At 38.7% G+C, this 72,089-nt stretch overlaps 2 protein-coding genes and 1 long non-coding RNA gene across 4 annotated transcripts in view; 2 read left to right on the top strand and 1 right to left on the bottom strand.

The window, feature by feature from the left end:
* AQP1 (aquaporin 1 (Colton blood group)) overlaps positions 1–7,220 on the top strand; it is a 19,358-nt gene extending 12,138 nt beyond the window's left edge. The window contains exons 2-4 of the mRNA XM_013182494.3: positions 3,121–3,285; positions 3,702–3,782; positions 5,304–7,220. Of these exons, the coding sequence (XP_013037948.1) occupies positions 3,121–3,285; positions 3,702–3,782; positions 5,304–5,483 (426 nt within the window). The 3' untranslated portion in view covers positions 5,484–7,220. The remainder of the gene's footprint in view (positions 1–3,120; positions 3,286–3,701; positions 3,783–5,303) is intronic.
* Positions 7,221–38,135: 30,915 nt separating this feature from the next.
* Positions 38,136–63,874, top strand: LOC106036873 (growth hormone-releasing hormone receptor). Of its 2 annotated transcripts, XM_048062440.2 has the most exons (13): positions 38,136–38,292; positions 45,055–45,157; positions 46,668–46,775; positions 47,969–48,069; positions 51,155–51,252; positions 52,989–53,121; positions 53,948–54,101; positions 55,044–55,104; positions 55,854–55,923; positions 57,543–57,634; positions 58,235–58,364; positions 59,216–59,257; positions 63,034–63,874. In XM_048062440.2, exons 1-13 carry the CDS (start codon positions 38,236–38,238, stop codon positions 63,154–63,156), a joined length of 1,272 nt encoding a protein of 423 aa, XP_047918397.2. In that variant the 5' UTR covers positions 38,136–38,235; the 3' UTR covers positions 63,157–63,874. The 2 variants fall into 2 exon arrangements, with proteins under 2 accessions (XP_047918397.2, XP_066847499.1); XM_066991398.1 differs by lacking the exons at positions 38,136–38,292; positions 45,055–45,157; positions 46,668–46,775 and adding an exon at positions 46,796–47,053.
* On the bottom strand, positions 54,276–58,918 carry LOC136789994 (uncharacterized). The gene is made up of 3 exons (XR_010829031.1): positions 58,208–58,918; positions 57,023–57,106; positions 54,276–54,952 (listed from the first exon to the last, which is right to left on the bottom strand). It is a non-coding gene; the product is annotated as an uncharacterized lncRNA (long non-coding RNA).
* Positions 63,875–72,089: the final 8,215 nt, after the last annotated feature.

Raw genomic sequence — 72,089 nt, 5'->3', positions numbered from 1 at the left:
AGTCCAACCTCTATCTGTTATCTGGGTAACCCTTACAAATCTACTGTGACCAAGGACTATACAAATATATATATGCATATGTATATATATGTTCATTTTAACTTGACACCTCTCCTTGGTTATGGGAATATCAGGAAATGCACTACTACGCATGTTATGCTGGGATATGGTTAGTATGGTGAAGATGCATGATGTTCCTTGTGTTACTGTATCCTGATAGGTCCAGGGTGCTGCTGTAGTGACACTATAGCTCTGACAAGTAGGCAAATAACCAACATCTGTGATAATATACTTAAATACTGCATATCCACAAACCACAGCAAATGAGGACATCCAAGGCTTGCCTCAGTTTGCAGTGTTTTGGAACACGGCCCAGAGTTCTTGCTCTCACAAGGTAATCTTATGTCCCTGGCAGGCTGCGTAAAATTACATGCTAGAGGAAAGCAAAAGGTTTCCTATGACATTTCCAGGTTTTATTTGATTCCACACAGCCCATCAATAACTGTTGATTAGCAAGGAGAATGACCTCAAGTCACGTCAACCTTAGGATGTGTGTTTTCCTGCAGGGAAAGGAAGACTATGATTTCCGCCTCTCAGAGATTAGGATTATCACAGGTTTTGAAAGCGTAATTTTGCTCTTATTGTCTTTCTTCTTTTCTTGAAGCCCTTCAAAGCAAAGGGAAAGACTTAAGATAGGTCAGTGTTTAATCATCTCAAATGCCAAGGTCTTTTCAAATACTAACATGAACACGTCACATCTCAGATCTAGACTCTCTGGGGTTTAACGGTTGCGTTATAATAGAGGAAATCCTAGTTTCATATCCACTTTGGGGAATCTGTATATCACTCACTCATTTGCAAACATACTCGCCTTTTAATATTGACCATTCGGCCCTCCGAACGTGAGATAGGAATTTCCAGAGTCTATAGTACAAATTCTTTTATATCAGTAGGATGTGTTTGAAGACTAGATTGTTGATTCACAAATCCCACTGTCTTTGCAGCAAATAAAGTGATTATTTTAAAAGGGCATGGCAGAAGTAATAGAATACTAATTTAGTGTTGTTTCAGGTGTTCAGTATAGATTTCTGGAACATGTCATTTTCACAGCCAGCTTATATGTACATATTTATGACAAATTTTTATTTCTTACACATAGTCTTATTTGTGTTGAAATTTTTATCAATTGATTTTAGTTTCTACTGCATAGAGGCTGAAGGAACCAAAATGACCGTCATTTCAACAAAAATTCCCTTTTATGTGGACAAACTGCTTCTAATTCAGTTCTACATATTAAATAAAAAGATATAAAAATATTTATGCTTCTGATTGCCAAAATCAATATATTTTCACTCTTTATAATGTACCTAAACAGATTTACGTTAGCTGAAAACTCAGGCAGTATTTTCCAGTGTTAGAAATTTGATATTATCCTTTGTTACACAGAAGAAACAAGAAAAGTGAATAGCAAAGGTGGAAAGCGAAGGAGTTCAGCTAATCATCCTTATGTTTTAAGGTTATTCAAAGATTAGTTTTAGAGAAATTATGTTGTAAAACCATAAAAAAAAATCATGATTTCCCATACTTTCATTACTCTTTGCAGATCAAAATAACATGTAATTATGTTTTTGTTATGTATGACCTTGCAATTTTTTGTGCAGAGGCTATGACAGATGGGATAACCTACTGATAGCACTATTCTTGAGTGTAAATTTTGCAGAGCTTGCTTCCTACACTGAGTCACTCACATTCTCAGTTTATCTGGCCTCTGTCCAAGTTCATGTTTTATCCGATCCATGCAATGCAATTACTTCTGCTTAACAACAATTTATTCAGCTCAGATACAGGCTTGTCTTGTCTTAACTAGCATGCCAGTGAATATAGAGATTAGAAGCAGAACTCAAACCTGTTATATCATTACATCTATAGTTACTTGTTAAGCACAAGTTTCTAATAGTACTACCGAAATATGAAATTTCTATTGTTTAATGTTCATTTATGTAAATTACTGTGGCTTCCATACATTCTACAAAATTCACATTATTAAGAAACTCTACTGGTTCCATGATTAATAACACAGATGGAATATCTACATCTGACAGTCTGAGTTTTGCTGGCTTTACTTCACTAAGAAACTGAATTGCTTCCTCCATCAGCCCTGTAGGATTTTTGTATTGTGGATTTTTTTCCTGACTCCCAAAGAAATTGGGTTGGATTCAGTTCAGGTCTAAGATACACACAAAATTAGTCTCTGTATATGTTGTTTTAAAGCTCTTGTTGTAGTCAGAAGTGGTCTAGAAAGTGATCTGATTCTTCTGAGCAGCTCATCCCCATTGACTGTGCTCATTGCCAAACCAAGTTTAGAGATAATGCTGCCTGAACACTGGCCTCTAGAGCCATTTTAGATACCTTTGGTCTCCTGTGTCACATCTGCTAGTCCCACATGAACACCATGCATATCCCTGGGTGTTTCAAATGGCATTAGATGCATATTTTCAGGCAACTGAATCACAGTATAGGTGAATTAATATTCAGGAGAAAATCTACCCGTGGTGCTTGCATTCTGCAGGGAATTGCCCACATGAAGTCCTTGTTCTGAAGAGTTCATACTGAACAGCAGAAAATAGTGGTGGGAGAAAAACTGATTAATGTCACTTGTAAATAACAGAGATAGGTACCTTCTTCAAGCTACCCAGAGCTATGCACCTTTCTTACTCTATTTGTCTCTTCCACCTCCTGCCCATGTATGTTTGGCAATCGTTGCCAAAGTCAAGTTAAGCAATGTTTAACCTAACCACAACATCCTCATTCTTAGAAGCAATGAATAAATGTCATGACACTAGAGTTCATTTTTATGGGTAAACTCTATTGAAGGCAAATCTTTGACTCATTTGTCTTTCACACGTACACCAGCTACGTTCTCATTGTGTCTAGTGGCCGAGTGTTCACTTTGGCTGTGTGCAACAACCTTGTTATATCAACAGCAAAAGCTGGCTACATTTCCCCTCACGTACAGTAGCATGTGTTTCCTATTGAGACAACAGATCCCCTGAAACTTTGATGTCTGGTTGAAGACTGATAGGAATACCAGCTGACATTTTCCTTCTTGTCTCCATACAGCTTTCAGATGGAATCAATGCAGGCCAAGGACTAGGAATTGAAATCATCGCTACCCTCCAGCTGGTTTTGTGTGTCCTTGCTACCACAGACCGGAGAAGGACTGATGTCTCAGGATCAGCACCTCTGGCCATTGGTCTCTCTGTTGCCCTGGGACACCTTCTTGCTGTAAGTTTTAGCTCTCACAGTTGATACCTGCAATGTTCCACAACAAGACGGGCCAGTGAAGGCAGGTAGATGATGGGCAACATGGTACTTTCATCCTTCTCCCTCCTCTTCAGAGGCTGACCCTATTTCTGCAACACTTGTGGCCCTGCTCCCTTGAGCCATGCAGCTGTGGCTGTAAGTGCTGAGATTGAACACTTGTGAGAAGGAGTCACTGCACTAGGACCTGTTTCAGTGTTGGGATGGGACAGTAATGTGGCAAACAGTTTTTCCCCCTTTTTCTGAGTAAAAGTAGGTGGATTGAATGAAGCTCTTGTGTGCATCTGATCCATTCTGTAGACAGCTGCTTAGTCTCCTGTGTAATGAAGATGCCACATGTGCCTCAGCACCTCACCACTGGTTCTCTTTTCAACTCCTAGATTGATTACACCGGATGTGGAATTAATCCAGCCAGATCTTTTGGCTCAGCGCTGATTGCTAACAACTTTGAAAATCACTGGGTAAGTTGAAGAAATTAGTTTAGCTCACAAGAGATTCTGCATATACACAACCTTCAAAATCAGAAACATTTAAATCCATATCATTAACACTGAGTTGGTGAACTGCTGTTTCTATTTCGTTTAAAAAAAATAATCTCCTTTACTCCTCACTAAGAAGACTGATAATTCTTCAAGCTGAATTTGTATGTTCAAACTAATACAGCTGATATTATTTGGTTATTTCCCATTATTTATTTATTTATTTATTTATTTAACTTGTTTTAAACTTTAAAGCCTCGTTATACTGAATTCTGTATTGAGCATATATTGTTTAAACGGAGTTTGCAAGTTGTTACTGCTTAATCCAGTCAAACCTAATTTAGGAAGGCTCCTAAACACATTTATAAACTGAAGTGGATCATCCAATATTTGAAACCTAATAAAATGTTCATCTGCCTAATGTTAAGTGTTTACTTATGCACTTCCACGGATAAGTGCACTGAAAACACTATAGATTTTACAATTATTCCTTGTGGTTAAAATGAAGAACTTCATGAAAATTTGCTTATTTCAATAAAACTGAATAAAGCAGGCTAATATAAAGGCCCTAAATGAGCATGTGCTCTTGAATATTTAAAATTTAGTTTGTTTCAACTCTCCTACTCATTTTGGCAGCTATTTGCATAAGAATTCATGGAAGTCCGGTGGTAGTACAGCATAGTTCTGAAATTTTGGATATGGAAGCCATTTTAATTTAAAGATTAAAACACACAAAATGAGGACACTGTTGAAATGCTGTCTTTATCTCCCTCTTAAACACTTCTATTGGGAAACTAAGATACTGTTGCTAAACAAGTAGCTAATATTTTCAGAAATGTGTGGAAAAACTATTTGCCTTTGTAGAGAGAGAGTAAAAAAGAAGGAGAGGTAGTAATCCATATTAAACCTCTGATATTGCGGAATAAAGAAAACGTTTTCAGACCCAGTATCTCTTTGGATGTATAGATTCCTCAAAACTATCCATTATTTCTAATAAATTCAATCTATCTACTAAAACATTTTTATTACCTCTCCTTCCAAACTTTGTTTGCCTTACATGGCATATCACTAGCTAAATAGTAGCTAGTAGCAAATTAAACCCCTAAATACATCCTCAATAGGTATTACTTTCTAATCCACCTAAGTATCACTGAAGGTTGCTGTGAGAAAGGAATCCAATACCTTTGCTACTTTTAGAAATTGTTCCCCCTCTCCCTGCCAAATATAGCTTGAGCAACAGTGATGTTTTACCAATAGATACAAAATTTTAAATACCAGGTGTTGATAGCATAGTCACAGGTGTCCATCTCTGGGTCTGTTCAATTCAGGGTGAGAAATTCCCAGTTTCTTGCCTATGTAATTACGGAAATATTCAAGTGATAGCCTATACTTTTCATGTGTTCACTGGAAATATCATGCATAAAAACTTCAGAGGAGATTTTCAGAACAGGTTCAAATGCATTAATACCTGATGTACTAACTGGGCTTGGACCTGTGTTCCAGATCTTCTGGGTTGGCCCAATCATTGGAGGAGCAAGTGCTGCCCTCATTTACGACTTCATCCTGGCACCCAGAAGCAGCGACCTGACCGACCGAGTGAAGGTGTGGACCAGCGGCCAAGTAGAAGAGTACGATCTGGAAGGAGATGATATGAACTCCAGGGTGGAAATGAAGCCAAAATAAAGAAGGACAAGGGGAAAGGGGAGGGGGGAGGGGGGAGCACATTGGTTTCTGAAGATTTTATCAGTGTTATAGACTTTTTGTAAACCAGCAAGAAGTACTTTGTTGGTTTTTGTTTATTTGTTTGTTTTTTAACTCAATATGGTTTTCCATTTTTTGCCCCTGTCTTAATAACACTTTCATACCTGGGGCTATCCAATTGTGAAGTCTACAGGCCAAGAAGTCATTAGACACTTGTGCATGAGTTAAATAAATTGGGTTGAATTTTAACCCTTCCCTCACCACCACCAAATTTGCTGGTGTATTTAGTGTGGCTAGTTCTCCCAGCACATCATGCAGTACTGATAAGAAGTCTGTTTGCTGAAAGAATAAATACATAGGACAAAGGGACATCTGTACCAATAATAGGGGTTTTGTACCAGAAAAAAGATATGTATTTATACAGACATGCAAGGCTGTCTAATGTCAGCTGTGCTTATTAAAAATAAATAAAAATAAATCTCTAATCATTTTCCAGAAGCATTTTTTGGAAGAAAAAGCCACTAATAACTATTCCTTATTTAGAATGAACCATAATTTTCTAATTGATTGGTAATCTTCAAGAAAGAGGACCAGAAATGTTGTTGAGCAGAACAAGAACCTTCAGAGTCCCCAGATCTATTTACATTTTCCAGTGTTTCATCCTCTCTGAACCTGCATCCAGCCCATTGTGAAGAGAGAGAATATATGACCAAAAAATGTATAGATATATGAATTCCTGGGAAGTAATAACTAGAAATGAAATTGGAAAGTAATAGTAACAACGGCAACAGGAACAGCATGGTCCTGATACATAAACAGGACATGATTGTTCCTGTGACTGTCCTGCTTTTGCTTGTCTTTTGTAATTTAACTCTACATTTGAAAAGAAACAGGATTAAAAAAAAAATCCTCTTTCTTTCTGACCCCATTTTAATAGCCAGTGTTATGACATTCAGGGACAATTAATAGATATACACACAGTATATTTTCTTTCTAAAGAGTGACAAATGCATACCTGTGTGTAAGTCCATTTTGGGGGTCATTCCTTTGGTTTTATATATATATATATATGTTTATATAAATGTTTTATACAGAAAGTTTAGTATACAGTTTTGTAAGAAAATAAGAGCAGAAGATAAGTGGAAAGAAATGAAGAAGTGCTTAGCAAAATAAATGACACTGGAAATGTAAAGAAAACTAACACGCTAAACAATGTGGAAGACTATTTTCTGTTTTTGTTTTTGTGTGTGTGCTACTTTTGATTTCCTGAGTAACCCATAGCAGTAGCTGGTTTTACATACTAACTATAGAATATAGGTCAAGCAGATAGGTGCTGATATACTTGTTCTGCACTAAACCATTTTGCATAAGAAATGAGACCCAGAGAAACCTATATAAAAACTGCACACTTAACCATTCAGACAAGCACCCCAGATGTAATATGATGGGTGTCTCCTGATAGAGGCAGCATGGAAATGGGAATTGAGAGAGGGTTGACATGGAAATCCATATAGGTTGGATCATTTCACTGAGTTGAGCAAATGTACAATGAAAAAAAAAAAAAAAAGGAAGAAACACCAGCAAACTGAAACAGAATGTGTTTTATCTTTCATGTTTACTTTTGGTGTCTTATCCCGTGTATTGTCTATGTAAATACAGCATGATTGGATTTTGGGGTGGTTTAAAAATAAACAAAATCAGTTGTTCTAACACATTAAATGTTCATGATTCCTGCTTTTTATGTTGCTCTGCAACACAATGTAGTTTCCTTTGCTATAGCATTTTCCAAGTGCCCACCTATAAGCGTACAGCTTCCTCATGAGGGGAGCGGAGGGGCAGGCGCTGAGCTCTGCTCTCTGGGGACAGCGACAGGACCCGAGGGAACGGCATGGAGCTGGGACAGGGGAGGGTCAGGCTCGGGGTTAGGGAAAGGTTCTGCACCCAGAGGTGGTCGGGCACTGGGACAGGCTGCCTAGGGCAGTGGTCATGACACCGAGCCTGCCAGAGTTTGAGAAGAGTTTGGACAGTGCTCTCAGATATGTGGTCTGATTTTGGGGTGGTTCCATGTGTAGCCAGGAGTTGGACTCAACGATCCTGGGGGGTACTTTCCAACTTGGCATATTCTATGATAATATGATTCTAACTCAACACCTATACTAATGGTAAAAGCGTGAGAGTCACGATTTGGTCTTTAGTTTACTTCATGCACAAAGAAATGCTCTTGGACTATTTTCTACCCCTCAAGTTACAAAACATTGAAGACAAGCAATATTGCTATTGTATTAGGTCTGTAATAAACCTATGGCACGTTCACTGCTCTAGCTGCTGTTTATGATCATCCTGGTAATAAAGGAAATAGAAGCAAAGATATACAATAACTACTTTGCTAGTGAAGAGACTAAAAAAATAGGGCAAGGTAAATGATGTGTGATTTGTTGGTATATTTATTCACAGTGAAAATGTTTCCAAAGATCCTGGAAATCAAGTGAAAACACTTTACAGCAGAATTCCAGTCTTAAATCCCCACCCCCACACCCCTTCTTTTTAAAGAAGGAAAACCTTAATTACTCACATAAAGTGCTTTTGTAGTACTTAGATCCTGACTTGAGAACAGTAGTTTCTAAACAATACAAAGCCATAGCTACTAATGGTCTCCCCACTTCTAGCACAAACGGTTTTGCTTTGTATTGCACAAGCACACTTAAAAGTTATCAGTATCCATTAAAATATTTGGAGGATACCCAGAAAAGGAATTAAAAACATGAAGCAGCAAGTATCGAAACCCACTATCAAATGTCAAGTGGAGAAATGTATTTACAGGAGGTCACCCAGAAACTCAGCAAAAGCTCCCTGGAGTCAAGGGGAAGCCTGGAACAGAGTTGTTTAAAAGAGCTCCCATTATGTATGCACTAATAGTTCCTGACCTTCAGGAACCAAGGATCATCTGGTTCTTACATGTTCCAGCACAAGACAATTTAGAAGAAGTCTAAGCAAAGTGCTTTGTATTAATTTCTGGAGGAACCCTTGCCACTCCATTGATTTTATACACAATCTAGGAAGATATCGATCCTAACTTTAGTCATCTATCTTTAGCAGTAAACACGTGCTCCGCCTACCCATTGTAACTGTGGCAATTTAATTTTAGATTTCATACTGCTTGACTCTGTGTCGACTTTTAACACATGCAAGGAAAGAAAGGCGATTGAAATATAACATAATGACAGCCAATAAGCCAGGAAGCTTCCATTGTCTTTCCATATCCACCAGCTGCACCAGTCACAATTCACAGCTTAATGTTTCTAAAATTTAAAATAACACAATAATACTAATAAAGAGTTTCTCATAGTATTTCAGTATTTTCCATCCTTTTACCCAGCTGAAGCTGGGATGTGCCAAAAGTCACACAATAAAGTCACATTAAGAATATAACTGTAACGATTCAATTGAAGTCTGGGCTCTAGTAAACATCTGTGTCAAGAACACTTCTGGGTTTCATTTTACTTAAACCTGATGTCCTTGAAAAGACCACGTTTTTTGTTTATAAATTGTCAAGGTAGTACAGAAATTATTTAGCCCAGAACTATTTCTGGGGACAAATGCACTGTTGTACAGGCTTTCCAAACCTTACTTGCAATTCAAACCTCTGTTTAAATACGATCGCTGATATGATAATCAGACAACTCCATATAACCATGGATGCCTGCCCTTGTGCATTCCTGTTCTTCTACACCCTGTATAAGCCATCTGCAAGGAGAGATGGGCAGGTAACAGTGATTCGCAGAGCTAATTAGCTACCTGGGCTTTTAGGGTCTTCAGATTCCTATTGTTTCTTTTGATGCCTCTGTCCTGAGGAACTCTGTGCAATTATTCTCTTTTTCATCCTTTTACTTGGCTAGTGATTCAGTGCAGAGTGCTGTGTCAGGAGCAAATAATCTGCAAACTTTACTTGTCTTTCACCAAGTAAGAATGTATCATAGTTTTAAGACTGGTTGATCTGACAAATATAGCTGAGGAATGTAGAAAGGCTTCTCTGAGAATGTGCTTGAGGAAGAAAGAAGTGGAGGAATTGTGGGCAGAGGAAAGGATGGGGAATGGTGCAACCTTTCCTTTGGCAGACAGAGCAATCCTACAATTGACACAGTTAATCCATATCTGGAGCATATTCCTGAAACCTTACTAGCACTGAAGTCTTATTACAGGACTACTAAATGATGCTTCCTACCATTACTGATTGCCTAGGAAATGTCCCTTCCTGAAGCACGAGTAATAAGTTGTCTTTCACGCTGAAGCCACCTCTAACCTGAATGACATCCAGATGACATACCTGGGCATGAGAAATTCAGTGCTGGGGAGACTCCAGCTAATAAGTCAGCAGAGTATTTCAGCAATCAGGGATATCACGAACACATTAAATCTGTTCTGATGTTTGCTCTGTCTAAAATATCAAATCACTTTCATGATCTTGATCCTGATCTTCAAAATGTTCATTTGTCTAAACTATGAACTTCCTCAAACACTATGTTGGGAACCACAACCAGTTCTTCGGATATTCACACAGGATAGAGGAAGATGAAATACAGAGAAGATGGAAGATAAGCATGTGCAATATTATGGATGTCTGTATTATAACTGTATTAGATTTATCATGAAATCAGAGTTTCATAGTACAGCTGAAGGAAATGATACTGTGCCTATTCTTTGCAAATATTAGCCAGTACACCAAACTAATATAATCACAGTGAATTCAGCTCCGCCACTACCTTGGCTAGTTTTCTTTGTATCAAGATCCATTTTTTGTAGTACAGATGGATCCTAAATTTTAGAAGGAACCTAAAGAATTTAAGAATGAAGTCCAAACAGATGACCCTACCTCCCACTTCACATTGTCTCCTCTGACAGAAATACCTTGCAAATGTACAGCTTCCAAAAATACATATATTAGCCAAACTTAGCACTTCGCTTACCAAACAAGATTCTTTGTTGAACATATTTCTCGTCCACACTAAGGGAGAGGAAAATAATGTCATGTATGTGACATGAAATACGGTTGTCCGCAGCCATAAAGTACTGCTGGAATTCTTGTGGGTTCTATGGCAATAAAGAAAAACAATGTGTAAATAGAAGAGAATAAAATAGAGTATGGTAGAATATAACAATGATGTAACCCTTATATAACTCTGTTTATCAAAACACTCCAAACTTGTTAACAAAGGACGTCAGCCCCATTGCCAGTAATAATGTAATAAATACTGTACACCTCGGAATTCAGAAAAGAGGCAGAGCACAAAATGAATACAGAAACGAAGAATGCATGGAGGGAAGTGACAGACTGCAGAAAAGGCAACCGATCTGTGGATTTTGTTAGTATTCAAAGGGAATATTCTTTTTTCACTCTGCTTGAACTATACACTCTATTGCCCTTAAGTCATGCCTATTTCAATAAAAAGTCTTCAACATTTTCACTCTTTGTGTTATGAGATTTGTAGATTTTGATTAAAAAAATAAAGAAATAAAAATAAAAATAAAAAGAACCCAGAAACTCAACACACTCCCCTTTTTATGATCTCCTGAACTTCCTGATTTGTCATGCTCTATAATTTACCATGAATTGCCCTCATTGTGCCATTTCCTCCTTTCTGTTTCTATTTTTGTCTTAGGGCAGGAATTAAGCAGCTTCTGAAAAATGACCAATGTAATGATACCATTTGCCCATTTCTAAAAGCTTTTTTCCCCTTTATCTTTTTTTTTTTTTAATACACTATTAATTTTCAAGGTCAGGAGAAGGACTACTAACACTTAATGGTTGTCCCTTCATTTGACCAAATCTCCATTTACCCTGGGGTAAATTCTCTTTTTTAAAGGGTGTATCGTTACCCCTAGACAAAAACCTCAAGGGACAAGCTATTAATTAATCCCCCCCCCCCCCCCCCCCATTTATTTATTTATTTATTTATTTATTTATTTATTCTGCCATTGAATATAAACAGAACAATGTTCTCTGAAAACATGGGAGCCAAACAGCAGCTCTTGGCAAAAACTGGATGCTAAGTGCAATTGCTGGAATCAGTATACGTTTTTATATTTTTATTTTTTTTCCCTGAAGAGTAAATGGAGTACTTGCAGGTAGCAATCTGGGCAAGAGTCAGATGTGGCTATAAAAATGACAAGCTGTAGTACACACTTTTTCTCTCTAACTTTTTCTTTTTTCACCATTTCATATTATTACTTAAGAAGAATTAAAGGGGAGAAGAGGAAGTGATAGATCTACCTATATGGGTCCCTGTATGGGAAGAAAGTTTGCATGTATTGTGCCTATTTTCATCTTGGAGCCAAATCCGATTTGCTCCAAAATCTTTTTGCATTTTTTGAGCAGTAAAAGAAGAGCTAAATTACATTCTTATCTGGCTCCATATGGTTTTGGGTTGTTAGGGTAGTGTAAAGTGCCTTTTGTGATACTGGAGAGCAGGCATCAGTACTTTCATGTCTGATGTAAGAGATCTGATCTCAGCTCTGATGGGTTGTTAGCCAGGCACAGGAGTGAATCTTAGGCACTTACATGAATCTGTGAGACCCTGAATGATCTATGATATTTCAGTTTGATATGCTACCTTGTTCCCAAACAGCACTACCACATCTGTTGCTTTTGTAAGGAAAATCTTACCAGAAGCTTTCTTTACCCAGTGGAACTCTGGTTTTGGAGGTCTTGTTCCTTGCAAATCCACGTTAGTTCATTTCTGTTAATCTTCAAAGTGTGCTTCAATGTCCTTCTTTGCATAGGTTATTGATGAAGGACACATGAACTGACAGACTGAGATTTATTTGCCACAGATTGGTATTTTGGCTCTAGGGTAAATTTTTCTTTCATTCTTGTCATTGCTGAGGCTGGAAGATTTACCTCTTTTTGCATTGGCCTTTGCCTAATCCAGAGGGAATGGTTTATGAATCTGGGTTCACTTTTCCATTTACATGGCTCATAAGTAAAAGACTGGAAGGAATGTGAAACCTGTAATTCACTACTTCAAAAAAAAAAAAATCAAGAAAGCTCACCTATTTTGTGATTGTCAAGAAAATTATTGCCATATGCTACTTAGGATGTTAGCCGAAGATGACTATAGTGCATTGTACTTGGAAGAAAATCTTTTTATCTAAGATGTTCTTTTAATAAATAAATAAATAAATAAATAAAATTTAAAAGAAAAGAAAAAAATATAAATCCCAGCATAGCATAAATCCCAGTGGTCATTCCCATGAATCAACTATGATTTTCTGCAAAAGCTGCTTTGCTGAAGACATCGTATGTTAATTACTCTTCCTTGGCCTTTGCTTCCCTCTTCATAGAGTCAGATGTTAACAACTTCACAATAGTCTGATGCCAGTAGTAATGATTGTGTAGGGTTGAGAAGCAATGCATTCAGATGCAATGACACTCTAGAAAGTTATTAATAAAAATAGTTGAAGTCCAATCAGCCAGAACCCACCATTTTTCTTCAGATACAGAACACTTTTCCTAAGGAATTCATATCAGCTGGTTTCAGCTTACAAATCCCTCAACTTACTGTATTCTTCAGTGTTTAAAAAATCTAACTTGACATTGTGTAAATTTTCTGTTAAGGCAAAAATTTTGAATAACTGACTGAAATGAAGACAGTCCAAGTTAAGAAAATTAGAATAGATATATAGAATATATATGTATAAACATATTTTATATGTTTACTCAAAGCATATCTAGGAGCTATATAAACCCTTTATATAGGAGTAGAAATCTCAAGATTAAAGTCAATAAAGACTTCTACATACCTAGAAGTTCCGCCTAACTAGATGAAGACATCTGCTGTGAGTACTATTACATCTGAACTAGTCCTCCCCAAGGGAACTTTTTAGTTAACTTTTTAGTTGCTAGAATATAACAAATGGAGATAAGGGTACAATTCATACAATTACAAAATAATTTAGGTAGGAAGGGATATCTGGAGGTCTCTAGTTAAATCTCATGCTCAAAGCAGATCTAGCTTCACTATTTTAATAGATGTCTAAGGGTCTTTTCAAGTTAAATGTTGACAATCTCCAGTGGTGAAGATTTCAAAACATGCTTACTGTTCCTGTTGGAAAAGGGAAACCACTCCTATTCCTTAACCATTCTGCCTCAGACTGTTTTTTGTTTTTTTAATTAATTATTTTTTTTTTGTAATGTCTCATAAGGATGTCTTTGCTATGTCTGCTGTCTCTTGTCTTTTTTTTTTTTTATTATTATTATTATTATTTTGCTATGCACCTTTGAGGAACATTTTTCTCCTTTTCTTTAAACCCCCTGCAAGTTGTGGAAGATTGTGATGAGGTGCTACTTTAACCTAATTTTTGTCCAGCCTAAACAAACCCAACTCCTTCAGGACTGCTCCCAACCCCCTCTTTCTCCTAGAGATCTACAGATGTTCTTTTAGACTGCATCTACAGTAGCAAACTAAGACCAGGGCTTCTATCATTGTCCTGGTTCTGTCCAGACACTTAATTCCTAGTAGGTGTAAGTTGGCTCTGTTTCATACAGTGCACGTCAGGAGGTAGCATGTGCCTAAGTTGCTCTAAATGTGCAGTTTGAAAGAAGCCACCTTGGACTGGGAGGAGGAGAGTTTAGCTGTATGGCTGCAAATCGTACTGTTCTACTTGCTCTTTGCCCAGCAGACAGGCACTGGCCAATGTTATTTACTATTGCAGGCACATCCAGAATTAACTGAGCATGTCTCTGTGACATTTTAGTAAAGAATGACTTGCTCTCAGTTTTCACCTCTCTCTGTCCAGTGTGTACATGGAAATAAGCTTTTAGAAAACTAAAATAAGACTAAAATACTAAAATACTAAAAACTAAAAATACTAAAAAACTAAAAACTAAAATACTAAACTAAAATAAAGTAAATGCCAGCTTGGTAAGTCTTGATCCTCTTGATATGGATCAAATGCAATCTGGGAATGTCTGTTTTCAAAGGACTTATAGCTGATCTCTGGCTCCTGACTGAGCCTTGGCAGGAGTGAAGGTGTGGATCTGTTGGAACTCGAACTTCTGGCTTTGAGGGACCTGAAAGGCAATCTGTACTTTGTGTAAACTTTTAAGTGATTTAGGCACTTCAGACTTACGTGTTGGAGTTCTGTTATGTCCACTTTCAAGTACATTGGCTTGTCACATGAGAACTTTTCACATGACTTTTCAAGCATTTTGGAATTGTATTGCTACTGACTATCTGTCAAAACATTCAGAGTGGTTAATTATTATGTTAGGGTTTTCACTGTATGAACAATAACTTCTTTCTTTCCTTAAAGGATTGTTTGTCCAGTTAGTCAGTTTTGTCCAATATTGTTAAGAAGCCTTGACTTTAGCTTCTCAATAAATAATAGCTGTTTCCTGAGCCCATTCAAACATTGAAATCATTGTTAATTTTTAATAATGGCCTTAGAAAAACTATGGAGTTTCACCAGTGTACTTCTTTTCCAAATATAAATCAGGGCAATTGATTTAAATGGTGCCCAATCCTATGGGCATAGCTTAGTAAATTCAGTTGAATGTTTTGTATGCATAAAGAAAATGGAATGGGAATGAAAGAGCTACAAAGTCTACAGATTTAATTAATTGCCAAAGATGAGCGATAGCTGAGATATGGAAAACACAGTGGGATCATACTCTGTTGTGGTAGGCACACTGTGCCAAACTAGATTCTCAGGCTAGTGTGTGACTTTCATGTGACTCAGTAAAAAGTGTGTATGTGTAGGTGTATAAACTTTAATGCATGTGGCCATACATATGGAAAACCATGTATGTGGGCCAGAGTTATATAAAATTACTAATGAATCTGTGTTGAACACACTTTTCTATCTCCTGTTACCCCAGCAAAACTTTAAGACAGTTCTTAAGTGAGTTTTGATAGAGACTCAGATTGCAGTTGATTCTATATTCACAGGAATGATTCAAACAGATCTGTTTTATTTTGTTGTTGTTGTTGTTTGATTGATTGTTTGATTGATTTCTTATGGTTTTACAGAAGAGGGAAACATAATCTTTTCATACTGTATTCTGAAATGTTTCATTTTTAACGTTTGAGATGGAATGGAATTCCATTATTCCAGAGATGTGTTTTGACTCACAAGCCAGGTCACCTAAATTTAGGCCTTTCCAAACAGGAGTCCACATGTGATTTTCTAAGCTCCCACTGAAGTCACTGGATGCTTACTGATTTCAGTTAGCAAAGCACGAAGAGCTATTCAGATGACAAAAATTAAGGTTAGCTGAATTAACTGAAGATTTCACTGACAGTATTGATGAGGCCTTGATTAACTAAAAGATTCTCAGTTACCTGTCTCACTTGCATATGCCTACACGTATACATGGAAAAAGAATACCAATACAGAACCTGTAGTTTTAAATAAAATATTTAAAAATTCATTAAAAATAACAAAAATAAGAGCATTTACAATACTTGACCTTGATTGTTACACTCTAGTTTTGAAAACTTGTATTTCAGTTTAACATCTTAAAGGCAAATACATAAATTACCAAAGATAAAATATTCTTCCTTACCATGATGAATTTAAAGTACCAGACAAGATATTCAGTGTAGTCTTGTCAAGAAAGCCAGTCTGAGAAAGGACTTTCTATTCAAATGTGTCAACAGCTTTCTAATTATATCTAATTTTAGATAGAAATCGTGTGGCACCAAGGAACATGGTTTAATGATGAGACTCAGTAAGTCAGCTTGATGTTTGATGGAGCTGATAATCACAGAATCACAGAATTGAAGGGGTTGGAAGGGACCTCGAAAGATCATCGGGTCCAACCCCCCTGCCAAAGTAGGTTCCTTAGAGCAGGCTGCCCAGGTAGGCGTCCAGACGGGCCTTGAATATCTCCAGAGGAGACTCCAAAACCTCCCTGGGCGGCCTGTTCCAGTGCTCCGTCACCCTCACCATGAAGAAGTTCTTTCTCATGTTGGTGCAGAACCTCCTGTGTTCCATTTTGTGGCCATTACCCCATAATCTTGAAGGTCTTTCCCAGTCTAGATGATTCTATGATTTTATGACTACACTATAACAGAAAACCAGGAGAACACTAACATGTCAGTACATTGTCATCTGATTAATTTGTCCCTTTGGCTGGTGGAAATAGTTTGACTGTTCTATTAATATTTTCAAGATCTTGGTCTTTCATGAGACAGGGGACTAGATATCCAAGCTAAACTTGGAGTGCTTGGATCCTAACAGAGATGTAAGTAGGAAGGGCTGCCTATGAGCTGCTAGGCTACACATTTTCTTTTCCCAAATTCAGCCGGTACTTCACTGGTTTGGCTTAACTGCTGCCTGGTGGGTGTATATTGAAGCATGAATCCTCCCTGTCTCTCCAGAGTTGAGATTTTCTGGGAATGGATCTTCCATTAAACATCCTTGTTTGCACAAGATCAGTCCTGCCTTCTTCTCTGCTCTACTTCAATCCCTCAGGATCCCAGGTATGTTAACAGGGGGCCTTGCTGCTTTGTACAGCTCTGTTTAAGGCTAAAGAAAGCTGTCTGCAACCTGGGGTGTTAAAAATAGAAGCAGATGGCTGGAATGTTGCAGCCAGCTGGGCTGCAGTTAGCAAAAGCTCGTGAAAGATTTTAAGGTCAGCCTTGCACTGTGGGAACAAATATGCCGTGGTGTGTTTGAACTGGAGGCTGAAAAATGAGCCACAGCGGGAACCGTTCTTTGATTTTTTATTTTTTTTTTTTTTTCAGACACTGTAAGAAAGGTTTCTCTGCTTTGTTCCCTTTAGCTTAGCAGACTGGAGATGTGACTGAGTTTGCTGCAGAAGAACAAGAACATCCTGGGTCAAAACACTATCCCTTTTGCATCTCTGCTTTTCTCTGCACCCTGTAACTTTTCCATCCTCTTTGACTGCAGGTCTTCTTTGTTTATTTATCCCAATATGATTTGCCTTTCTTCTGCTTTATACCTGAACATATCGCTGGATCAGTACTTTTTCTAAGTACCTGGCCCCGATGGTAGTGGATTTCACATCTTTGTCACTGCCTTAACAGGAATTTGTTCTCTCAGCTGACTTTTGTTCTGCAACATCTTTCCTCTTTGCCTTTCAGAGCAGATGTTCCTCATCCATCAGCACACCTCACAAACAGGAACTGTGCTGCTCAGATCCCATCCTTTCCAAAGGGCTTCTGGCACCTTCTGTATTTGAGGACGTACTATCTCCCTGGAACACTCACTATGCTCTGGATTTACTCTATCCTGCATCAAACACGCTTCTGAACCTGAACTCTCGTCCCTCTTTCTACTTTTTTTTTTTTTTTTATAATCCCCATTTCTCTCAGATCATCACTGAGTCCAGTAATTCCAGCATACCCCTACTTGGCAAAGGACTTGAGCACAGAGCTGGATTAAAGCCCAGACTGCCGAGAGGAGACATTTGGGAGTAGGGAAAATTTACTAGTCAATCATTGGGGTAGAAGCTGAAAGGAAGGATAAAGATGATCAGCACTTGAAGAGACTTGGGCTGAAATACAGACAGCCTCCATGGAACAGTCTGCTTAAGGCAATTTCTAGGCACTTTGTTGACTACCTGACTTTCACTTATATAAAATTTTTCCCATTTTTTCAAAACTCTTACTTCTAATGTTTCTTCATTTGCCAGATACAATGTACCTCCAAGCTCCTGACTCCAAATTTTCACTAATCACCTCCACAAGTGTTGCAAGAAATAATACCATGGCCTGAGGATTCACTGAGGAATGAAAGGTTGGACAAGGAGCAGATGGAAAAGGGAAAGGCTAAGTTTGGATTGTGTTGTTGTGTGGAATTGCAGAATCTGGGACTAATCGGGGTGGAAGGCAGTGCAAATAGCTGTCTTGAATCCAGTCGGGTCCCACTGAGCTGATACAAATAATGTATGCTTTCCTTTAAGTCCTTTGAGGAACGCTAGCTCTTACCATTAAAATGGAACATGCTTTCACCTTATCCTTTCCCTCGCTGATGTCTTGGGAGGAGGGTGGATATACAATTCTCTTTGGAGACAGAAGGCAAGAAACCAAAAATTTTAATTTATGAAGTTAATCTGTTGGTTCTTAATGTGTTCCAGAAACACACATGACACATGCAGATACGTGTACCTGCTGTCTGGATTCTGTAGCCATTTTTTGATGGTACTATGCATTTAGTTACACTTGATCATCCTCTCCTTGTGTTTTCCCTCCTTAATATTTTGGTAGAGCTCCCAGAAGTACAGCTTTGACCAGGACCATACGTGACAGAGCCTTTTGTTTGTTTCTGTTATGCTTGAATTTCTTTATATTTTCTTTTGTCACAGAAGGAAGCAAACTTCCCTAAATATATCAGGTTGAAAAATGTGTCCCAAAGCATTTTATATACTTGGTTTTCCTTCTTATTTTTTATATGGGGCATTTCTATAGCACACTAAGCAGTTAATAACTGCCTAACAGCTGGCTGAAAATACCTGGATATTCTGCTTCATTTTATTCTTTTACCCAACCACCTCATTAGAAATCGAAGTGCCTACAGAACTTGGTCTGATGAATAAATGGCAACATAGCACAAACATAACTACCTGGTGGCAAAGCCCACATCCAGCTAACGACAAACATTCAATGAACTTGGAGTGATTAAGCCTGTATGAGCGATCCCTTTGCTGCTAGACATCTACGGAACATTTTTGTTGTACAAAAATGAAGAGAAAACCACAGCCCCAGCCTGTCAGGGAAGAACCTGAAGCTTGTGAGCCCCTTGCAGATCATTACCAGTGCAAATTTGTGTGCAGCAGAAAATCACACCATAGGGTGGATACATTATTCAGTCTGTTGCTTGCTGGCATTATGGCACAGGGGAACACACCTCCTCATCTGAGCTACAAGACGGACAGGAAATCTAAAACCAGTGTTTACTCCATTATCAACCTGTAACCATTTTCTCCTTAGATTAAGTCATTTCAGAGCCTTGTGAACCTGATAGAGATTTGCCAGATAACTTAAAAATACAGTCTTGGTCTGAAATGAGGCCAAGAAATGACGACTAGTAGACTATGTTGCAGTTGTGACTGAAATGTTGACAATGGTTGATCTGGGAGAGGGAGGCTGGAAGAATGAGACTGAGAGGGAAGTATTGCTGCCCACACAGATACGTCATTTCATGTAAAAGCTTTGCCAAGCAAAGGCTCACTGTAGTGGAAAGTGCATTTTGAATTCAGCCTTCACATCTGTTGTGTGTCAGAGTCTTGTGAGACAATTGCTCTCCTGCACTGAGGTTGTTTATTACATTTAGCTCCTTTGGGTGCTTCTTGCAAAGCATCCTTTTTACTGTCTGAGAAGGGGCTGAACAAAGCACACTGACTCAGCAGAGGAGAATTGCCCTTTGAAGGCCATCAAAAAGCAGTCTGAAGATCTCAGGGTGAATAAGATAAGTTGGGTTTGCCAAGCTAAGGGTAAATTGCCAGGATGATGGCCTAAGTGCATTGAACACAGTAAGGTTTCTCCCAGCAATTGCCATTCTCCTTTCCAACTTTTACCAAGATCAAAGGTTAATTTGTAGATCTTCCAGTGTGACAGAGACAGTCTTGGGATGGAGATTTCCCTCCTCCCTCTCCCCAAACTGCCTCCAACAAGGTGCAGAGACCCCTCAACAGTTTGACAGGCTGCTTTCAGTGCCATCCAAGAGCATTTCTGGGCTAGGCCCGTCTCCCTCTGAGTAGAAAAGGCAGACAACCCGTGTCTGTACAAAGTGTCTCTGTGTTGTCCCTTTGGCATCTGGACACACAGCCCATTACTAATCAGTCTGAAGGGCTCCATTCTTTAAAAACATAGGTCCTGCAAATGAGAATAATAAGGAGAGAGTGAGCCCCAAGTGACTTGCCAGGGTATTCAAATAGATGGGATGTTCAGTGTGCTTTCTCCACCCTTCCTCCCAAAATGCTGGAAGGCAGGGCTGCCTGCTTTTGATGAACGTACCCAGCAAAGAAGGGAGCAGGGGCAGGAGGACAGTCTTGGGTACCACCAGGGTTGTAGACAAAGAAAAGGTAAAAATAATATTTTTTTAAAATTTATTTAAAGATTTGTAGCAGTTCTCTTGTGTGGACTCAATGCCAGTCTCTGAAAGGCTTTGGCTGCCTCTCAACCACCAAGAGTGGGGGACAGGTGTTTGGGTGTTTCAAACTGCATCAAGGCATTTTTTGACATCTCAAATAAACGTGCAGCTTCCATGCATCTTCTGGAGATTTCCTGGTCCCCGGTGTCAGTGTCTTATCTCAGTGCTTGAAATAGTGTGCGGATGTGCCTGTGTGAGGGTGTGTGTGCATGTGTATATAGGAGCGTTCGCATGTGTACATATCTGTAAATATCATTTCCTAGCCAAGGCCAAGACTGCCAAGTGCCAGCTTGGTATCAAGCCAATATTGTTGTGTTCTGGGAAAACACACAGCGAGAACTTGTATTTGGGTTATGATAAGAGTTCAATTTAATCACAACAGAAGCCAAGTCATCCCATATTAAACCTTAATGCGGGTTGTGATAGCAGTGAACTTGAAGCATGTAGTTTACAAAGAACATGAGCTAATGTCTAGAAAATGGGAGCAGAGGAAGGGCCCTGGATTTTGCTTCTGGCCCAGTCACCAATTCCATTTCTGGTCTTCGGCAGACTACATTAGGCAATATTTGCTATCCTGGAGAAGAAAGATGTGATGTCTAAGTAAGAGCGGGTAAACAAAATCAGAGAATGTTTGCAGAACTTCAGAGCACTCTAATGTCAAACCACAATATGCACCTAAATATGATTTTACAAGATTAGCACCCAAGTTTCATTTATTTTCCATGTGGTGGGATTTTCAAAGACACTGGACTGGATTAGGAACCCAAATCTGGATATTATTTTCCAGGGAATTCTGCTCCTGATTCACTCAGATACTTCTGAAAACCTTGCCTGTAATATGTTATTGCCTCTGTTTCCCTCTCTTTGACTTGGAGAGAATGCCTATGCCAAAGGAGCAGAATGTGCATGGACATTAATTACCCTTATTTATGCAGCAATTAGAATACTACCAGCAAGCTCTGCCTGATTATTTTATTATTAAAACTGCAAAAATAACTTTTTATTATCTCTGAAAGGTTCTGTGAAGTTTAATTACTTTCTGACTTGTAAATACTCTGAGCTGTAGTTTTCAGATCATGCTTATTGTCATTATTTGATTGGCAGGATGAAGTCAGAGACAGTATTTATAGCTTACTATAAGTCTGTGTCATGGTTTTGGCTGAGACAGAGTTAATTTTCTTTGTAGAGGCTCATATGATGCTGTGTTTTGGATTTTTGATGAAAACAGTGGTGATAACACATCAGTGCTTTTAGTTGTTGCAGAGCATTGCTTACGGAGCCGAGGACTTTTCAGCTTCTTGTGCTGCCCTGCCCGTGAGATACCTGGGGGTGCACATGGGGCTGGGAGGGGACACAGACAAGACAGGTGACCCAGACTGACCAAGGGACGTCCCATACCATATGGGGTAATGCTCAGCAACAAAAGCAGAGGTACACAGGGAGAACATTTGGATCAATGGTGTTTGTCTTCCCAATAAACTGTTATGCATGATGAGCCCTGCTCCCCTGGGAGTGGCTGAACATCCGCCTGCTGATGGGAAGTAGTGAATGAATTCCTGGTTTAGCTTAGGAATGAATTCCTGTGTGTGCAGCTTTTGCTTTACCTAGTAAACTGTCTTTATCCTGACCCAAGAGTTTTTGCACTTTTACTTTTGATTCTGTCCCCCATCCCACGTGGGGAGAATGAGCGAGGGGCTGTGTGGTACTTAGCTGCCTGCCAGGGCTAAACCACAACACTCTGGTGTTGAGGGTCTAAACATGATCCTCATTGACCTATACTTCTTATAATAAGATATGGCAAAGAACAGGGGAATGTCTTTCTGCATTGTACGTGACACAACATAATACAAACCTCTTTTAAAGGGATACTCTGGTGTCAGACTTGATATGAATTTTCTTCTTCCCTCACCACAATTTTTGTGCAAACCACTTTGTTGTTGTTGTTGTATTTGCAATCTCCTAGCTTTACTTTTTTTTTAATTATTTTTTTTTCTCTGAAATGGCATGTTGAAAGGCCCCAACAGATTACCTGCTGAACTCTGTATCCACTCTTCTCTTGAAAACCAATATCAAGGAAGAAAAAGGAAGAAACAATAAAGTGTTGCTTTGAAGAAGTATGTAGCTAAGCTACTGTAATTTCCTTGTCTAGGCTAGAAGGGTGGCAAAGACATAAAACCCAATAAGCATCATATATTTGAGTATGTAAGATGCCTGACTTTCTCTTCATAGCACTATGATCAAGTACTTTGTGCCTTTTGAAATTTCTTTTTTTATCACTCTCTTTCATAATGTTATAAGTGCTCTGAGCAGTTGAAGATACTGCTTATATTGTTTTGTTCTTTTTAAATACAGTTTCCAATCCACTTGTGTCCTTTAACCACTGGGCTGGCACTGCTCTGATCTCACTGAAGGTTTACAATAAACCACTTTGTATAAACAGTGCTCTCCCTTCCGTCACAGCTGTTGCTCTTCACCCTTTTTGAAAATTATTGCTCAATCTCTCATCTTTGCAAGATTTTCTTTTTGCCTGAGTCAAGTGGAATGAACTTCTGGCCTTTTCAAACGTGGGAGATAGATCTAGTAGTAGAGGACCTAACGCACAAACTGACACATTCTTGGGAAACTGTCAGGGTTGCAAATTTATCACCTGACATCTGGTAATTGCCCATATATGTCCTGTCAGTGTGAATCAGATGAACCTAATTTGAACCTAATGAAGTTAATCACACCCAGAGCTGGTGAAAACACAGCTTGCACAAAAGTCTATGAGAACAGGCACCTTTTACCCAGTGGGCCACAGCTTGGTATGATGTGAAGTTTGAGGACCATTTCAGCTTGTAAATCATTGGTGAGAGTTCACAAAACCCTGACTGGCATATTCTGGGCAGACAGAATTTTTCAGTATAGCTGGTAGAGTAAATCTACTTTGCAAAATTAATTAGTATACCTTGAATTCATTATTTGAACCTAAGGAGCAGAGCTTATGAGGCACAACGAGGTACTAGGGTTGCCCACTGCTTCTACTTGAAACTGCTCCTCTTCACTTAAAGAGCAGGAAATGTCTTATAACAGAATGGAGGGGCAGTGTTATGGCCCAGGACTCGTTTTTCACCTATTTCTATCAACAAGCTAATGTGAAAACAAAAGGAAACCAGGTTCCTGTAACTTGTGTAGTTTATGCAGCAGATGAAAGGTCAATTTTTTTTCTTACTTTTGGGCAAATGAAATTACAAAATAAAAAATAAATAAATAAACAAGCAAACAAACTTACTATAGATAAACAGCTGTTTATGATAGTAAGTGGAAAACAGACTTGAAAAAAATGAAGATATTGTTCACATGGTATGTGGAAAAAGGCATCTAAAGGAATATGCATACTATAGTAACATCCAGGAAAAAAATGTTTCCTAAAAAAAAATAAAAAATAAAATAAAAATGACAGTTAAAACTGGTTATATTTGTGTTGAAAACAAAAATAAAACAACAACAGCAAAAAGCTACAAACCAAACACAAAAAACAAAAGCCAACAACTTTATCTGGAAGGTTTTCAAAATTTACTTTGCACATTATAGCACCTGGAACCAACCTCTTTCTGTACAGATACTCAAGAGTTTCAGTAACACCGTGTGAATGTGTGATCAGAGGCAAACATTGATCTAATAACCATGGTGAGATGCATGATGTAAACACCAAAGTCTGCAGATATGGGGACGCCCTTTGCTGTTGAGAGTGCAAGCATCTTATGTCCCACAAATCAAGCCATTCCTGAAACTTTGCCCTCTTACCCCCATCCAAACTCCAGATTACAGTTATTACTGGTTTGCGTGTCAGAACTACGCATCAAGAATCATTTTACTACTTGCAACTTCCCAGGAAATGAGATACGCACTGTTTTACTAACAGAAATGGTGAATCAGACTGGAAGGCAGATTTCTGCATCTTCCTTGCTGTTCACATAAGCGGGAAACGTGTATTTCTTTGCACTCCTCAGTGTAAAGCAACACAGCTCACTGCAACTACCAGCCATGTGAAATGCTGTTTATTGCTATTACACAATGAATGCTGAATCTTCAGTTACTGCCTGTTGATGCTGATTACTGCACGTCATTGCAATGTGTCATACATTTGTGCGTGACAAATAATGCAGTTTTTGAACCTCCTTGTTCATCCACCAAAAACGTACCAGAGGAGAATCGCCGTTGCCACAAATTCTGCCACACTTGTATCTGACAACACCAACTTCCCAGCAGTGGACTAGATTTGTAAATAGTTTCCTGCCTCTGACACAGCTTCTTTGATAAGGTTACCAGTCTGCTTTGTTTGCAGTTTATTTCTTCCTGCACAAGTCTGTGCCCCCACCCTAGTATGGATCTGGTGTTTTGCTAATACGTGGGTGTCCTGACACAGGGAGAGGGGAATTGGAGAGGGAAATTACTACATTTCCCCCTTTCTGATCAGAGAACAAATAAGAAGTTTTATGACTTTTGCTATTTCAGACGTCAGTTGGTCATACTGTCCATTCCCGATAGTGTGGTTCAGTCATTCTCTACCCTCTCCTTTTGTCTTTATGAGGAACAAAGCTCGGAAAAACCACAAAATCAAGATAATGCCCTCAGTCCAACTTCCTGCAGGCTTTTGATCAGGTAGAAGATAATAATGGTAGAGTCATTTTCTTTTGGACAAAAATGTTAAATATTTCTATACAGTTCACTGGTCTGGAAACCCAAAAGCTACAAAACTGATTATTTCAGTAAGCAGGAGGGGCCAGGGAGCTGCAGAGAAGCAGCAGGCACAAGTCAGCTGAAGGTCAGGATGCTACAGGTATGGCCACATAACAATTCAAACATGTTAGGGAAAAAGTGACAGAAATTCTTGTAGGTGGAAGATGGAAGATATCAATTCTCCCCAAACATGGTCTCTTCAACCAGGCCTTGCCTGGAGGAGTTAAACTTCATCTTGACTCCCTGCTGGCACAGCTGCTATGGTGCACATACACTAAAATAAAAATATATTTCACTTTACTTCCTCTTTTTGAGCATATGTTTCTCTGTCAGTTTTTGAAACACCTCAGCAACTGCAGATTCAAGTTCAATGAGTCTGCAAGAATGAAGACACTGATGTGCAGCACAGCTTGAATCCTTGCATGAACTCCTCTAGGTCTGTTGGGCAGAGCTGTAGCTGCAATAATGTGTAAAATGCTCCAAGTTGTTTATTGCTCTCTTTATGCCGTCATCAGGTGAAGTGTCATGGCCCTTCTGATCATATTTAGGTGTTAATAGAAGAGCAGCCTTTAACATGGCATTCAAAAGAAATCTCCAAAATTAAGCTCTGCAGAGCTGTTTTTTCCTGGCTCTGATCTAGGGGAAAAAAAAAAAAAATCCCAGGATTACTTTTATTACTTTTTAAGGTTCTGTTATATTTTCCTTCTGTTACCATATGCTTGTAAACACTGCAACTTTGCTATTAAATAAGACAGAGGGACCAGAGGGACCTCAGAGAAAGCTGTTAGAATGAAGAAGCTGGGCAAATAAAGACCTCAGAGAGAAGCTTTAAAGAATTGGGCATGTGATTCCAGAGAGAAAAGGAGATGGTGATTAACTGGGAATGGTTAAAAGAGATGTTACGAAAGAGACAAGCATCAGTTATTCCCTCTCATCGTTATGGGTTTACAAGACAGCAGGGAGGCATTAGATCAAATATTAGGAAAAACTTCATAACAAGAAGGATTAGGCTGTGGAGCTGGCTGCCAAGGGAGGATGTTAATCACTATCAGTGCAGATCTTTGAAGTTCAGCAGACATCTGTCATACAAGAATTAAATCAGCATTGTTATAGTGTTAGAAGAGGGGTTAAAATAGTTGCCTTAGTTATTGTAGCTAGATTGAGGCTTGCAAAACTGGTATTTGTAGTTATGGGTAATCCAAGAGAAACTTGTTTTATTTGGTTGGTTGTTTTGTTATTCCCCATGTCTATGGGGGACTGTAGTAATAAAACAACTGGTACTTATTGTTTTTTCTGCTATTTATCTGTCACTGAAAGACATCAAAATATGGCAAATATAATGTGTAGGTGGATGAGGATCTGCAAGGATGATACAGAAATGTGTTGATATATTTCAAAGAGGTTCCTCAGTTGTGGAACAACTTCTGGAAGATCTTCAATTAGATGTGACATTTCAATTTTATTGGAAAGACGCAAGGCTCAGAACTTGTCCATGGATAAACTTCTTGAGCTAGTTTCATGAGTATCACTATTTTGATAGATGTCTCTTCCCTTTTTCTCCAGGGCAAGTATGGATGTTATTTTTCTTTCTTAGGGTTTTAGTCAAGGAACATGTATACTTCTGGGAGGTACTAGAAGCTTTGTGGAGTAAGCAAAGAGAACAGTGTTGACAAATTCTAATTTTTATATATAGTGCTAAAGAGTGGGAAAATAGAGAATTTGTAGAAAAAAAAATAAAAATAAAAAAAGTTCTTACAGAGAGAACCCCTGAGAATATGTAAAGTTCTCGTTAAATGATGGAGTTAAGTCTCTTCAGGGGTCAGATGGCATAACAATTAGATCACAGATATCCTGCACTCTGCGACATGATGATCCTGCAGTCCCAAAATATAAATTAATAAGTTGTCCCGGTTATGTCTGGGATAGGATGAACAAGTGCAGAATCCTGAAAAACTAGTAAAATGTTTGGAAAAAAAGTATGCCGTCACCCTGGCAGTTCCAGAGAGACACAAATCACTGCTACATGCTGGGGCCTGGCACATGCTTACTGAGCCCTGTTCAACACTATTCAGCACTATCAGAGAAGGTCTTTGGATCTCATTACAAAATAACAGACACTGCAGCTAATCCAACTTCTGGATTACAAAATAACAGACACTGTCTAATCCACCTCTTACAAACTAAAACATTCGTATATCAACATTATTTTCCTCCTAAATCCAATATATGGTACCATACCAGCCAGGGTGAAGAAAATTAACTTTATCCCAGCTGAAATGAAGACATTAAAAAAAAAAAAAAAAAAAAAAAAAAGTAAATAGAGGCTGGGACAGCAACAGAGTTTTTGTTTATTGGGCTAATTTCATCTTTGGTCTTTCTCCTGAACCCTGAAGATAGCTTCATGATTCTAATTATATAGTCTTCAAAATTAAAATAAAACACTGAAAGGAGTTTTCAACCTGTACATGAAAAGACATTGAATCTGATGCCCAGTTGGAAAACAGTTGGAATGTATTCTCCCCCAAAACTTGAAAATATATAATAACCATCATAGTTTAGCCCATGTCCACAGTCATTAATACTTTTTTTTTTTTTTCCTCCTTCAAAAAGCATTATGCCACTATTTCCCTAAGGTGAACAAACTTTCTGAGCTGAGAACTATTTCTATAGTACTTAGGTTTGTAAGGAGAGATTACTCCCATGTTATTATGTCATTTCCTCAAATAAGGGACTGTGTTGCAAGATAGACTAGTTAATTATGGTTCCCTTTTCTCTTTAAGCATTCCTGAATTACCACGTTGTGTAATTCCTCAGTTACTACTGTGTAATCATAATAATAATATGTTTCTTGCTCTTCTCATTACTACTGTAACCAATGCAAACAGAACCCCTACTTTTTGGCCAAACTTTTTACAGTTTTAAGCCATCTGCTGAATAACCACAAACTCAGGCTTATCTGTGGTCCCAGGACCACCATGGGCGAACACTTGACTTAACTCATCTTGCGCTGGTGTTAACAGTGCATAGTCAACATCATGACCACCACTTGGGTATTGCTGTAACTTTTGGATTGCACTGAGCTAGCTCCTCTTCCAGTTTGAGCTCCCATTCTGCTGGGAACTGTATACATCTGATTACTAATTTCTAAGTCCCTAGACTTAAGATTGAGGAACAAGAAGAAAATATAAAGAAACTCACCCAAGTTTTGTTTGATGTTCCTTCTGGAGATGACTCACTTTAATCTAGAAAAAGAATATCATAATTAGACTTTTAGGTTAGGGACAAGAGCCACACTGAGATTTGGACACCTTATTTTTTGCATCTAAATATAGGTATGCAGGAGATGAACTTTCTGGCCCAGGTGCTCAGTTTACTTGTCCTAATATGGCATCTGTTGATATTTGAGAAACCTCAGGTTACTGAAGACACCCACACTGGTGGATCTAGGGAGCATCTGTGCTGCTCCTGACCAGATGGAAGCTAAATAGGATGAACCAGAACATCTAAGATATCGATAGCCACATGTGTTCAGGTAACTGAATCCTGTCCCAGATGTCAGAACTCACATTAAAGTCCATGGAGATCTTTTCAATATGTAAGGAGGGAATTTTCCATTAGGAAGGAAAAAAAGAAAAAGTCACTGCCAAAAGAAAGAGATTCATCCATCTCTAATAGGCAGGAGTCAAATCACACAACTGGTAAATCAAGATCACAAGATAGGAGCAATCTGTGTGTTTGCAGCAAAGAGAATAAGGTTTGGTAATGGGCAGCACAGAGAGCAATACAGAAGTACCATGAGGTCCTAAATCACTTTTTGTATTCCTAGTTCCCAAGGTAAAAATAGACTGTGCGGTGGCTCGAAAGAAATTTTGTAAAACAAAAACAAAAACAAAACAAGAAAAGCCTTTAGTTTATGCTTTTCAAAGTAGATTTAATTACCAAAATTTCTTCATTGGCAAGAAGAATAACAATTTTTATTGGTGATTAGTAGCTGGTAATGAAGTAACTATCTGCCTGCTCTTAATTAAAAGTAAATGCTCCTTCATCTCTGATTTTTACTCCGTGTCTGGTCAGGACAACAGCTGTTAATTAGAATGTAGTAAGAAAAATCATACTTCACTACTGGTCTGTTCAATGAAAATATAAAAACAACAAATATCTGTTTCTGTGGGGCTTTTTCATTTATTATTAACAACCTGCTGCTGTAAATGATTCCCTGTATTGTATGTGGCTGTACTAATAACTGTTCTATTCTTTATTAGTCTTCAGCATTCAGAAACTAGCACATCCTTTGCTACATGCTCTTCTGGCATTCTTTGGCATTAACACTAGTACAAAAAGCCTACTGTCATAACATTTTCCCTAAATCTATCTTAAATCTATGGGAAATTGTCTTATAATGTTATTTTCCCCATTTTCTATTGATAATGTATATAAATAATCAATTACATTAACACAGAAATTTATTTGTGTAATTTGTGTAATTTATTTATAACGTGACACTGTATCTGCTCTACACTTTTCATGATCACTCTTGTTCTCACTGTGAGAAGAGGAAGCAGACACAGGTAGCAGACGAAGTACACTGTGTTCAGCTAACAAATACATAGACTTTAGCTTCCACAAGATCTCTTAACATGCAGAAAACTCATGCTATCATGGCAATAAGCAGAATTCTCCCAAGTACAGCACCATCTTCTGTCTCCATCAGCAACGTGGTCTACCAAACATTTCTAGCCATGGTCCCCTTACACACATTCTCTGCACCAGTGAGATTAGATGAATCTTTATGAGAGGAGAACAACTCTGGGAGAGGGATCAGCTAAGGACAGGATACTGCTCTTCAGAGTATTGTGTATCAAGCACACAGAGGTTTGCTCCTTACTGAGTGTGACTGATACTCCTGTTCTCCCCAGCTAGTACTTATTTGGTAGGAACTGTTCCATTAAATTCATAGAGTAATATCAAGCTTGATACCTTAATCCTGTTTGTCACTTCAATGAAGACATTTTGTGATTTTGTAAGATTTTTAACAATTGCATAATGGAGTTCATATTGAAATTCATCTCAATGGCATAGTAAGTAGTGCCAGATTTTTGTTTTCTAAGGGGAAAAAAGAATGTTACTTTCTCCCATTAACTTCTAAAACAAAACAAAACAAAACAAAATCTTTCTTAAAAAAGAAGGAGGAAAAATTAAATAAATTTTCTTGGCCAATTTGAACAGGAAAAGTATTACTGTTAGGGAACAGGAAATATTGCACATGTATAAAGTTACAAATTTATATACCTCAAATCCTCTGTAATTCTTATTTGTTTCAAAGGCCATTTACTCTGCCCACCCTTGAAGAGATCTTTGTTGGTACTGCACTTTGAGGATCAATCTCCTTTGACTGCTGGAAGTCCTTCAAAGCACAGGGCAACATGGCTTGAAGAGATTTCAAGACATTAACCAATCCACTTTCCAGCCCCAAGGCAGTCTCAGTCATCACTCCCATGGGTGTTTTTCAGACACTTTTCAAAAGACCTTAAAAGATGGAGAGTCTACATTTGCTTCCTGTGGTTTATCAAAGGCTTTACTGATTTTACTGTAAGAAATATTTTTTGCAGACATCCCATCCATAACTTTCCTATGGTAGCTTTAGCCAGTTTCTTTTTGTCCTGTCTGACATGGGCAAAATTATTCCTGTTGCATTTCAAAAGGTCTTTTTACAATGCAAAACTTGTCATGTGTCCCCTTCACCTTCTCTTATTTTTGCAAAACCTCTCCGTGCTCACTTTGCTTTCCTTTAGATTCTTTCCAGAACATCGAAGTCTTTCTTGAATGGCACTTCAGAAATAGCTCTAAACATTGACCAGTCCTCTTGTTCTGGACATTTGACTGCCCACCAGTATGAAGCATTGTTTAATACATGTAATAATAGATACCCTCATTTATACACCCAATAATTTTGCCTTTCTGTCCCATAGCATCAACGACATCATTTACTTACCCTTTTATCCACCTTGACCCTCAGATGCTTTCCTGGAGAGCTGCTCTTTAAACAGCAACTTCATCCGTTGTGTTTGTGTACTTGATTTTCTACAGCCCAGTATTGCATTTTGCAGTTGTTTATGTTAAATTATACCCTAAAAATACTCATTTAGAAAATGGATTACTTTCTTCCTTTAATGTTGGAATTGTTGGAATATGACTAGCAGATAATAATGGGCGACGAATCAAGCAAGGACCATTTTTAGATCTTGCAGGTTCTCCATGAGCAATTGATTAAATGAGAACCAAAAGAGAGTAATTTTGAATAATATAATACTAATGTTTCTCTCTGTCTGGAAAAAGTAATTTTGTTGTTGTTGTTGTAGTTGTTGTTGTTAGAAATGAACATTCTGTTCATCTGAGCCAACTTCTCTTTTAAAAATGAAATTAAATTTCCTCAACTGAAAAATTTCAAAGCCTTTTTTATTGATTCCAGATAACAACTAGATTTGGAAATGAGTGTTTATTACGTTCATCTATTGATGTAAAGCCCAAATAAAAGAGAACAGGAGAAACCAGTAAAAAATTAAAGACAGGAAATTTCTGATGGTCTATACTAGAAATTTTGAAATCTGCAGAACTCATAAGAAATAGGGGAATGTTTTAAAGACGATTTTTATTGATTATTTGATAAATAATTTTGTTAAAAATTTAAACTAATACTTTTGCTATTTTTTGTGGCACAATAGACAGTCAGTGGTGGACTTTAGACAATAGTTAATCAACAGACAAGTCAAACAAGTGATCGTTCAAAGATTTTACAGAGGAGAACGATGTTCCCACCTCAAAATATGAAATCAACCCATCATAGCTGATAAACATGTACTTTTTTTCTTATTCTTACAAAGAAAACCTTATCTTATAAAGTTTTGTTTTACAGTTATATTCAGGTATTTTTGGTAACAAACAAAACAACAACAAAAAAAACCTTTCTTTTCAGCTTCTGTTTTTTTTTTTTTAATTGATTTTTTCCCTGTGAAATAGAAAACTTCCTTCCTCCAAAATTTCTACTTGCACTGAAAAACAAACAAACACGCACACATGCACACACACACATATATATACATATAACTTTTTCAAGCTCTGGGTATTTTTGTAAGTGTCTGATATCATATAAGTTTTATGAAATGTGTTGTAACTGATGAAGACTTTTGTAGACTATCTGGCAGAATAAAAACCTTCTCATTACATTATCATATCAAAACTAACAGCCCTACCACCGAATTGTAGCCTTGACTTTTCTTAACAAGCATATGAAAGGAAACTTTTTAACGTGTAAATAAGACAGTCAAGTCAAACGTCACTGACTTAACCTTTGAGTGTACCAAAGACAAAGGCAATAAATGTACATGATGTATCTGCTTCAACCTATAGTTTTCCATAGTAGATTGCCATTTTAAAAGCTAAGTAGTCTATTTTGATCATTTACACAGATCATGTGCATGAGTTTATCTCCTATTTCTGCATGTAAAAAACTTTTTTTTTTTCCTCCCTAAGACAGGTTTTAAATACAGCACTCAAATGACAAGGTGTGTGTCTGAAAACATCACCTGATGTTCCCTAGGTAGCCGCAAGATATGGTTTCAGGTTTGTTTCAGTGGCGCTTGCTCTCTCCCAAAACTGGCCCCGGCTCCTCTTCCAAGGGCTGCCTTCTTTGTTACACTGACAGCATTTACAACACACGGTGAGGTGGATGGGGAACTGATTCTTCTGGGGTGAAAAATGTTTATTTCTAGTCTGGATCCTGCTCCAGTTCCCCACTATGCCCACAAATAGCTCTGGCGGGGAGTAAGCAGCCCAAAGAAAGTTGAAAGGGAAGAGGAAAGAAGTGCTGAAGCTAGCGCTGTGGTCAAATAACTGTGCCACAGCCTTACCGCCAAGCTAAAAAATTTATCCCAGTGGAAACAAAATCAATCAAGCATGCTGGTGCAAACCCCTAGTATACAAATGCTTAAACAGATTTAATTTTATTTAACATGATGATGAGTTAATGCTCTACATTTTGTGTTATGTTGAAACAGCTTTTATTAAAATCCATGAGTTCATTGCATACAAAATACAAGTCAAATAATCACCATTCCACACTGTGTTGGAAAGAAAAAATAATTTCCCTGCATAATTATGACTTTGCATATTTTTGTTCTTCAGTATTTAAATGATAATTCAAAGCTCCATTTCTAAAACTTTTTGAAAGTCTGGATTGTGTTGCCCTGTTTCAAGCATTCCTTTTTTTTTTTTGTTAGAAACTAAACATTCATCTGTCACGTCTGCACAACAAAATTGCCTATTCTTGGAGCTGTGGTTAAATGACTTAGACCCAACTTTCCTCCCCCCCTCCCCTCCCACACCTTTCCTCTAAATTTCAATAGTTTTAAAGAATCGTCATGGCAATAAGAGCCTCTGGAAAGACAACCTTAGAGACAGAAAATTCCCATTTATTCCACAGTAGATTTGCCTGCAGTATTACAGACTTCATCATGATGGTATCTGCCAATGGGTCTGACCTTGGTAGACCACAAAAGTAGTTCTGAGTCCATTTCCACTTAGTTTTGGCCATGCTAATGGGACTAACAATTTCAGGGCAAAATGTTAATTGTAGCTTTTTTCTCAATGCCGAATTTTAATACTTTTTTTGAGGCATGAAAGTATAGCAGCGTCTTCCAAGAAGCCTTGACTATTTAATTCAAATTGTTTGTTTAACTTCAGAAATGTCAGTAAAATAAATTGTTGTTACTGTCTCTTTTTTTAGTGTAAAATGGTAAGGTCTTGACAAATTCATTTATTGTAGACTTATTAGGGCTTCCTCCAGGTTTCCAGTGGCATGAGACGATTATATATTACTAATTGCTGTGGAAATGTTCTTCATAATTCTTAGATTGTATTGTGCTGGTTAACGTTTTGTGCCATAGGTGAAATTTAGCCCAACCACCCAGCACCTTGTATGCTATGAATCCAGCCTTGCATGTCAGTGGAAGAAACAATTCACTCTCTCAAATGTCTAAATGCAACTGCAGTAGCATGGTGGTTAAGGTGACAGGAGATAAGACTCTGAATCTTGCTTAAACCAAAAAAGTTGTGAATGAATACCGAGTTTTCAAGGACAGGAATTAAAGACAAAGTCTAAAATAATTACAACCTTGCTCTTGTTGCCTGAGAAAATATAGCCACTATCTAGTGATGCCACCTAGCTTTGGGTAAATTGTTTTTACATTTTTGTGCCTATTCACTGTATCACAATCTCCACCAACTAAATGTGAATTGGGTCCTACCAAACCATGCCAGCCACAGACAAAATGGTTTAAATAAAATACATAGCTGCATTTTATCTTTATTGGACTGATCTCTGTGTAAATGTCCTTGTGGTCTCAGTAATGGAGATGATCATGCAGAGAGAGAAAAAATGGGAGGAAAAAAACAGGTTTTAGAACCATTTCTATGTGTAGGGAGAAGATGGAAGAATCGGTGGGAGGGCTGGGAGCAGGCAACAAGCTGCTATGTAAGCAGCTGGCAGCTTACAAACTAAGTGAGTTGGTAGCACAAGCTGGCCTAAAGCCATTCCGCAAAGAGCAACAAGAGAATCCTTGAAAGAGCTGTGAAAATGTCAGGCTTTCACCTTTGGAGATCCCGTGGGGAGAAGCATATTTCCTTCGCTGCATATTCAATCTCTCCATCGCAGCTCTGCCATCGTAAAGGCAATCTGCCACAACTAGAAAGAACTTAGCGGAGAAGCATCATGCACCAGGGAGTACATTGATCATGGAAGTCAGAACAACAAGGGGAGAGAAGATGTAGTAATTACTGATGCATCAAATAGTTGTCTCTGCTCAGGAGAAGTGTGGGACTGGACTTGCAGGGGTGGTGATATTCAAGAGTGAAAAGCTTGGATAGAGCTGGTGGGAAGTGATAACTTTTGTCTGTGCTTGTGGCATACTAGTCCTTCAGATGTGCTTTTATGGTGAAATGAAGAAGCTCAAAGTTCTGCAAGTTATTGAGGAAACTTTTTTTTTTTTTTTAAATGTCAAAATCGTCATTTTTTAAGGAAAAAAGGACACATAAGTCCATCTTTCTTAGACAAGTCCTTCTTAATCACAAACAGCTGCAAATTTGCACAGAACAGCGACAGTAGGAAGGAACTCATTTTAATGGAATGTCTGTGCTGCAGATTGGCAAAATAATGTTAAAAAATCAGAAAAGCAGGGTTTTCCAAAATGAACCATGGTCACGAGTATTTCAGTATGGTGAATTTCAGAGTGAGCAAAATCTCTCTGTATCAGTGCTTCCTGACCCTATAAAATTGAAGCCTTTTCAGCTGTCTTAGATAGGGCTTTCTATGTGCTCTGGTACATTGGAAAGTGGTAAGCAATGTCTTCTGTGTTTGTTTTTTTTTTTTTTGGCATGACTTCGACAGCACTGAATAAACACTTCAGATATTGTGGCTGAAATGGAAATTTCTGATATGTACACCAAAAGCTTACTCATAAGCAACTTTTTTTTTTTTTTTTTTTTTTAATACTCAGGCCGAAAAAGCGCATCCCTGTGAAATGCTGAGCTGTAACTCATATGAAGCAGGACTGTTTATGATTCTGATTCAAACACTAGTCGACATGGCTGTAGGCCACACTATCTCTAGACCATTTGTGATATAGTCTGAATATGAAGACTATTGGTCTTAATAGCACATATTACAGGAAGCCTGATGGATGCTCAGCCAAGGATTTTCCTTTAGTCTGGAATCTCTGTGGAGAGCAAAGGAGTGGGAATGTAAAGGGGAAAGGAGAGGCTATAACACAGCCTCTACTGGCATGAGCTTGTGACGACAGCAACCATTGCTACAGTTTTACAAGATTTTCAAGTAATACAACAATATTAAATATTGGTAAGACTGCTAAAACTCCCTGTCCTAGTCTTACTGCTGACAGCACTTTGAGTAGGGCAAATATTCAGCCATCTACCTCCTCAAATAGTAATTTGAGGTAATCAGTAAAATACTGGTAGGAATTTAATATTGCTACCAGACATTATTTTGAAATCATGTGCCATGATGAATTAAGACACTGTAGGTTAAAGTTCTCTTACCAACTTTTTTCATAGCCTTGCCAGATGAAAAAGTAAATGTAACACTATGGGTTGATATTTTATTTTTGTTTTTATTTTTTCATGATATTCCTCTGCAGGGAGATCTTTTGGCTCTCCAGATTTTGTAGCTTCTGAAATGAGATTAGGAAAAATATAGAAATTTGACCATGACAAAAAGCACTTAAGGGTGTTCATTTACAAAGTCTAGAGCTTCACCCTCTGAAACCAGATGAAGAAAGTTGGCAGTAACATAGCTCTAATTTTGTTTTAGACAGCTCTGTGAAAGCTTCCCCAATTTAGGCAGTGTAAAAGGCTCTGGGGAAAAAAATCCTTATGCACACACTGAGAGTAAAGCTTGCCAACTTCAGCTCTCCAAAGATACTTTCTGTACTGCACAGGCTCACTTCCCTTGCAGCTCCAACTTGCAACCAAACCCTGACTGCTTCATCACCACAGACGTTTCCAAGTGTAGTTCAGGTGCACGTAAGCACAACTTTGGGTGTTCTCTATGGCTGTGGTGGCTCTAGGAGCTGGGCAGCTCCTTTCCTAGGTCTTGTCATTCGCCTACCCAAGCTGTGCAGACAAACAGTAAGAAGCCACGTGATTTAACTGCAGAAAGGTGAGCTGGGGAAGATGGAGAAAAAGCAGTGTTAGAGGTGAAAACAGGTGTGTAGGGTAGACCATTGGGGGAAGATGGAGCTGGGGTTAAGGACTGATTATGAGGAATAGCATGATATGGAGAGAAAACAGCAAAGATCAATATTTAAAAGTATTTTATATCTTGTGCCTCTGCTTTTGCCATATTAACATTTGCTTAATGTTGATATGGAATTTGGTGTCCTTCAAGACAGTATGTACTGATAGACAAAATTTCATATATACACAAGATGGCTAGAATACATCAGATACATCAATACATCACTACATCACTTTATGGCATCTAGATGTTACACACGTAGCACCGAGTGAAACTGCCTTTTTTGTCAATAAAGCAAAATGGGCATTTCTGGAGTGGCATTCATCTGACCTGTCTTAAAGCTTATGTTTGGCTGAGATGAATGAAGGGAGTGTATATATTTCTGTATTCTGAACACAGAGGATTATTGGTTCAGATTCAGACACTGAATGTTCAAAAGTCTGAAACAAAGTGAGATGACCTCCTTGTGAATTTTGCCTTCAAATCAACGTACAAAATGTATCCAGCACAACTTGTGTTCACATGTTTGTGAGTAGATTTTGACCTTGTTTTTTAAAATGTAGGACCATGGTTATTATATTCCATATAAACATGCCCACACACAGATACAGTGAAGCTACAGAAAGAAGCATGTTTTCTTAAAATAAATTGATATTAACAATAGCTGTTAGGAGATTTTTTTTTTATTTTTTTTTATGTGAACCATGCTCTTATTATGCAGGATTAGCAATATTTTGAACTGTTTTTCCCTCTTAAAATAATTTTGTGTTACAGAGAAGAAAAAGAGATGCCTCTCCAATTCTCATAATGTTGGGAACAATCACTCAAATAATCCATTCCAGCCTTTGAACATGAAGAAAAGTAAAAAAAAAAAAAAAAAAAAAAAAGAGAGAGAGAGAGAGAGAAAGCAGGTTAAACACAGTTTAGAGAGTTGTTAATATTTATTTCCCACTTCACTGTACTGTTACGTCACTTCTGTGTAAAAAGATAAATGCTTCGGATCAGCAACTGATGGAAGAAAGGGAAGTCAAAAAGAAGTTGAAAGATGCTAAGGAAGGCTAAAGAAGTGAATTCCAACTCTTTCTTTGGAACATGGACTCTAGCATGTTATACCACTGTGTCCTGTATACCTTGACTCTTGCAGTGTTTGTGAGTAATTGCATGAAATTAGCTTTTTCATCATTGTTTTTCAATAACTGTTTGTTTTCTACTTGGAGCAGACGGTTGGATAGAGCTTTATTTCTTTGAATGAGTGCTTTTTCTCTTTATTTGCTTTGGATTCCAATTAAACAAGCCAAGATGCTATGAAAAGTGTGAATAGCGGCAGAAGGGACACAATTTGTAGGATCTGTGTATCAACGCATTTCACTGCTTTCTTATCACACACTGGCTAAGGAGAAACAACATAATCGGCATAAGCCCTGTTTGTGTGTGTGCGTGTAGGCTTTAAAAGACAGTAACTAAGTAGAAGAAACTGGAATAGAGCTGTTACATCACAGCAGCTGACTCTTGACAGTTTTCTTAAATTTCACAATATGCCGTCTTATTAGTTATCACTTCATCTGCCTTTTTGGTGGAATATTATCTAACGTGAGCAGCTGAGATACTAAAGGTAAGAAATAAGCTGAATCAGCAGGGTTGCTTATGGCAGAATTAGAAATGTCCAGTGCCATTAAATAGCCTAGAGGTCTTGCTGATATTTAGCTTCTGGCAATGATTAGAAAAACAGCATTCAGGATCACACAAGTATCAGGGAAGGTATGTCAAAAGTGGGGGAAGGATATTTGATTTTCTTCTGAGACTAATGACGTTTTCAGCATTTTCCTTTTGTTATACTTCTGCTGTACCCTTCCCTTTTTCCTGTGAATCATAACCCAGAGAATCTCTTCTGTGATGAAGCATTTTGCAAGGGATGGCACAGCAGCCTGTTCTTTATGGATCAAGAAAAACAAAGCACCTTGAAATGACTGAAAATACTTTTTGGTCACGCAAGGGTATGGTTTCATTTGCATCACCTGCGTGACACACTCTGCTTCCCTGTAGTGTGAGTACGAATGCTCATAAAAGGAATATCAGGATCCAGTGCTAATAGGCAATAATATCACTGAAGGTCTCTGTAAGAACCTGTCCCATTTATGCAAGAGAAATAGCATTTTCTTCTACATAGTCATGCTGGTTATGATGGGATTATGCACCGATTAAACACCACACGTTTATGTATAAGTGTATAAACTAAATATCCTATTGTGTATTTGCATATCTTACTGTAACAGAGGATAGGCAAACAATTGTTATTTCGCCTAGCAAATGGTGGAAAAGCAGACATCTCTTTTCATTGTTAGCGTAACTTAACAGCATGCTTTCCTTGGAAGAGATGAAGTCAACTTTTGGAGAGGTTTTAAATGTTTAAGAGGCTGACTCTCACCTTCTATAAACTGAGGGTTTTTTTACTGTCATCACTTGTGTGGTGCTTACTGTAATGTGAAAAGAATGCAAATATTGAGCCATTCTGATATATATGACAGAAAACAGAGGAGAAGTAAAAACAAAGCAGTAAATTTTGCACAATGCTATGAAAAAAACTAGAATAACAGGGGAAAAAAAAAGCTTTCCTATCTGTGCATTTCATGCCTCTCTTTAGAGCATGATCTGGTACAATTTGTGTTTTTGTTTTTATTGCACTAACAGGACTTTCAGCTGGGGCCTTCTGACAAAGGCAAAGATTTGCTTGATTTTCAGAGGTTATGCTAACCCATAGCTTCATTAATACTGTAACTAAGGGATGCAGCAACTACAAATTCATCTTCTATTTGGAACATATCAGTGTTTACTTCATTTTCAGTTTCAGTCTTCCCCATCAGTGGGGAGAATTGTGGATACAGTTATTCAGGAGGGCAACCTGAAATATTAGCTATGATACTCTCAAAAAGGAGTTTGGCTCTTGTTACACAATTCCTTTAATTTTTGCCCTTCAAAAAGGATTTGGGGAAATACCCATTTCCTCAGCATATGCACGTGAGCACAAGAAAAGCACTTATATTTTTTCTAAGCTGTATTTATACTCTAAGTGATAAGCTGGCACACAGAGGTGGATCTTGCCAGCCAAAACTCAACCTACCACCTCCAAAAAGGAAGTAGAGCACTCTGTGGGTGGTCAGGATCCGGATCCGTGAGGGAATCAGGGTCAAACATGGCCCAGGTTTACTGGACAGGGCAATGGGGACAGCACTGGGCCAAGGTCAGGCCGAGACATCAGTGAAGCCTATGGCTGGGCAGAGCAGGGCTGTGGTGGAGCTTGTGTCTATCATCCTGTAGCATCACTGGGGCAGGGGCTGAGCTGAAAAGGGGTCTTGGGCACATGTGGGAGTCCCCAGGGCAGGCTGGGTAGAGTGACTAAGGGCACTGACATCAGCTTAGCTTTGGCATTAAGCCATGATTCCTTTATTCTTCATCGAGCCAGTGGAAACATGAAGATGCAGCTGACTTTTCAACACGTCCTTAAGAGGTGCCTTGCATCCAATGAGTTTGCTGTCCAATAGGCTGTGTCTTAATGGACAGTTACGGATATTCTGAGAATGCAAAGCTGTTGGAAAATCATGGCCCTCTAAGAGGTCCTAAGCTTGCCCATCAGTAATGCCAAACAGTAGTTACTGTGGGGAACAACAAAAAATCTTTTAAAAGACCAGCTCCAAAGTTGATGTCTTTAGACTTTCATGAACTTGGGGTTGTACATCCCAAAACTGCCTTCCATCTGTTCTTCTTCTGTTTTCTCCTCTTCCAAGTTTTGCTAACAGTTACCAAAATTCATCAGGCACATCCCATTTTTTTGCTTGAAAGCTGCATGTGCAGATACAGAACGGTTTCACACTGCATGACTATGAATCTTCTCCCCAACCAAGCCTTACTGGGATACTTATTCTCCTGAAAAATGGGAAATGAAAATTATTCAAGTTTCATAGAGATTTGAAGATGCTTTCTAGATTAACATTTTAACCTTTAACAATCTTTAAAAAGTGAGCAATTCATTGGGTGGCAGCACAGTTTTAAAAGCATTTCAGCTTTGTGAAATGTTTGCAGCTAATCACTTTGCAGAGAAGAATCTGGGTTATAGATTCTAGATTACAAATGGGTGGAAGAGGTGTTTGGAGGTCGCTGACTCAGCAAAGACATCACATGAGTGGATGTATTTGATTGAAAAATCTTCAACCTTCTCTTCCCACATCAGACATTATTCTCTCCTGAGCATGTTCCTTAATTCAGCAGTGTCTTCAAAACTGTCATGCTTCTGTTAGGTCAGATGCCTATTAAAGTCTATCAGAGAAGTAGCACTTGAAATCTGTCCATCTTCATGGATATAAATAACCATGAAGTTTACTAGAACCTCTATTTCATGTTTCCTCTACTAATTTAGAGAATTCAGAAAAAGAAACAAGCCAAGTTTGGATTCCTGTGTTGTCTCACCTACCCAAAACAAGAGGCTACCTGTTGTGGGAGAATCCATTCTCATATACCATAATGGTAACCATTTTGTTGAAGAGCCTAAAATAAGATTGCAGTTATTCAGGGCTGTGCCATCAGTTGATTGAGAGAGGCATCTCTCCTGAGGACAACTCAGCTCCTAGGTAATCTGAATGGCCCTCTGGCAGTGCTATACAATGAAAGTACACAAAGAAGTCAGTACAAACTGAAATACCAAAACTTCCATTTAAACGCTAGCAACCTCTTTTTACTGTGAGGGTGTACAACACTGGAAGAAGCTGCCCAGAGAGGCTGTGGAGTCCTCATCCTAGGGGATACTTAAAACTCAACTGGATGCAACCCTGAGCAAACTGCTCTACATAGACCTTATGTTGTGCAGGGGGTTGCACTAGAAGATCTCCAGAGGTTCCTGCCAGACTTAACCAGTCTGTGATTCTTTGATTTTGTGATCTGTGATCTACAGAGGGAGCTTCTGTAGGGACAATCCTAAGGCAACTGAACCAGCAAAATGGCAAACTAAATAACTTTAGGGAGTTTCATTTCTTTGGGGATCCTACAAACCAATAACATGGCTTATTATCATTTGAGCTACCAGGCAAAATAGCTCTGCAGTGATGATCCGTACATGAGTCTGCATAATGCCAGTAGCTGTAGTTAAGTGGGATTCATCTGACTCAGTGCTGAAGCCCAAAGTTAGTGAGTAACAGTGAATTTAACAGTCAGGGGAATCCTAGTGAACTGAGACTAAACCATAGCTCATTTCATCGAAAAGTAAGTGTATAAGATAATTCAGTTGATCTATACACAAAAATGCTATCATCTCTTGTATATTTTCATGAAAGGAACCAAAAATGGCTGGATGAGATAATGATGTCTCTGTAGGTATAGAAACCAAAGGGAGATGAATCACGTATATGCACAGTTATTCTTTTCTGAAAGAATGGCTCACACCTCTACCCCGTGATTTAATGCTTCCAGAGATGGTCAGAAGGGTAGAAGATATAAAATGGGATTAAGCAAGTAAATCTATAAATGTTTTGGTTTGTAAACTAATTCTATCCCTTGTTTCAGATTAGTATTCAGAGCTGTTTAAAAGTATAGTGGTAGTCAAATGTTCCAAGGGTACGAATATACCTAGAACACAGCCCAGGAGTGGGATAAATATTTTCTGTTTATTTTGCTTTCGTCATAACAGATCTTGTACTCAGTGTTTGTTTAAGCAATAGTTACCTTTGACTTGAGTATAAACTGTGAAAGCATCGCTTAAGATCAAGACTTCTTGGATGAAGTGGTAATAATTTAAATACCTGGCACTTGATCAGCCTCACCTTTTTATTTCAGAAGCATATAGTAAAGTGTTCTCACGAGTCTGGAGACAGACAGAAAAAGATTTTCTGGACTGGTGAATAAGCCAAACATTCGTTGTTCTCACCATGAACATTTCAGTGAGCAAAGACAGTTTTCACAGGCAAGATCTAGTCATTTTATTTGCCAGGAGAAATAATTTAGGACTGTACAAATGAGTACATTTATTGTGTGCTGAGATTTTTCTGGGCAGTTCACCAGTCCAAGAGAATGCTGTGAAACGGTTTTTCAGTAAAATGGGATGACTGTTTTTACTAATGACTAATAAAGCTACTTTTGTAATAGCTGCTGTACGTGACATGTAGTGAGCTTTTCAGCATAGATGAATTTCACTGTCCAGGGTGAGTATAAGGAAGAATAAAATACATGTTGACATAAGAAAAGCTATCAGATGAGCAGAGGTGTTCAAGACAGATCACAGTTTTCTTTCATGCTGCCTACCACTGCATTTCTTAATAGCGTGGAGAGGAGGGGTTCCCTGGAGTATGTGTTTTTACTGATGATGGCTGATATCAGTGAGCATCCCACGCATCAGATCTCCACCTCCTGGTGCTAAGCCAAGAGCTGGCCTCTGCCCCGTTCACTCATAGTTACCCTCCTCTCACATACACCAAGCTTCATTTAACCTTGAGTATCGAGCTTGCGTTTTCACTGCTGCCTTGAACTGATCCATGGCACTGCTGTCTGCCAGTTTGGCAGGAAAACAACAACCTCCTAAAAGTGCAATAAATGGGAAGCAAACAGCTTCTTGAAGTGCAGAAATGTGGATACATGCCATTTCCAACTGCCTGGGTCCAAACCCCAGGAGACCAAAGGCTCTGCAGTTAATCCAATATTGTCCATAAAAGCAGGCTGAAAGCCTTGAGTTTTCAGCCAATAAGCAGTTCAAATGATCTGCAGATCCACTTGCGATAAGGATATTAGCATGAAGGGGAAACAATGCTTATTGGAACTGATAGGACCTGCCCTCTGAATGACCTGAAAGTGAGCTATTTATTTCCCAAATTCCCTGAATATTAATCTTCCCTGGATAGAACAAAGCTGAGCCATATGCCAGCCACCTGCTTACCATGTAACTCTCATCCTGAGTTTATTTTCTGTTGTGTGTATCTGTGTGTTTATATCTATATCCACACCTACTGAGCACACTGGCACCTACGGTCAGGACACCCACAGTGACTGTGTTTTGTAACAACCTGCTGCAGACGGTGTCTTTTGGTGGCCAAGGTTACTCTGGATCCCTTCAAATTCTCTTATGGTGTCCATGTAGGCACACGTCTAATAAAGACTGAAACAATCAAAGGGATGCAGCATTCACTGATGTTAAAACTCTAGATGTCATTTTTTCCTCTACGCCATCACACCAAATCAACAAATGCTTTGGTGCAGAATTTTATTCCAAAGAAGTTTTTGTCTCCCACCCAGTGTAAAGAAAAGCAGATGGCAGAAAGAAGAGATCAGATTCTTTCCTTTTAGAGCAAAGAACTCATTCAGAAGACAATTTTACAAAAATCATGTGGTTTCAAAATGTTTATTTGGAGATTGGCAGGGATGTATCTATGCCCAGAAGCAGGTGGGCTCTGCAGTATGCCCTCCACCGTCGAGAAAAGGAGTCTGTTCAAGACCACTCTAGTTTCTTGGATCCAGATTTGGTGGGGCTAAAGTCAGGGTGCAAATTAAGTCCTGCACTCATACCTGGGCCCTAGCAAAGATGCTCTTCAGTATGAATGTAACCAGAGAAATGTTATAAACTTCCCAGGGCAGAGCTGTAGCTATCATCCTCTGACAGCTATGCTGCCTAAGGATTTGCTCTGAGGGACAGTAGTACAGCTCAGCTGCCTTTGACAGAGCTCTGCTGCGTTCACCTGCTGTGAACATCACGGTTTGTGCAGAGATACTGTCTGTCAGCAGGCAGAGCTTTGTCTCTTTGGATACTAAGCACTAAGCCAATGCTCTGTGTCCTTAACGCAGCTTGTTAGCTGCATGTGTAGGGCTAGATTTCATGGCTGCTCATGAGATCCTTCCTGAAACCTTCTTCCTAATCAGCTGAAACTCCTCTCCCTGTAGGTTGCTGGGAACGTCCATCCAGAATGTGATTTTATAACAGAGCTGAAGAAAAAGGAGGCTGAATGTCTGGAGGAGTCAGAAAGGCATGGGAATACAACAACAGGTATCCATGAGTGGTAGATTCAATAAGTGACAGAGAAGCAACACCCTACCAAAATCAGGATACAGCCATGCTGCCAATGCATGTTTGAATGTTTTACTCATTGTCCAACATCCCTGGGCTCTACTCAGCTCTCTTCCACCTACTCCCATACCTTCAATTCTCTTTTCTTTTTCAAAATTTTTTCACGTCCAAATGTGGACAGTCTATATAACTTATGTCTTTGTCCTATTCCCTCCGCCTGCTGAAGATCTTCGTCAGTGCCATGGTCAGTTGGACTGTGTGCACCTTCAGCATGTTTGCTGACAACACCCAGCTGTGTGGTGTGGAAGGGAAGGGATGCCACCCAGAGGGACCTGGGCAGGCCTGAGAGGAGGGCCTCTGCAAACCTCATGAGGCTCAACAAGATCATGTGCAAGGTCCTACACCAGGGCCGGGTCAATCCCAAGCACAAACACAGGCTGGGCGTGGAATGGGTTGGGAGCAGCCCTGAGGAGAAGGACCTGGGGGTGCTGGTGGATGAGAAGGCTGATATGAGCCGGCAACATGTGCTTGCAGCCCAGAAAGCCAACCGTGTCCTGGGCTGCACCAAAAGCAGCGTGGGCAGCAGGGGAAGGAGGGGATTGTCCCTCTCTGCTCTGCTCTTGTGAAGCCCCACCTGGAGCCTGCGCTCAGCTCTGGGGCCCCAGCACCAGAAGGACGGGGACCTGTTGGGGTGAGTCCAGAGGAGGCCACGAGGATGCTCAGAGGCTGGAGCACCTCTGCTGTGGAGCCAGGCTGAGGGAGTTGGGGTTGTTCAGCCTGGAGAGGAGAAGGCTCCGGGGAGACCTCACAGCAGCCTGCCAGGGCCTAAAGGGGGCTGCAGGAGAGCTGGGGAGGGACTCTTGGTCGGGGGTGTAGGGATAGGACAAGGGGTAATGGCTTTAAACTAAAACAGGGTAGATTTAGATTAGATGTTAGGAGGAAATCCTTCACTCAGAGGGAGGTGAGGCCCTGTCCCAGGCTGCCCCGAGGAGCTGTGGGTGCCCCATCCCTGGCAGTGCCCAAGGCCAGGCTGGATGGGGCTGGGGGCAGCCTGGGCTGGTGGGAGGGGTCCCTGCCCATGGCAGGGGGTGGGATTAGGTGGGCTTTGATGCCCCTTCCAACCCAAACCGTTCTGTGATTCTATGATTCTGACTAGGTGCTATCATGGCATCATACTTTTTAGTGGAGATGTGCTGACCTTTAACAACATGGTAACCACTTAACAGGAACCATAACCTGGTCTGTCTTCCAGCAACACTCTTCCTCCCACTTCCATAGCACGTTGTCATTTGTTGCATTGTGTCTGAAAAAGGCATCTAACTAGAGTAAGTAGACATCTGGAGGTGTTTATCTTTCACTATAAAATAAAATTTGAGAATTAACTATTTTTATAAGAAATGTAAGGGGCAGAGGATCAAAGTTAGAAAAAAAATCTTTCATTTTGCTCAGATATAATTAAGTTTAAAAATATATTTCACTTTTATCTGAGGTTGCAAGAGAACCTGGGACAAATTATTGTGCTGGCCAGAGGCAGATGCTGGAGAGACTCTTGCCTTACCATGCCCAAATATCCTCTTTCACTTCATGAAGGAGACAGGTGATGTACTCTTTTGATTGTACTCCTACTATTATGCTGCATGCCTGGTTTTCTAATAACGAATAGTAAAGACAGACTACTCCAAGCTCCTGTTCAAAGACTTAACTACACAGCATGCAATAAGATCTGAGGGTGTTTTGCAGTCCATCTCACATCTCATGCACTATGTATAACTGGATATAATCCCATAGACGATGATGAGAACCTGAGCCAAAGAAGACTGAAATCAATGGAGTGATTTCCATTGGTTTCCATGAGCTTGAAGATCAGCTTGCTTGGTAAGTTCTCTACAGAGCTTGCAGAGGGGTCATTTAGGTCAGAACTTAAGCATGGGTCTTTATGAGGTTTATGCTTTGATTAGTGTGGGATGAAATCAAAGACTGAGGAATGAATAATGTGATTGTTCTTTAAGACCAAGGTTGGAGATACAAAGCAGAATTTTGTCATTAAAGTAGCATATGTGTTTGGTCAAATGCAAGACTGTGCAAACTAATGCCTTTGTGACTGTTTGCTCTCTGGGTAAATGTGGCCAGGAACAAACTGCAAGCCCATAAGGAGAAAATTATCTTCCAAGAGAGATCTACATTTGGCAGTTTCACAAGAAAAAGAAACTGCAAACCCCAACCTCTGCCTCACCCAGAACATGCTAGCTATAAATGAAGGATAAGGAAAATCCCTTTCATCTGTGTACCTTCATTTCCTGCTCTGGGATTCTCTAACTTATCCTTCATCTGACTCATAAATCTTTCTATGGAAATCTACTGTCCTTAGAGAACAAACTACTTATTCCAGTGTCTGATCATCAAGGAAAGAGTAAGCCCCAACAAAGATGACAGTGAGAAGGGGTACATTAGAGGGGTGAGCTCTGAATGAGTCTTATGGGGCAGTGCTTCCCATTCTTCTTAAATATGGTTCCTTGTCTCTAATATAATTTCATCCTTGTTCCTTCACCTCTACCTCTGTCTCCTTGGTTCTCTCACTTCTTCCTGCTGTTTATCGTCAGAATTAAGCTAAAAGTTTTGTACCTGACTAACTGGATGTACACATGTAAAGTTTCCTGTCAGCTCTGTGGGATAAGGGAGATGGTCCTCTTCTCCTAGTATAACCTCCATACTAGCAAGAGATCTTATCCTGGCTTTTATTTTCTGCATTATGTAGCTCTTCATTCATAAAATTAAGTGTTTCTGTTTCAGCTGGGACAGTAAGAAGAAACTGCACAAAGAAAGGCTGGTCAGACCCGTTCCCTTCCTATCATATTGCTTGTCCGGTTGAAGATGAGATTCCCCTTGAAGAAGTAAGTTTAATTAAATAAACATATGTGAGTGATGTGCTGACGTTACAGGATTCCTTTCTATTCCTGAAGACCACTAGGGAAGAAAACTCAGCTGAAGCTAAAATTTCTTACCAAGTATGGAATGTGATTCAAATTTTACTCCGATCAAATATTTTGGAGAACTACTGATGACATTTTTTTTTTCAGGTATAAGATTGCAATGAAAATAAAGTCATCTGCAAATTCCATGAAATCATGCAGTCCTGTTGCACTTGCTTACAGATACTACAGTTAAGGCTATCTCCCCAAATATTCATAAAATACGGATTAAGACATTTCAATAATACCAATCAGCAAGACAATTTTGTGGTATCACAGCACCAATACAGAAAATGTGTTGTTATAACATCACTATTCCAAACTCAGCAATACCTAAGGACAAGAGGGGTGTATGATTTCTCATCCTGACTAACATAAAATATCTACTTCAACAAGGAAATAAAAACAAAGAATATTTTAAAACCTATATTTGACATATTGCTTCAGCTAGATTTGCACACTCAGAGACATTTAGAATTTATCTATATAAGAAAAACAAAAATAAAATAGTTTTTGATCTAGTACAGATGCAAAAATATTGTATATATATTTTTTTTTTCAGAGAAAAGAAGCCAGATAAAATACTGAAAGATACATAATTTAGTGAAAAATAACACAATACTAAAAATTATTAGAGTTATATAAAGTCTCCGTTGGTTTTAGCTGCTGTGGAGAAAATGAAGAATAGCTAAGTGGAAAGAATCAGATTATATGTCCACCAGGTTAAAACTGATAGGAAGGAGGTAGGAATATTACATCCTTAAAAATCAAGTTGTACTGTCTAACTCTAGACCTCTGCCCCCTCCTTTGTACAGGCTAAATTGCACTTTTGTTTTTATCTTTACAAGTAATGTGAATACTATGTATGTATGTATGTATGTATTTATTTATTTTGCCCACTAACATTTATACTGTAGTTGTCTAAGTCCATTCAACTTGCAGGAGGGAGCTTACTTTATGTGCTTATGGAGAAATTTCTCTTGTCTTCCCATTACTTTCTGTACTGGTTGCTGTCATGCTGTTTAACTCAGACTTCCTTTCCAGCCTCTGAGGGACAGTACCTGCTGCTTACCACGAATAACAATTCCACTGAAACGCGGTTCTGCTCTTCTCTTTCTTTCTTTTATTACTTCCCTGCATTTCTAGTGTAGAAGCAATCCTAAATGAGTCTACAGATTTTTTTTTGATTTTTTTTTTTAAGCAGTAACTCACATTTTACCTTTCGGTAAACTCCCCATTTGTATGTTTATCTACTTAAGGATTTGATTATTGCTTGCTATGTTTTTCATCTTTGATTTCTAAGTGGAAGTTGCCAACTAAGACAGGTCCAGCACAGTTTTGACACAGTTATGGAGCAGTGCCTAGCAGACTTAATGGATAGCTTTGTAGCTCTCAGGACCTTCTCTGATCTCTGGCTTGAAATGTGTGTAGTCAGATACATGGCTAATCATATATAATTCACAGTTCATCCACAAGACAGAAAAGGCCACTGTATAGTTTCCATATCATTTAACTTTACCAACCTCAAATAAATAAAATAAAATAAGTCTGTGCAAGTCTAACCTAATGACTACACGGTGGATCTACATTAATGCTGTGGTCATGATCAGGCGTGAGCTCTTCAAAGAAATCTCTGGCACTTTTTGCAATTTCATTTATACTGAGACATGTTCTGAGAAAGGCTGATCTGGTTTTGTATGGATGACACTAAACTGGAAGACAAATGCATGTTGCACATAGTGTGCTCTGAGCAATAAGAAAAGTCCAGCCTACAGGACTTGGCTGACTACCATGGCTAGTCAGAAATGCACACAATGTGCATGTTGGGTCCTCAAGCACCAAAGGCTTCACCCTACTAAACCAAAGCTATTGCCTTGCACCCCTTACTAAGGTAGGCATAGTGATAGATTATTTTTCTTGCTGATGGAAAGTGATCCAGCCTTATTTTATGAGATTAATTGCTTTCTGGATGTGCTTGTTTCCCTAAATAGAAAAGGAGCCTTCAAGAAATGGAACTGTGTTAACAACCAAGCAGCACAATCCTGTGACCACGGTCTCACACTGCTCATTTTACTATAGACTCAGCTGCTTATACTTAGAATGTTAACCTTTAAGTACCTAAAATAAATGAAATAAATCCTACCAGTTGCAGCCTTATAATGACCTTGGTGATACTTAAGGCTCAAAACAAATGTGTCCTTCCTCACAGTGAATGTGATTGCATGGAATAGCTGCATGGATGTTAGGACATCAAAATATTGAGCTGGGGCTCAAGAGACACACCACATGAGTTCAAAGGGAAAGATCTGCACCCTAGAGCTTATTCATTTTGTTTTCTGCTTCCATGCATGATAGTTGAAGTCAGATAACCCTTACTCAGAGATCATGTCTGATAGAGGTTCCATTTAAATGGAAATGGATTGTGATTGACACTCAAGTAAAAGTTGAATATGGAAGCAAGCAGAAAGAGGAAATAATACAACCCCAGGAAAAAATATAAAACTAACAATAACAAAAAAAATGGAAAAGACAATAGATGGCAAAATTCTAAGTAAGGAAACAGAAAAAGAAAGTGGAGAGGCATAAGGAAAGGCTTACAGCATTCTGTATTCATCGTGTAGCCAGCTGCCAGAAGGATTATGCTTCCACTACTGCTGTGCAGAAACACAGTGTGAAATAAAATGTTTAAACAAATGCATGAGTTTTTACAATGTTTTCTTGGAAAACTCAGTCTTTCAGGGTTTTATGAATGAGCTTGAAACCATCTTAAACAATAAATGGTTCTTTATCAAACTGGGCAATATCCACGTATCCATAGAATGGGTCTTCATAAAAGAAGCATTAATGATTAATTTCAGTTGAAATTTGCTGCAGAATTAAAAGGAACAAAAGAGGCACTCAGGGGTGTGAACAGATTGGAAGCATCAAATAAAGCAAAACTGCCAAAATCATTTAAATAGCTGTCATTTGGCTGCAGTTTATGATGGATCATTCTCTTCTTTTATAGCAATCCTACTTTTCTACCATAAAGATCATCTATACTGTAGGATACAGTGTATCTATCACCTCACTTATTATTGCTGTGGCAGTTCTTATTGCGTTCAGGTATGTGAAGTTATCTTCTAACTTGATTCATTTAAAAGTTCTTCATATCTTAGTTTGTATGAGACATTAGACATAAAGTAATAGAAACAGAAATTCAGAAGAATAAAAATAAAACTTTCAGGCAGTATTGGTTTAATCATATTAAACTGAGGGCTACAAATGAAAGATTATCAGAGAAACACAGAAATAAGAAGAATCAGAACTGTGAAATAAACCTTGGCTGTTTGCTGGCAGAAGTCATCAACTCAGATCCTAAAAACCAATACCATATATTTGCTTGCTTTAGCTGGAATCAAGTTAATTTTTGAAAAAAACATGTATTCTTGCCATATGTGGACTCAGTAAATTTGATATTAATAAGAAGAATATAAGAGACCTCAATTCTGAGTCAGTGCTCCTATGGCACTGTATATATGACTATTGAAACATTTACAACAAAAAACATACTTTGAAAGTTAGGGTCTGAATTTGGCAAGTTTGGTAAGATCTCTTGCCCATTGAATTGCCCATCTATTAGATGCTCTCATGTATAATGTACAGAATTTTGAGCAAAAATTATTTGTTTTTTTATTTAATGTAGATTTGATGTTTGCTGATGTAAGATTTATTTTATGAATCTATATTTGTTGCATTTGTGCAAAACTGAAAAAAAAGTACTAAATATATATATTATTATTATGCTGTAAGAATCAGCTTTCTCTGGGGAAAGTTTCTTGACCTCTGCAGCTTCCTAACTCATGTCTGGAAGTCAACAGATTATGTGTATTGACATCTATTCTGACCTTGAGAAAACAAACCAACTCAAATAAGGGGAAAGAAAGAAACAATTGACAGAAAACAACTTAGCAATAGGGAGGAAAGAGTTACAGTTCAACAATGGGGTTGGCATTTCAGTTCAGTAGTAAAACTCTGCACACTCTGAGCTTTTGGATTAGGTGACCCTGAGATTACTGGATCTGGAGGGAATTCAGCTTTTAATGGGGCTCTTCGCTAATTATCTAAAGTCTTCAGCTCCAAATGAAAACTTGAAATTGCATAACTCCCTCCAAAAGTCTGTATATAATAACAATAAGAAAAAAAAAATCTGAATCTAAACATTTAAAGATGTGCCAAAGATGTTTTAAAGCAATTATTCATTTAATTCACATGAATAACTTTGGTAATCTAGGGAAGTATTCTTTAATTCTGGATAAGGCAGCCTACACAGACATTTAATGCAATTTAACTCAACCACAGTATTTTGATGTGTAAAAATCTTGCTAATCATTACTCTGTGCATTGAGAAAACTTTCTAGTTACTCCAGAGTATCTCTGCATTCTTTTCTTGGGAGTGATTTAGCTACAGTCATAATTATATTGATGGAAATGATTCTTCAAATGGAAGTTTCTTTTTGCCCCAAAATAATGCCAACTAAAAGACATCTCAGCTCAGGCACACTGAACACATAACAAAGCTGAGATTCTTGGAATCTGACAGACCAGAAGCGACATCAGGCCAACAAGGAAACCTCACCTAACAAGAGAAGAGATCAAAATGTAGACTGTGGGTGAATTGCTTTACATGAGGAAGGTTTCTGTCTCTGCCTGTTTAGCAGAAAGAGCTCAGTGAATTAAAGTTTATTTTCTATACGTACCTGTGAGTACCTGAGATAAAATAAGGCTTTATTGCATATCTGAATTATTGCCAGCACAAGTCAATGAATTACCTCAGAAGAACCTTTCTTCTTTTCTTCCAGGAGGCTTCGCTGTCCCAGAAATTATATCCACATACAGCTCTTTTTCACTTTTATCTTAAAAGCCATTGCCATTTTCATTAAGGATTCTGTCCTTTTCGAAGAAGAAGACATTGACCATTGCAGCTTCTCTACAGTAAGCACATGAAAAGGCATGATACTCTGGTACTAGATGTTTTTACATGCCATCTATATATGGATTCACTTTTCATTGTTCCTTTTACTTTTTACTACCTTTTTTTTTTTTCTGATGTGGTAGTGAACACTAATTAATGCAGTAGTCTGAATCATATTTAGACCATGCTATATTAAAAAAAAAAAAAAAAGTAGTATAATTATGCTGTTACCCTTCTATGATCTAAAGCCTAAAACCAAAGATCTCTGAATATCTTGTAACATCTTTTTTTAAAGATGTTTCTTCTGGAAATTCTGGATTTCACCAGAAGCTCTGAATTGTAGACCACAGGATATGCAAGATACTAGGCAATCAACTTAGCTTTGGTTCAGCCACATATATTGGCAATAAAGAGGTTTTCAGACAGAAGTTTATCAGCTGATTCTTCTGCATTGCTCGTGGCCACACAAAAACTTGAAACTGAGCATAAGGTGGGAAAGTGAAATATGATGGGTCCTAGAACACGCTTTTGTCCAAAGGCTATTGAGCATTTGAGTCTACTTGTATATACTACACTGAAAGTGGTGCATTTATGGGAGAAATTGTATGCTTGTATTTCTAGCAGAGATATAAAGCAAAATACAGAGATTCCAAGCTACTATGATGGTTAAAGTCTTATTATTCAGAATGCCACATTACATTTGATGATCTCCCTTCAAACATGCCTGTAATTGTGAGATCTTATTCTTTTTAGATCTCAGCCAGAATTACAGATGCTTACTACATCTGCAAATCAAAATTATGTATGCACATGTAATGCCAAAACTTTGACTTTCTTGATCTATAGACTGAATGCAAGATCTCAGTTGTTTTCTGTCACTACTTCATGATGACCAATTTCATGTGGCTGCTGGTAGAGGCTCTTTACCTAAACTGTCTACTACTCTCATCCCTTTCTCATGGAAAAAGATATTTTTGGTGGCTGGTTCTATTTGGCTGGGGTAAGTAAGGACTTTACATGAAATTAATAAACACAAGATGTTACAAAGGCTTTATCCATCCAGTAAAATATCCTAGATGTGGAACTGAGTTTGCCTAACTGAAGTAGCTAGCAAAAAATAAAAATAAAAAAGCAAAGCATTGATTTTGCTTTTATTTTTACATATGGAGTAGTGAAGAGCAATCAAGATTTTAAAAGTATAGCATTAAAGTCCCTGTGAAATATGTAGAAAACTAAGTACACTTGATGATCCAAACCAAGTGACTGCCAATATAAACCTGCTGTGTAAAGGAAAAATCAGAGTACTCCTCCCTGAGGATATATGGCAGGTGAACATACTTGCCCAGGGGGAATTTTTGTTCAGTTCGGAAAGGCAATCCATGCTTGTTGATGCTAAGGTTAAGGTAGGCGTTACAATTAAGAAGACTGAATTGCTCTTTGTGTTTTAGGAGATTTTAGGTGCCATCTTAGGAAAGTTTAAGGTATCACAGTCTGCATTCATAAGCTGCTCATATTGCTCATATTGCTATTACTTGAGGATTTGACAAACAATACTCACTAATATTTTGTCATGCAAAAAGCACACAACAAAAACATGGGTTTTAATGTACTATCTGCATTCAAGTGCTAACTTCAGGTAAAATCACTCATGTGAATTGCACTCACGAAGGTAGGAAGCTGCAAGCTCAGGCTTTCCTGGCAGCACTGCATCATGTGCGAAGTAGCTTCTGTATCCCTTTACATCTTCACACTGATGCATGATCACCAAATAGTCAATGCCACAACGTGCTTCATTTCATCATGGGTATTAGTAGACCACAAAGGGTAATCCCAGTTCTGAAAAAAGGTGACCTGCAACATCACAGTAGAATTTCAGTGGAAAAGATTTGGATTATCTGATGAAACTAGACAACAAAAGTTTTTTTGTTTAATTGTCTGACAGGTTTTCCAACACTTTTCACCCTTATATGGATATTAGCAAAATTCTACTTTGAAGACACGGAGTAAGTCATTATTTCTTACATTATTCTACATACATAAATTATATATTTAAAATTATGATAGTGATGAAGGCTCATGCCATTTCAATGACACGGGAAAATAATATCAGTATATTACACACCTTTCCTATTCCTACATTACCATTTAGATAAGTGCCCGAGGTGGAGTTCTGAATTTCCATTCCAGTATAGACATAGTGAATAGAGATTTACAGTGTCCACTGGAGCATAATATGGCAGTGGTATTGTAATTGTGCAGGACATGCTTCTCAGGAAGCTGAAATACTTATTTCAGCTGCAAAAGAAAAAGGTACTCCAATCAGATAAACAGAGTGAGAAAGCAAAACTTTTGGAGCTTCTGATACAAAATACCTTCTGATATTTTTGAAGGCTGGAGTGCTCATTACTTTACACAAACAAAATGTTTTTCATGTCTTAAATAAGTGTCTTTGAAGAACAAAGTTGTATCTTTCTATCAGTCATGGCATCATCTGTTTAAAACTTTTGTTGGAATTGTTTCATCCATGTCTCACTTAAAACTTCGAGAAAGCTCTGTATCTTTTTGAAAAGGGCAGAATAATCTATAAAAAGCAGGTCCTGTACAAAGCAGAACTTAAATATCTATATACTTGCACTATACCGACACTTCCACGAACATGTATCTCTTAAGAATTTTACTGGCACTGCTATGTGGCGTCTTGACTGTAGTGATTACACACATCTCTCTTCTAAATTTGCTGTTATTTTCTCAGATGCTGGGATATTAATCAGGGCTCTCCTTACTGGTGGCTAATCAAAGGACCTATTATAATTTCTGTTGGGGTAGGTACTTCTAACTCTGCCAACAACAGTTGTAAGAAAAAATGACTTTCAAATGCAAAAAAAAAAAAAGTTACTGTTTGCTAATTTTATTTTTTTTTTAATAAGGAAGAGGAATGGTAGAATTTGTTCTGTAAAAATATTTTATCACTTACCTACAAACAATGTAGGCCAAAAGGAGGTAGAGAACTGCCCTCTCCCTATCACCCATAGCAAACACTGTTCAAAGAAATGGAAGTTTTCATAGAATTTTCAATCTGATTGAAATTAATGGCAGATGTGGGGTTAAACCATTCTTATAGTATATGATAACAGAATTTTTGCCTAAGAGTCCAGAATCAGACATAAATTTCAATATAAAATTTCAAAAGCAATAGTTCTTTTCACAGGTGATAATAATAGTTCTTGAGCTTGACATAAATTGAATAAATTGATGGGCCTTAAATGATTATGGCATGATTACTCTCACATGTCATTAAGCCCAAGGAATGTGTGAGACAGCAGCTAGTGGACGGCCTTAAGACCATCTATCATAAGATTAATCATAAGATTAATCATACTATCATAAGAGTAATTGGAGGACAGATGCATACAAATAAGGCATATATAGGTAAACAACAAGCATGGAGAATCTCAAGGTGAATTCTGGTCATAATTTACTGTGTTTCAATAAAATACTGTATTTCTTTCTACCTCCATTAGTTTTCCGCTTACTAATGCCCACCTCACATTCACTTTTGGAGTTAAGAGAATTCAGGGGATCATACTGATGATATTTCTGCTGGAATGTACTTAAGGTATTACTGATGGATAAAATGAGATCTTCTGGTGAAATATGTACATTCTTAGGCAAAATTAAGCATGTAGCCTCCCCTAAACAAAATCTGGTGTCTATGGACACAAAATGCATGTGGAGAAACTCTTTGACTGTGGAGCACTAAGCAGCTCCATAGACTTTAGTACAGCTGTGTCAAAATGCAACTGGAGAAAATTATCTTTGCAGGTTAGGATTGACCCTAGCTAGCTTTGGAGCTGAGATAATGCTCCTCAGCTTTTTTCGGAGTCAACAAAGACAAACAGGCACTTTTGGTATGTGACTCACCTGACAATAGATGTTGATGTTCAGAGGAGATGACAGATCCCCAAATCCACCTGAGGCTCTATCGATTGGCTCACACTCCATGGACTACAAAGGGAGAACAGGGTGATCAGACCAGATGCAGCCATGTCATTGGAGATATCTATACTTAACCAGATGATTCTACTAATAATGTCTAAAGATATTAGCCAAAATTTAATGCAATAGCCATCTCAAATGAGAATGAAAAAGATATGAGCTACAAAAAAAAAAAAAAAAAAAAAGAATCGCACAAGATATTGACAAAAATACTTTGCTTAACAGAGTTAAATTCTCAAGCTTTCAGCCTGATCTATTTCTTTAAGAAGGAATGCAACCTATTGAGAGGCTTGAATGCTGCCAACAGGGATTATATTAATCATCTTACACACAGGTCTCATTGAAATGGTACAAATTACATAATTGAAGTCAAATAATGATTGTAATTGAAAAGTTTCATATGAGAAAGTAACCCTTTTTTTTTCCCAAAAAATATTTTAAACAGGTCAATTTTGTCCTATTTATCAACATCATCAGAATTTTGCTGAAAAAACTAGACCCTAGACAAATCAACTTCAATAACTCATCTCAGTACAGGTAATGTATGGAAAAACAACAACAAAAAATAATTTATCAATGATTTAAGTCACAAAAGTTTATATCATCTGTTCTAAACAGGAGCACAGATCCAGTGCCAAAACCAGGCTCAGTTTGACTGGCATTTAATTTTAGAAATTCCCAATGTTACCCCATTCCTAAGGAAACTAGTCAAAGGAGTAAGTTGTTTTCTAGAGGTGTCTTTCTCTGGACGTGGACTATACAAGGAGCCTGCATATTACTTCCTCTGTATCTGTCTACAAATAAATGTCAAATTTTCAATGGCTCAGATAAGTCAAAATATATTCTACTGCTTGTGTCTTTCTGAACTACAGTCACATTCAGAAAGAGTGAATTACAAAATACAGTAAGAAAAGTCATGAACATAGTATTGCCAATAAGGCAATAAGGATGAGAAAACTCTTTCCAGATATTTTCTCATTATGCTTTCCAGCACTGTCATCCCAAGAGATAAGAACTTCACACCTAGACATTTAGATCCCATTTTTAACTTCTGTTCATCACTATTATGTATTGCATACATTGGTCTTTACTCTGGAAAAATAATATTACCTTACTTCTTCTCATGCCCCGTGCTAGACGTCTCTCAAGGTCAACTCTGCTTCTAATTCCTTTATTTGGAACCCATTATATTGTCTTCAATTTTCTTCCGGAATATACCAGCCTGGGGGTTCGGCTTTATTTAGAGCTCTGCATTGGATCTTTTCAGGTAAAATCACTGAGGAATCTTCAGTTCCTTCGTAGCAGATTTTCTCATTTAATCTAGTTTCTATATGACAAATAGCAGCAAACAAAAAAATAATTATATACTGAAGATAATGTCTCCTCATGGTTCTTTGCTGTGTTACAAATTTGAAGATGTGACCCACATCCTATCTGGCTGTAGGTTAGACTGTATGTTTGCATGTTTTGTCAATACAAGGCCAAGTCTTTCATATTCATGTGTAAGCTTGACATTGGGTTAACTTCAGACATTTCAGTTCAGTTTTTAACTTCAGTTAACTCACTGTGTCAATCCCATACAATCCATCCTATACAACTTATTCTTGAGCCTCCTACTTGGATCTGTTCTTCACTGTTAACCAATAATGTAAGAAGAAGGTAAACTGAATAAAACGACGGGGTGTTTAGTGAGTATCTGACCACATAGGTCCATTGACCTCCTAGGATTTTCTTGGCTTTATCTCAGTTCAGAAACTTAAAAAAATATATTCAGCAGGCCAAATTTTATCTCACCTGATATAATGGCACAAAACTTGACTTAAAAGCTGTAGGAGCTTCTTAGCTGTAGAATAGACATGCTTTTGTAAACATAACCTGGGAGTTTGTCATATCACCTGTTCTTGTGAATTCTATGGCCTTTCTGACTTGGGTGAAATGCCATTAGCTAGCTGATTATCTGACTAGCTTTATTGCTGATACATAAGAAATTTCTAAAAATACTCTGACTAAATTGATTCACATACACACTACTATCATGGATTCAGATAGCGCACGTGGCTTTTTCAAGCTGTGCTAACACTTAACTGTTGTTTTTTGTTTGTTTGTGTGTTTCCTCAGGGGTTTATTGTAGCAGTTCTTTACTGTTTCCTGAACCAAGAGGTAAGGGAACTATATTCTTTACAATATTGATTTCACTGACAGGTTTATAGACTTCATAATTAGTATCATGCAAGCAATCATAATCAAATCTTTCAGTTTTGCAGAATTGTCTGTTAACAAGGGAATCAGTGAAGATTAATTTCGTTTAAATTATCTTCATGTGAATGAAGCCATCTAGTGGAGAAACGAGCTATTCCATCAAGCCTTTTTTTTTTTTAAATCATTTCTGCATGCTTTTGTACTATAGTGGAGCTTGGGAAAGCCATTCTAGGTCCAGACCTGACAGCGCAAGCTGGTGCAGTGAAGCAGTGTGACCTCCAGTTTCTAAATGACTAAACTGTAAATAATGTTAAATTTATACAGATTGCCAAGTACCAAAATATTATTTTCTAGTATTTTAGTATGCTCATGAAACTCCCCAGTATTTCCTTGCATTGATAAATATGTTTTTCCATGTAGAATATTTAATCCAGAACTTTATTCTTAATGGGACAAGTATTGTTCCACTTAGTTTAGTAAACAATTCCATTTCTATAGTCTAGACATTGTAATAAGGATGCATCTTGAACTCTTCTGTTGCCTACATAATTCATTTATCTTCCCTATTTTAGAAGAAATTGAAAACCTGGATTTTTCCCCTCTTTTCATAATACAGGGTAGCTGAGATGGCTATTTTAAATTGTGAATGAGATTCAGTTTCAGACTACACTGGTCTGCTGGTTTCTGTTAAGTGAGGTAAAGAGCAAGGCCTTCTCCTCCAGCTGCTCCGGCCCAGCACTGCTCCTGCATGGCTGCTGGGCCCAGCCTGGTGCCTGGGGACCTGGGATCTCTGCGCAGGCTGGAGGACACAGTTGCTGCTTTTCCCTTTGCAGGCCCAATCCATAGCAAAGCTGAGCACATATCCTGGAGACACACGGACACACACAGAGACCAGACACTGACACAACCGGTCACACAGGCTGCCCCAGCCAAGGGCTGCCTTCAGTAGCAGTGACGCACAACACTCATGCAAGCCATAGACATAGACAGTTGAGTCCCCCTCCTCCTCTTGGGCTGGTAGAGGCAGAAGTTCACTAGTTCAGGCACACACTCAGCACTCTCTAGGTTCACAAGCACACACCTATTTACAGATACTGCACTTCTGTCTGTCCAGTACCCCTGCACTGATCCCAAGCTTCCTTTCCCACTATACAGGTCACCTATCCCCAGATAGTCCAGCTTGAAGCTCATGGGTTCCTCGAGTACCATTGCGGCCCCTCTGTCCACACAGCACCCCTGCATGGATCCCAGGCCCCTTACTTGCTTCACAGGCTGCCTAATCACTGGCTAGTCCAGCTTGAAGTTCACTGCAAACATGCAGTACTCACACACTTGTCCCTCATACACCCCATGCTCACAAGTTCCCTTCGTTGTACCAGCACTGACCTCACACACGCCTGATACTCTGGGCTGGACCTGAGGCCTCAGCTACTCACAGGCTAGTCCACGTTTGAGAAAGACAGACACTCGGCCATACCCCGATGCCCAGCAGCCAGCACTAGGTACACGGGCTGTGACCTACAGCCCCCCCCAGCCACCAGTGCAGAGCCCCACACGCACCTCAGAGCTTTAGTGAGTCACTCAGCAGTTCCCCCCCCAGTAGCTGGTTTGGGAATACACACTGCTCCTGCCCCAGTGGCATGAAGCAGAAGACCCCCAGTCACTCCAGTAGGTGAGGCTGGGTCCTCATTTGCTTCAGTAGCTGGCACCACAGTCTGCAGGGCCTACACCCCTGGCCTGACTCCAGTAGTTGGCACAAACTTTCACTGACACACACACAGGTCTTACCTGTAGTTGGCATAGAGTACTTGCACTACACATACACTCAGGAGAGAGTGCAAATGAACAAAGTGAAAGTTAAGAAAACAGTTAATGAGGAAATTCAAGAAGCACTGGGCTTGGCTAGACATGTACACTGGCCCTCCCTGTTCTACATGCAACCAGCACTTATCCTACCCTTTATCTACCTATCCCCACCCTTCACTCCTCCTGCTCCCCTTTTCCCATGCACAACCATCATGGATTTGCAGTGCTCTGCACTTTCTGCCCCCCTCCCAGTCTAGGCACTCTTGGTTCACATCTTATCAGCTGCAAGGTTCATCCTTGCCAGAAGTGGCACCTGTAGCTTGTTAGCCCACCGACTAGCATGACAGGGAGGCTTGTTTCTTGTGTTTGTTTCCCAGCTTAGAAGTCTTCAATCAGATAACTCTGCTGGAGTAAACTTGCCTACATTCTCACATGCTCTCATAAATTAATGTGACTGACCATCATGTCCCATCACTTCCTTCCTTTCTTATTATCCCTTGTTGCCTTGGAAAAGGTCCTTGATGAGTTACCCTTAAAGGAGCACTCTTCTACATACACTTTCTACCTGTTGCTCCTAAGAAAGGAGAGTTTGATTCATGTATGCCACCCCACAGGGGTAAGACTGTTTTTGCTCCCACAGACATACCCCCTAGGATGTCAAACGTGTGTTTAGGAGGTGAATCCTATTCCTAATCATCACAGTCAGTGCAGCTTAGAGAAAGATTCAAATTACAAAGTGCAATCATCTGTGTTAGAGAGAGATGACCAGCTTTTAGATCCCTCTGGTTTTATTGACTAGATCTCCATTTTCCAATGTAAAGTTTACTTTTAAAGATTACTTTACCAGTGTATTGATAATCTCTAGTCTCTTCTGATGATAGTCTCCACAATTTTACATCCAGATTGTTGTCCCAGACATACAGCACTCCAATGTAGATATTTCCTTCCTATCAAGCATCTGGGAAGGCACATTTCTAATAAGAATCAGATGCTAAAGCAGGCCTTAGTTGCCAGTCTGGACCCAGTGTGTGTTTCTGTGAACATGACAAGGCATGGCATGCATGCTTGTCAACAACAGAAAGAAAATGATTGCTGGTGTCTTTTTCCTCTTGCTGTCTTAAATATCAAAGTAGCATTATTTCTTAGCCACAAATTGGTGAGTGTAGATTAAGGAACTTGCTGGAAATGTTACCGTTCTAGAAACAGATGGGAACAAGAAGACATCTCTTAGCAATTGGGAAGAGCAAGCAATGTGGAGACAATGTGTTTAATTGTGTAGGAAGTGTTGGTAACGCTGGAATAAATTTCCAAAGGGATATTAAAAAAAAAAAAAAAAGAGGCAGAAAGAAGATACTGAAAAAAGCTGAGAAAATATTCTATTGGTGGAGAAAATCTTTTTCAGTGCTAGAGAGTACACCAAAGTATAATTACTTTGATGGGAGAAAGAAGTTCCTTCCTTCCTTCCTTCCTTCCTTCCTTCCTTCCTTCCTTCCTTCCTTCCTTCCTTCCTTCCTTCCTTCCTTCCTTCCTTCCTTCCTTCCTTCCTTCCTTCCTTCCTTCCGTGTGACAGCTCTAATAACAGCCTTTGATTGTTGGGCCCAGAATTGTTATGGAGAAACACAGGAGAGAGTGTGTCCTTAATTCTTGAATGCTAGAGTTGGAATTGTTTACTGTTTTCAACATAGGAGACCAACTCTGAGCTAGCCACGTTAGAATTTTTGTCAGAAGTCTGGGACGGGCCATCTGAACCACTCTATGTACTATCCTAATTTTCTGTATCAGATAGAAAGGGAGCCCAGAGGAGCTAGCTTGTTCTGAAATGGGAAGAGTAATATTTTACCCTTCTCTAACCACCCTTTGTGTCTTTCCTGTTTCTCACCAATGTCCTCCTTGAACAGTGTTTGTTAATAACATTCTCCTTTCCTTTTGAGGTGCAAACGGAAATCGGTCGGAGGTGGCATGGTAAGAGATACGGACTTATGCCAGTTTGGAGAAGGACAAGATGGACTGTGCCAACCAGTTCTGGAGTAAAAATGACTACATCTGTGTGCTAAGGCAGCCTCAGAAGCTGGAGTAATCATGTATAGAAGCCTGATTAAGAAAAACAAACCAATAAACAACAATAAAAAACTCTGAGGATTACAGCTTACTCTGAGCAAACTGGAGGAGAATCCACTTCTGCAGAAATTCTGCCCAGCAGCTGTCTCTTGCAGAACAAGCACTGCAGTGATGTATTAAAGACTGACTGGCTGATCAAAATAGCCTTCTCATGGATAAACAGCAAACACACATATCACCTCTTTTTGGTTCCCCCTCTACACTCTTTTACTAATGAACATATGAGCATAATGTGTCTGGGGAGTGGACACCAGTAGTACCCTTCAGTGACACTATAGATGACCTCTGGAAACTGTTATTCAATCTTTACACAATGGGAACTGGAATCTATCCAGCTCGTTCAAGCTTTGTTCCTTGTTTTGATTCAGTAGAGATGCAAATAGGAAACCAAATGCATTGTCAAACACATGACTAAAAGGTCATCTTATATTGTCTTCTTATATTCGCTCTTTAGAAGCAAAAAGACTCAAAGTTGCAAGCAAGTTAAAAAGAAAAGCAGTAAATTTGTTCTGCACAGAAAAAGAATGAGACTTACAGGAGAAGGGCTAGGGGAGCGTTAGGAACACTGCTAAGTATTTTCTCATGTCTGACTGTTTTTGCTCTCCAGCGTTGTAAAATATTCAGAAGCTTGGGAATAAACTTGCATTTCCAGTGTTTGTGCTTGAGATTATTTTATTTTTTATTTTTTTATTTTTCCAAATGGCTGTTGTAATCTGTAGATGGACAGATTGATTAATTTCTTTGCTGGGAATATCAGAGTTTGGAAGGGAGTGAGAAAACCTAAACTGTACTGAACGGTGAGGACCATCAGGCCAATACATTTTCACTCTGCTCTTCAGGACATTCCAGTGAGCTGCTAAGTCCTATTCAACAACAGAAATGGTAATATAGAAACATGGAATTGCCTTCCTTTCTGCTTTGCTGTATCCAGGTAATTACAGCTAGTGTAATTATAGCTAACTGAAAGAAGTGAGATGTTATGCTAGCTAGTTTTCGTATAAAAGCTAGATGCCAAGGGGTGTCTTCCTTCCTTTCCATTTACATTTTTTTTCTCCTTGGTTCTTCTTCAGTCTGTGAAAAACACAGCAATGTCTGAATTCACACCTGAGGGTGGGAGAAGAGTCTGAAAGAGCAGGGGGAGGAAGGTTTTCATTTCCACTTCTTCAGGGACTCCTTAGAACACAGATTGCAATGTGGGGCCTAAGATGTTTATGTTGGTTTTCTTCCCATTTCCAGAGGGATTCAAGGTGAGCTAGATGGAAATGTGTTGAGCAGCTGATGATCTGTTTAAAGAGACTAACAGAAAGATGAGTTTGTATATAGCGTTCTGCTAATGTGAAAAAGAGGCATGAATGTCAAGTTATTTGAATGAGTCTTCTTCCCTGGAGATAGATTTGTTTTTCAGCCTTAGCAGATCACAGTCTCTATCAGCTAGAAAGAAAGCCCAGAGTAATAAGTCAGAGTAAAAAGTCTAAATTTTACCCATATCTATCCATAGACATTTAGACAGAAAATTTCCTACAGCTTCTGCATTTTTGTTGTTGTATATCTAGCTGTGAAGTAGCAAATTTCCCCTGAAGACCATCATGATGTCCAACTGGAAGATAAAAGAAGAAGAGATAAAAGGCAAACAAAATTCTTTCTTCTAATAAACAGGTCAGTCATTGTCTGGCTCACCCAGTTTCTGAATGTGTGATGGCATTCTGCTTTTCTCTATGTCTCAGCCAGAGGTATAACATGTCATATTAAATCTCTTGTAAGTCTTGGCTATATTAATTGGATTTTATGACTTGCAGTTAAGTCCTAAAACTCTGAAACGATGTTACCATGATGATACTGATATTAAATTAATATCAGTAATTAATATTATATTAAAAATAACACCTTTGTTACAGATATTGTCCTGGTTTTGGCTGAGATAATTTTCTTCCTAGTATCTGCCATAGTGCTGTGTTCTGGATGTAGGATGATAATAATGCTGATAGTACACTGATATTTTAGCTGTTACAGAGCATTGCTCACATTAAGTCAAGGAATTTTCATCTTCCCATACCGTCCTGCCAGCAAGGAGGCTGGGGTTGCACAAGAAGCTGGGAGAGGACAAGAACCAGGCACAAGAACCAGGACAGCTGACCCAAACTGGCCAAAGGGATATTCCGTACCATAAGGTGTTATGCTGAACAATAAACTGGGGTTGTTGGCTAGGGTGGGGGGCACTGTTCAGGGATGGTCTGGTCAGTGGGTAATGAACAATTGCATTGCTTTTTATATTCTGTTATATATATATATATATATATATATTTTTTTTTTTTTTCCATCCATTCTCTCCCCCATCCTAGTGTAGGGGTTGGAGGAGGAATGAGACAATGGCTGTGTGGTGCTTAGCTGCCTGCCAGGTTAAACTCCAACAATAAGAAGGCACATGAATACATGGACTTTTTAGGGGTTTTGTCCTCTGCTTTTATAGAAGCCTGCTTTAAAGGTTTGGCCCCAAATCCCTCTGAGTCAAGTATACCAGCAATCTGTCCAAACAATTCTGATTTGTATTCTACTGTATTTAATAGGAAGGATATTTGGCTGCATTCAAGTATTTGCAACATCCATTCACACCTAAATTTGGCCATTAAAAACTAGACCTTTGCCCTTTTCTAGTCCTTTAACTTTTTCTAACATGAACAGAAATGTGAATCTTCAGAGAGTACTTCATTCCTTCCTAAAATAAATAGGTAACATAGAGGGAATACTTTTCTGTGGGATAGCTGAAACTGGACACAGAAATGGCTAAAATCAGAAGATATGACTCCTACTATTTAATTAGAATATTAATATCAGCTATGACTAATCATGGCATAGATATTAAGGTTACATTATATTATTAGAAAATTCAATCTTGATTATGAAGTGTTAGACAAAATTAAAAAACAATCAATTTTTAATTTTTCAGGAAGGGAATTGCATTGACTTTAGATAATTTTCACCTAGCTTAACCCTACCTTAGGAACATGTGCACACTTATTGCATAAGTTTGTTTCTGCAAGTTCCTGTCTGTCACATGCAAACTTTGATAAAATAGGTATGAAAAGTGTGAGTAACAGAAACTCCTTGACCTTTGAAGAATAAATTATGCTAAGTATGATTTGTTTTCACTTGGAGTAGGGCCAGAACAATGAAAAATTGACCTGAAGAGAGAGGATCGTGCTCAGGGTATGGAAATTGCTGCAGGGTTTACACTGTAATGGGTAAAGACAGAAGTAAAACAGAGCTCCTGGGCATGATGGCTGAGATCATCTCACTACAGGCTGCAGCAAACAAAATGGTGAGCAGTTTCTGCCACTGCCAAATGACTTAAGTCATTCGGACTTGGCTTTTATGTTGTATCACAACCAATTGTATAACATTAACTTTTATCCTTCTGCCCTCAAAGACACCTACCAGCTTCCCAAAAATAAACACTGTTTTTGACAGCATGGCATCACTAAAGACTTCATCTTCCATGTAATTATTTGACCAGAAATATCCCATTGTAGAGTATATGATTAGTTTCTTCTACATTACACATTCAGGTAATAGTTTCCATTAGGCTTTTGTCCATTTTTTGTCTGTATTGTCCTCAATTTTTTTTTATCTTTTCTCAGGCAGGCAATCACCCTTTAACACTGTTTATCATAGAAACTGTGTAGCTTAGTTCCTTACGTTGCTTCAAAACAGTGTATAAACTACTAATAACCTCAACAGAGATCAATAGAAATGGCAAAGTGCCTCCTACTAGCAGTCTATATTTTATATTAAAAAATGAACTGATGCATTATATCATGACTGCCAGTTAACAACCTTGGTTCTTCTGGCTTTATCTAACATCAAGGTAGGTGTTTGTTTTTATCAGATGTTATCTGAATAATTTCAGATTTGAGAGAACAGTGTTGGACTCAGTGATCTTTGGATGTCCCTTCTAACTTGGGATATTCTATAATTATATGATTCTCTAATTCTATGTGGCTTTTCAGTGTTTTGCTTTATTTAAATTATGATTCAAACTGTAATACATTAAATGCTTACCACCTCTACCAAGGGATGCCCAGCATTTATAAGGACATTGACCTTGCAATAGGACATTGTAGAGAACAACAAACATAAAAACATAGAAGCAGCCCAATATGTTTAGTGAGCTTTAGATTTATTATTAAAAACTCTACTAATAACATTTTTCCCTTACACAATATCCAGAGCCTGAAACTCTTCCATGTTCCAAAAGATATTGCATATCTTTTGTGTTGCCTGTATATATCTGTAGGAAAAGAGCTGTCTCTGTCTATCTTCAATAGATTGGGCACAAGCACGAAAAGGCTTTTAATTATAATGGCGCTGTTCCCTGATGACTGGGGAGAGGTCTGAAAATTAAAACTGAGATCAGACGTGCAATCTATACCAGCTTTGATTACAAGAGAGACTATCACATCTTTGCAATCACTGTCTAGCTTGAGTTGCGCTCTCATATTATCAAATTAAGATATTAGCATGGTGTCCTTAAGGTAGAACTCTTGCAATGATTCCACAAAGAATAAAGCTTTTAATCAGTTTGCCTACTGCAAAGCATGTTCAAACAGAATGATGGTGGTTTTTTTTGCTTGGCAGACATGATTTTATAACATACTGTGAAAATCTAATAACTGAAGAGCTTAAAAGAGAATTTCACTTTATATGAATATTTCATTATTTATATGCTTGCATAATATCAATGTTATTTAGTAGCAAATAAAAATACATCATGTTCATATTACACATCCTCATATTAAATGACTGGAAATGTTTATTTGTACTACATTTTGGCTCAATTGCTATCAATTTTTAATATATATTAATATTTATTGTATCATAGAATCATATCGTAGAATGGTTTGAGTTGGAAATGACTTTAAAAATCATCTAATTCCAACCAATTCTTATATTTTATAATATAAGAAAAGAAAGTCAAAAGATTATTTGCAATTTTATATAGCAATAATATTTTTCTGTCATTTTATGTATGATTGAACAAAACTGATATATCATAAAATCATAGAAGCTTAGAACAGCTTGGGTTGGAAGGGACCTTAAAGATCCCCTAGTTCCAAACCCCCTGCTATGGGCAGGGACGCCACCCACTAGATCACGTTGCCCAGGGCCCCATCCAGCCTGGTCTTAGGCACTTCCAGGGATGGGGCATCCACAACTTCTCTGGGCAACCTGTGCCAGTGCCTTACCACCCTCTGAGTGGTGAGCCACTCTCCTAAAATCTAATCTAAATCTTCCCTCTTCTAGTTTAAAATCATTCCCCCTCGTCCTGTCATTGTCTGCCTGAGCAAAAAGTTGTTCTCCATCTGTTTTATGCGCTCCCTTTAAGTATTGAAAAGCTGCAATAAGGTCACACTGGAGTTTTCCCTTCTCCAAGCTGAACGTCCCCAGCTCTCTCAGCCTTTCATCACAGGAGAGGTGCTCCAGCCCTCTGATCAACTTTGCAGCCCTCCTCTGAACCCACTCTAGCAGCTCCACATTCTTCTTGTGCTGGGGAGATGAACGCAGTACTCCAAGTGAAGCTTCACAAAATCAGAGCAGAGGGGGACAATCACCTCCCTCCACCTGCTGGCCACTCTGGTGATGCAGCCAGGATGCAGTTGGCCTTCTGGGCTGCAAATTCACACTGCTGGCTCATGTCAAATTCTTGTCCTCCAGAACCCCCAAGTCCTTCTCTGCAGGGCTGCTCCCAATGAGCTCTTCTCACAGTCTGCGCTCGTGTCTGGGATTGCCCTGATCCAGGTGCAGCACCTTGCACTTGGACTTATTGAACCTCATTAGGTTCACATGGGCCCACTTTTCTAGCTTGTCCAGGTATAAAGTCCATGTATGAAAGTAAACAGTGGTTACATATTTATTTATTTATTTTAATTACAGGAACACATATAGAAAATCCATAATATTGTAGTGTACAAGGAAATATCTGCAATAAATATTTTCTTATTTCCCCTACTTCACTCACTTAACTTGACATATTGTATTGTCTATGCTGTAGTCAGTTGTATGCAGAGCTATCTAGAAGATGATGATGATATTCCCTGTTCCAAGCTTAGCTTATATGGTCCTTTTTTTCTGGTCAAAACTCTTCAAAGCTGAAGGGCTATAGGTATCCATTTCCTTTTCCCAAATTTGACTGGAGTCAGAGTGATCTCTCCATGCTTTTTGCATGTTTAAAACATCAGCAAAATTTTCCCTTTCTTCCACCAACTATATTTTATGTTACAAACAGCAAATACCTTGCAATTTGATGGAGCTGTGTTAGGGAGGTGGAAAGAAGCACTCTGCAGCGGTCCCTTTCTCCTAAAAGAATGTGTGAAGCTAAAATTACTACTCTTTAGCTTGGATTCCCCGTGTGCAGGACAAACAGCTATAACCACAGGGTTAAAATAGGAATGGGATTCCACTCTAGCTGCTGTAGCCAAACTAAGGGTAGGAGAGGATGAGAGGGTGCAGTAGTGCCTCTCCTGCTCTGCCCAAGCACAAGCTTTGTTTTAATCACTCAGATTGGTTTCTAGCCAGGAACTACAGGGTCTACAGAAAGAAGGTAAATTTTTGCAAGGGAACATAAAAGTACATTAAAGGAAAATGAGCAGTGATGATGTGGCAGTGTGGAAGTGAGAGGTTTCTTTCCTGAACATTTCACTCACCCTGTGTACAACTCTATTCTACAAAGCTATGTCAGATTATTCAAAGTCTTCGTGTGTTCAAGACAAGATTGGACAAATGAGTGGAAGAGAAATTCTTTATTCGAAACCTGGGAAATGCCAGAGCTGTGAGTAGGCTGGAGTCAAGGAGGTTATCAGGGAATCAGTGTATGTGCCTGCTCTGTTCTTGCACTTTTTTTCTAGGTGTGAGTTCTGGCCACCGTCAGTGATGACTTACAAACTAGGGGAGTATTCAATCTGGTCTGTTATGAGAATGAAAAGGATTGGTGTTTTTCAACAAGCATCACTGTTCAGAAAGTTGCAAAGTGAGCTTCCAGTGAAAATGTCTGCCACCCTCTCTAGCTAAACAAGTACAGCTGTGATTGCAATTAGAACAAGCTACAAAACAAGCCAGGGAAGCACCATACAATCACTCTGGAAACATCCTGGTTTTTCTTTAGTTGGGAGTGAAAACCTAACTGTGCGTTCTTCCATAGAGGTGACAGGGAAGACTCAAACTGTTTCAGAAGTACTGGGGCAAGATGGTCTTGGCATTCCCTTATCCACCATTTTCTGTGATTATGATGTGATTCTGTCCTCAGTTTCATTGGTGTCTAGACATCCTTTTAGCTACTTTATTATTATTTTTTATTTTTTCTCAAGTAACAAAGATATTTCACCTACAGGTAAAATCTCTATTATTCCCACATGTACTATTTATATATTTACTTTAGTCTATAGACACATCACAGTTCCACTAGATGGCAGCCGGGACCTTTATAGGTCTGATCCCACTGAAACCAGATTACAGTTTGAGAGTTCCCTTGGCACCTACCAATTAAGATGTTCTAATAAATGGATGAATTATTTTACCATCTTTCCAGTGAGACTCATGGCAATCAGTACAGCACCAGTGGACTCCACTATCCATCCTACAGCCGGGATATTACACCTTTCTTTCCCCTTCTGCTTGCCCTAGATCCCTGAAACGATCATAGAGGCACCTGGAGGGCTGTCCGCAGAGTAGTACAATGTGCTTACACTAGACTTCCCTTTGTAGAGCAAGCCAAAAATGCCCCTGAGGAAAGCATCTCAACCAAGGATGCCCCTTCAATAGGTTCTCAGACTGCAAGTGTGGATCCAGCTGTGGCTGATGCTTTTATTCACCCCTGAGCATGGTCTGCAGGCTCCTGGACCACCAAACATGGCAAGAGCATCCTGCAAATTCTTTGCAAGGCCACCATTGGCTGGCGTCTAAGCACAATATATATCACTTTACGTTCACAGCCACACTGGAGACCAGTCCGGGCCATAGTGAATTTCCATTCCACCCTATAGACATCTCCAGGCATGAAAGGAATACATTACAATCCCTCTGGGGACTGCCAAGACTCCTTGTATCGCTGGTGGTTGTGTCTGGGAGGATTCTGCAAGGCTATTCCCTCCCATTTGGGCAGACGATGGAGAAGCAAGCAGATGGCAAAGTTGACAAAGCAAAGGCTGAATCACTTGAATGCATCAATCAGTGCCTCAGAGCTAGTGTTTGGGAGCAAACAACTCCTGCCAGAAGCAGGACTCACTCAGGTCTACCCCACCATACAGCAAGTGTGGATTTAGTACAAAAACCTGCACCGCAGGTACAGCCAGTAGTGTTGCTGCAGTTGGACAGAGCTCAGTTCAAGCCATAAAATCCACCTTAAATGGCAAGGAAAAAAAAAAAATATATATATATATATTAACAGCTGACCTGGGCGTAGTGTTGCAGGAGTTTGTCTGTTTACAGTGGATAGGAAGCTACTTCATAGGTGTACCCATGGTGGCTCAGTCACCTGGCTGGGACAGCAGTGGATGAATTTGCATCCACATTTGTCAGGTCCAAAAATCACATGGTGCCCCTTTTTCTAGCTTTGTGTCAAAATCTCACTAGTCCCTTGTCTGTATTTTGGTTTACTAGGACATTTATGTTCTTTCAATAGATTTTAATGGATTTTAGAAAAAAAAAATGTAGGCTTTTAGTGTGCTCTGTGTGGGTCGGTTTTGGTGACGGGGCTAGACCTGCAATGTGGGTGGATTCTGATTCTAGCGGGCAATTGTTTAATTGTGGAGTTCATTTTAAAAACATGTATTTTGGATGTTTGTGGGTAGATGCAGGAGAAAAAAGCAATAACAAGTAA

The sequence above is a fragment of the Anser cygnoides genome, chromosome 2 (genome assembly GCF_040182565.1).
Source record: "Anser cygnoides isolate HZ-2024a breed goose chromosome 2, Taihu_goose_T2T_genome, whole genome shotgun sequence".
Lineage (NCBI taxonomy): Eukaryota > Metazoa > Chordata > Aves > Anseriformes > Anatidae > Anser > Anser cygnoides.
The sequence above is the reverse complement of the archived record's forward strand: the minus strand, read 5'-3'. Positions and strand labels throughout refer to the sequence as shown.

Bases quoted from the DNA above. Each gene is read 5' to 3' on its own strand.
- LOC106036873 (XM_048062440.2), top strand. From the start codon at position 38,236: ATGGACTCTAGCATGTTATACCACTGTGTCCTGTATACCTTGACTCTT. The intron at 55,105-55,853 runs GTAAGTCATTAT...TTATTTTCTCAG, and splicing joins TTCTACTTTGAAGACACGGA to ATGCTGGGATATTAATCAGG. The intron at 58,365-59,215 runs GTAAAATCACTG...GTGTTTCCTCAG, and splicing joins TCTGCATTGGATCTTTTCAG to GGGTTTATTGTAGCAGTTCT.